Here is a 71,331-nt window from a genome sequence, read left to right as displayed (position 1 = left end):
CCTGTGATGTCGTTCCTAATATCCAGGGACAGAGAGCATGATATTAGTTTTAATATCGTAGCTGGTGTACACTCCCGCTGTGACACTGATCCTGATATCTAGGGGGATAGAATATGACATGACTCCCAACATAGCAACGAATGGACAGCCACCTGGTGATATTGCTCCTAATATTCACGGAAGAAGCGTATGATATCACTCCCCATATCGCAGGGAGGGTACAGCTCTTCTGTGATATGGATCCTAGTATCCGGAGGGGGAGAGGATGATAATAATTCCAGTATCGCAGGCTGTGTTCACCCGCCCTGTGATAGTGTTATTAATATCCTGGAAGGGAGAGGATGATATGACTCCCCATAGAGCAGGAAGCGTACACCCAGCCTGGGATATTGTTCCCAATATGCATGGAGGGGAGAGGCTGATATTACTCCCAATGTGGCAGGGGGTGTACATCCACCCTGTGACATTCTTCTTAATATCTCAAAGCCGAGAGGTTCATATTACTCCAGTATGGCAGACACTGTACCTCCCGCGTGATACCCTTCCTGATATCAGGAAGAGGGGAAGATGGTATTAATCCCCATATCGCAGGAGGTGAACACCCACTTGTGATATCTTTCCTAATTTGCAGGGGGAGAGAGGATCATTTCATTCCCAATATTGCAAAAGATGTACACGCTCACCGCGTGATATTGTCATTAATATACCAAGCACAGAAGATTATGTTACTCCAAATATCGCAGAAAGTGTACACCCCCCAGTGATGTTGTTCCCATGATCCGGGAGGGAAGAGGATGATATTACTTTCAATGTCGCGAGGGTGTACATGCCACCGGTGATACTGTTCCTAATTTCCACCTGGGAGAGGATGATATTACTCAGATATCTCAGGGGTTATAAACACTCCTTTGATATGGTTCCTAATATCCAGGCGGGAAGTGGATGATATTCCTCCCTACATTGGAGAGGGTGAACACCCGTCTACGATACTGCTCGTAATGTCTACAGGGGGAGATGACATTACTCGCAAAATCTTAAACACGCTGTGTGTCCATCGTGGATCCTAATACACAGGAATAGATATAACACCTCAAGTCGCGGGGAGTGTCTACCCTGACTGTCACATTGTATCCTATACCTAGTGAGGAGAGATGATTTGGCGACCAATATCCAGGAAGTTAACACGCCCCCTGTGATATGGTTCCTCATATCCACGTTGGCAGAGGATGACAATACTGTCAATATGAAAGGGGTTGTCCAACTCGCCTGAGATATTTTCTCTACTATCCAGAAGAAGAGAGAATGATAATACTCCCAATAGTGCTGGGTGTATCTTCCGCCATGTGACATTGTTCTCAACAGCTAAAGTGAGAGAAGATAATAACATGCATTGTACTGCAGGGGGTGTAAAAAACAGTGACATTGTCAGGGGGGTGAGCCACCCCCCGCGAGGTGGCTCCCAATAGCCACCCCCTCTCCCCCCCTTTGGCTATTGGGAGCCACCTCGCAGGGGGTGAGCCACCCCCCGCGAGGTGGCTCCCAATAGCCACCCCCTCTCCCCCCCTTTGGCTATTGGGAGCCACCTCGCAGGGGGGTGAGCCACCCCCGCGAGGTGGGGACCAAGAGCCACCCCCTCTCCCCCCCCTTGGCTATTGGGAGCCACCTCGCAGGGGGGTGAGCCACCCCCCGCGAGGTGGGGACCAAGAGCCACCCCCTCTCCCCCCCCTTGGCTATTGGGAGCCACCTCGCAGGGGGGTGAGCCACCCCCCGCGAGGTGGGGACCAAGAGCCACCCCCTCTCCCCCCCCCTTGGCTATTGGGAGCCACCTCGCAGGGGGGTGAGCCACCCCCCGCGAGGTGGGGACCAAGAGCCACCCCCTCTCCCCCCCCTTGGCTATTGGGAGCCACCTCGCAGGGGGTGAGCCACCCCCCGCGAGGTGGGGACCAAGAGCCACCCCCTCTCCCCCCCCTTGGCTATTGGGAGCCACCTCGCAGGGGGGTGAGCCACCCCCCGCGAGGTGGGGACCAAGAGCCACCCCTCTCCCCCCCTTGGCTATTGGGAGCCACCTCGCAGGGGGGTGAGCCACCCCCGCGAGGTGGGGACCAAGAGCCACCCCCTCTCCCCCCCCTTGGCTATTGGGAGCCACCTCGCAGGGGGGTGAGCCACCCCCCGCGAGGTGGGGACCAAGAGCCACCCCCTCTCCCCCCCCTTGGCTATTGGGAGCCACCTCGCAGGGGGTGAGCCACCCCCCGCGAGGTGGGGACCAAGAGCCACCCCCTCTCCCCCCCTTGGCTATTGGGAGCCACCTCGCAGGGGGGTGAGCCACCCCCCGCGAGGTGGGGACCAAGAGCCACCCCCTCTCCCCCCCTTGGCTATTGGGAGCCACCTCGCAGGGGGGTGAGCCACCCCCCGCGAGGTGGGGACCAAGAGCCACCCCCTCTCCCCCCCCTTGGCTATTGGGAGCCACCTCGCAGGGGGGTGAGCCACCCCCCGCGAGGTGGGGACCAAGAGCCACCCCTCTCCCCCCCCTTGGCTATTGGGAGCCACCTCGCAGGGGGGTGAGCCACCCCCCGCGAGGTGGGGACCAAGAGCCACCCCCTCTTCCCCCCCCTTGGCTATTGGGAGCCACCTCGCAGGGGGGTGAGCCACCCCCCGCGAGGTGGGGACCAAGAGCCACCCCCTCTCCCCCCCCTTGGCTATTGGGAGCCACCTCGCAGGGGGGTGAGCCACCCCCCGCGAGGTGGGGACCAAGAGCCACCCCCTCTCCCCCCCCTTGGCTATTGGGAGCCACCTCGCAGGGGGTGAGCCACCCCCGCGAGGTGGGGACCAAGAGCCACCCCCTCTCCCCCCCTTGGCTATTGGGAGCCACCTCGCAGGGGGGTGAGCCACCCCCCGCGAGGTGGGGACCAAGAGCCACCCCCTCTCCCCCCCCTTGGCTATTGGGAGCCACCTCGCAGGGGGGTGAGCCACCCCCCGCGAGGTGGGGACCAAGAGCCACCCCCTCTCCCCCCCCTTGGCTATTGGGAGCCACCTCGCAGGGGGGTGAGCCACCCCCCGCGAGGTGGGGACCAAGAGCCACCCCCTCTCCCCCCCTTGGCTATTGGGAGCCACCTCGCAGGGGGGTGAGCCACCCCCCGCGAGGTGGGGACCAAGAGCCACCCCCTCTCCCCCCCCTTGGCTATTGGGAGCCACCTCGCAGGGGGGTGAGCCACCCCCCGCGAGGTGGGGACCAAGAGCCACCCCCTCTCCCCCCCCTTGGCTATTGGGAGCCACCTCGCAGGGGGGTGAGCCACCCCCCGCGAGGTGGGGACCAAGAGCCACCCCCTCTCCCCCCCCTTGGCTATTGGGAGCCACCTCGCAGGGGGTGAGCCACCCCCCGCGAGGTGGGGACCAAGAGCCACCCCCTCTCCCCCCCCTTGGCTATTGGGAGCCACCTCGCAGGGGGGTGAGCCACCCCCCGCGAGGTGGGACCAAGAGCCACCCCCTCTCCCCCCCCTTGGCTATTGGGAGCCACCTCGCAGGGGGGTGAGCCACCCCCCGCGAGGTGGGGACCAAGAGCCACCCCCTCTCCCCCCCCTTGGCTATTGGGAGCCACCTCGCAGGGGGGTGAGCCACCCCCCGCGAGGTGGGGACCAAGAGCCACCCCCTCTCCCCCCCCTTGGCTATTGGGAGCCACCTCGCAGGGGGGTGAGCCACCCCCCGCGAGGTGGGGACCAAGAGCCACCCCCTCTCCCCCCCCTTGGCTATTGGGAGCCACCTCGCAGGGGGTGAGCCACCCCCCGCGAGGTGGGGACCAAGAGCCACCCCCTCTCCCCCCCCTTGGCTATTGGGAGCCACCTCGCAGGGGGGTGAGCCACCCCCCGCGAGGTGGGGACCAAGAGCCACCCCCTCTCCCCCCCTTGGCTATTGGGAGCCACCTCGCAGGGGGGTGAGCCACCCCCGCGAGGTGGGGACCAAGAGCCACCCCCTCTCCCCCCCCTTGGCTATTGGGAGCCACCTCGCAGGGGGGTGAGCCACCCCCCGCGAGGTGGGGACCAAGAGCCACCCCCTCTCCCCGACCCCCCCTTGGCTATTGGGAGCCACCTCGCAGGGGGGTGAGCCACCCCCCGCGAGGTGGGGACCAAGAGCCACCCCCTCTCCCCCCCCTTGGCTATTGGGAGCCACCTCGCAGGGGGGTGAGCCACCCCCCGCGAGGTGGGACCAAGAGCCACCCCCTCTCCCCCCCTTGGCTATTGGGAGCCACCTCGCAGGGGGGTGAGCCACCCCCCGCGAGGTGGGGACCAAGAGCCACCCCCTCTCCCCCCCCTTGGCTATTGGGAGCCACCTCGCAGGGGGGTGAGCCACCCCCCGCGAGGTGGGGACCAAGAGCCACCCCCTCTCCCCCCCTTGGCTATTGGGAGCCACCTCGCAGGGGGGTGAGCCACCCCCCGCGAGGTGGGGACCAAGAGCCACCCCCTCTCCCCCCCCTTGGCTATTGGGAGCCACCTCGCAGGGGGTGAGCCACCCCCCGCGAGGTGGGGACCAAGAGCCACCCCCTCTCCCCCCCCTTGGCTATTGGGAGCCACCTCGCAGGGGGGTGAGCCACCCCCCGCGAGGTGGGGACCAAGAGCCACCCCCTCTCCCCCCCCTTGGCTATTGGGAGCCACCTCGCAGGGGGGTGAGCCACCCCCCGCGAGGTGGGGACCAAGAGCCACCCCCTCTCCCCCCCCTTGGCTATTGGGAGCCACCTCGCAGGGGGGTGAGCCACCCCCCGCGAGGTGGGGACCAAGAGCCACCCCCTCTCCCCCCCCTTGGCTATTGGGAGCCACCTCGCAGGGGGTGAGCCACCCCCCGCGAGGTGGGGACCAAGAGCCACCCCCTCTCCCCCCCCTTGGCTATTGGGAGCCACCTCGCAGGGGGGTGAGCCACCCCCCGCGAGGTGGGGACCAAGAGCACCCCCTCTCCCCCCCCTTGGCTATTGGGAGCCACCTCGCAGGGGGGTGAGCCACCCCCCGCGAGGTGGGGACCAAGAGCCACCCCCTCTCCCCCCCCTTGGCTATTGGGAGCCACCTCGCAGGGGGGTGAGCCACCCCCCGCGAGGTGGGGACCAAGAGCCACCCCCTCTCCCCCCCCTTGGCTATTGGGAGCCACCTCGCAGGGGGGTGAGCCACCCCCCGCGAGGTGGGGACCAAGAGCCACCCCCTCTCCCCCCCCTTGGCTATTGGGAGCCACCTCGCAGGGGGGTGAGCCACCCCCCGCGAGGTGGGGACCAAGAGCCACCCCCTCTCCCCCCCCTTGGCTATTGGGAGCCACCTCGCAGGGGGTGAGCCACCCCCCGCGAGGTGGGGACCAAGAGCCACCCCCTCTCCCCCCCCTTGGCTATTGGGAGCCACCTCGCAGGGGGGTGAGCCACCCCCCGCGAGGTGGGGACCAAGAGCCACCCCCTCTCCCCCCCCTTGGCTATTGGGAGCCACCTCGCAGGGGGTGAGCCACCCCCGCGAGGTGGGGACCAAGAGCCACCCCCTCTCCCCCCCCTTGGCTATTGGGAGCCACCTCGCAGGGGGTGAGCCACCCCCCGCGAGGTGGGGACCAAGAGCCACCCCCTCTCCCCCCCCTTGGCTATTGGGAGCCACCTCGCAGGGGGGTGAGCCACCCCCGCGAGGTGGGGACCAAGAGCCACCCCCTCTCCCCCCCCTTGGCTATTGGGAGCCACCTCGCAGGGGGGTGAGCCACCCCCCGCGAGGTGGGGACCAAGAGCCACCCCCTCTCCCCCCCCCTTGGCTATTGGGAGCCACCTCGCAGGGGGGTGAGCCACCCCCCGCGGGTGGGGACCAAGAGCCACCCCCTCTCCCCCCCCCTTGGCTATTGGGAGCCACCTCGCAGGGGGGTGAGCCACCCCCCGCGAGGTGGGGACCAAGAGCCACCCCCTCTCCCCCCCCTTGGCTATTGGGAGCCACCTCGCAGGGGGGTGAGCCACCCCCCGCGAGGTGGGGACCAATAGCCACCCCCTCTCCCCCCCCTTGGCTATTGGGAGCCACCTCGCAGGGGGGTGAGCCGACCCCCCGCGAGGTGGGGACCAATAGCCACCCCCTCTCCCCCCCCTTGGCTATTGGGAGCCACCTCGCAGGGGGGTGAGCCACCCCCCGCGAGGTGGGGACCAATAGCCACCCCCTCTCCCCCCCCTTGGCTATTGGGAGCCACCTCGCAGGGGGGTGAGCCACCCCCCGCGAGGTGGGGACCAATAGCCACCCCCTCTCCCCCCCCTTGGCTATTGGGAGCCACCTCGCAGGGGGGTGAGCCACCCCCCGCGAGGTGGGGACCAATAGCCACCCCCCTCTCCCCCCCTTGGCTATTGGGAGCCACCTCGCAGGGGGGTGAGCCACCCCCCGCGAGGTGGGGACCAATAGCCACCCCCTCTCCCCCCCCTTGGCTATTGGGAGCCACCTCGCAGGGGGGTGAGCCACCCCCCGCGAGGTGGGGACCAATAGCCACCCCCCTCTCCCCCCCTTGGCTATTGGGAGCCACCTCGCAGGGGGGTGAGCCACCCCCCGCGAGGTGGGGACCAATAGCCACCCCCTCTCCCCCCCCTTGGCTATTGGGAGCCACCTCGCAGGGGGGTGAGCCACCCCCCGCGAGGTGGGGACCAATAGCCACCCCCTCTCCCCCCCCTTGGCTATTGGGAGCCACCTCGCAGGGGGGTGAGCCACCCCCCGCGAGGTGGGGACCAATAGCCACCCCCTCTCCCCCCCCTTGGCTATTGGGAGCCACCTCGCAGGGGGGTGAGCCACCCCCCGCGAGGTGGGGACCAATAGCCACCCCCTCTCCCCCCCCCTTGGCTATTGGGAGCCACCTCGCAGGGGGGTGAGCCACCCCCCGCGAGGTGGGGACCAATAGCCACCCCCTCTCCCCCCCCTTGGCTATTGGGAGCCACCTCGCAGGGGGGTGAGCCACCCCCCGCGAGGTGGGGACCAATAGCCACCCCCTCTCCCCCCCCTTGGCTATTGGGAGCCACCTCGCAGGGGGGTGAGCCACCCCCCGCGAGGTGGGGACCAATAGCCACCCCCTCTCCCCCCCCTTGGCTATTGGGAGCCACCTCGCAGGGGGGTGAGCCACCCCCCGCGAGGTGGGGACCAATAGCCACCCCCTCTCCCCCCCCTTGGCTATTGGGAGCCACCTCGCAGGGGGGTGAGCCACCCCCCGCGAGGTGGGGACCAATAGCCACCCCCTCTCCCCCCCCTTGGCTATTGGGAGCCACCTCGCAGGGGGGTGAGCCACCCCCCGCGAGGTGGGGACCAATAGCCACCCCCTCTCCCCCCCCTTGGCTATTGGGAGCCACCTCGCAGGGGGGTGAGCCACCCCCCGCGAGGTGGGGACCAATAGCCACCCCCTCTCCCCCCCCTTGGCTATTGGGAGCCACCTCGCAGGGGGGTGAGCCACCCCCCGCGAGGTGGGGACCAATAGCCACCCCCTCTCCCCCCCCTTGGCTATTGGGAGCCACCTCGCAGGGGGGTGAGCCACCCCCCGCGAGGTGGGGACCAATAGCCACCCCCTCTCCCCCCCCTTGGCTATTGGGAGCCACCTCGCAGGGGGGTGAGCCACCCCCCGCGAGGTGGGGACCAATAGCCACCCCCTCTCCCCCCCCTTGGCTATTGGGAGCCACCTCGCAGGGGGGTGAGCCACCCCCCGCGAGGTGGGGACCAATAGCCACCCCCTCTCCCCCCCCTTGGCTATTGGGAGCCACCTCGCAGGGGGGTGAGCCACCCCCCGCGAGGTGGGGACCAATAGCCACCCCCTCTCCCCCCCCTTGGCTATTGGGAGCCACCTCGCAGGGGGGTGAGCCACCCCCCGCGAGGTGGGGACCAATAGCCACCCCCTCTCCCCCCCCTTGGCTATTGGGAGCCACCTCGCAGGGGGGTGAGCCACCCCCCGCGAGGTGGGGACCAATAGCCACCCCCTCTCCCCCCCCTTGGCTATTGGGAGCCACCTCGCAGGGGGGTGAGCCACCCCCCGCGAGGTGGGGACCAATAGCCACCCCCTCTCCCCCCCTTTGGCTATTGGGAGCCATGGTGGACTCACAGCCTGGTTTCTATATTTTGAGTAGTATCATCTGCCTCTCTGGAAATAATGTACTGTTTCACAGACGGGTGTACACCCTCAGTGTATTGCTCTAGGAGCAATAATATAATTAATTATTATGCATCAATGATCGATTTTAATAATTATCAGTAATACTATCAATTAATAATTTTCTATTAATTACTGATAATTGTTTGAAATAGATTATGATCTACTCCAAGAATTATTGTTTAATATTAATGTCATTTATCAATATTATTATTTCTTAATATTAATTATTAATTTTTTGCCTACATCCCTTAGTATTGATTTAAGTCACATTAGTTGTTGATATCATTATTTTATTATTAATTGTGTTAATATTATTAATTATTAATACTAATCGTTAACATTTTTCACCAGTGTTTATAGTATCTTAATTGTGATTTTAAATATCTGTGATTAATATTAATTTTTATATTTATTAATATTAATAATTAATAATCTTGTTTCTGATATCCTGCCAGGAGAGGATTATATTACTCCCAGTGTCGCAGAAATTGTAAACCCCTCTATGATGTTATTCCTAGTAGCCAGGGGGTAAAGCATGACATTATTGAAACTACCGCAGTGTGTGTACATGCCGTCGGTCAGCTTTTTCCTTCTATCCAGGGTGGGAGAGGTTTATATGACTCCCAATATCACCGTGGGCGTGGACCGCCACCGTGTTATTTTCCCTGACATCCAAATGTGGAGAGGGTGATGTTTCTTCCGATTTCGCTTGGGTTGTACACCACCCCTGTTATATGATTCCTACTATCCAGCTGGCGAGAGGATGATATCAGTCTCAATATTGCAGGAGGTGTACACTCCTTGGTGATATTGTTCCTAATATCCAGGGACGGAGAGGATGATATCACTCCCATTAAAGCAGGGGGTGTACACCTCTTCTGTGACATTGTTCCTAATAGCCAGCCAGGGAGAGGAAGATATTACCGCCAATATCGCAGGGGTGTACACCCCCTTATGATATTGTTCCTTATATCCTGGGAGAGAGACGATGATACTAGTGGCAATGTCGCAGGGGTTGTACACACCCACTGTGCTATTGTTCCGAATAACACGATATGACTCCCAATATCACAGGGGGGAGGTACCTCCTCCTGTGATATTGTTTCTTATATTCAGGGGGAGAGGATGATATGACTCCCAATATCACAGGGGTTGTACACACCTCCTGCAATATTGTTCCTAATATCCCGAAGGGGAGAGCATAATATTACTCTCAATATCTCAGGGGGTGTACACCTCCTTTGTAATATTTTTCTTCATATCCATGATAGGAGAGGATGATAAGACTCCCAGTATGGCAAGAAGTGTACAGCCGGCCGTGATATAGTTCCTTACATCCAGGTAGGGAGAGGATGTTGTTACTGCCCATATCGTACAAAGTGTAAAACCCCTTCGATATTTTGCCTACAATCCTGAGGGGAGAGGATGATATTACTCCCAAAATCGAAGAAGGTGTACACCCCCCTGGGACACTGCACCCAATATTCACGTTGGGAGACGATGACAATATGCCCAATATCGCAGGGGATGTACACCCACCCTAGGATATTGTTCCTATATCGAGTGTGGGAGAAGACGCTATTACTCCCAATAACGGAGGGGCTGTGGCTGTACACCCCTCCTGTGATATTGTTCTTTATATCCTAGGGAAAAGAGGATGATATTACACCCAATACCGCAGGGGGTGTACACCCACTCAGTGATGTTGTTCTTAATGTACTCCACCTCCCACCACCAGGGATATCGTTCCTAATATCCAGGGGAAGAGAGGATAACATTATGCCCAATATTGCTGGGGAGTATACACAACCTCTGTGATGTTGTTCCTAGGATCCAAAGGTAGAGACGATGATATTACTGGCCATATTGCAGGGGGTGTACACCCTTCTGTGATATCGTTTTTGACATTCAGTTGGGGGAGACGATCACATTAATCCCAATATCGCAGAAGGTGTACAGACCCCTGTGATGTGGTTCCTAATGTACAGGGGAAAGAGAAGAATATTATTCTCAATATCGCAGGGTGTGTAACCACCCTGTCCCCTGTATATTGTCCCTAATATGCAGAGGGGTGGAGGCTGACAGTACTCCCAATATCCCAGAAGGTGCACACACACCTGTGATATAGTTTCTAATATCCAGCGGGAAAGAGGCTGATTTTACTTTCGATATCACAGTGGGTGTACACCGCCCCCAACCCCGGGGTATCGTTCCTAATATCCAGGCGGGAAGAAGATGACATTGCTGACAATATCGAAGGGGGTGGACAACTCTTCTGTGATATGGTTCCTGATATCCAGGGGGTGAGTGGATGATGTGTACACCCCGCCTGTGATATGAATCCTAAAACCTAGAAGAAGAGAGAATGACATTGCTTCCAAAAACACACGGGGTGTACACACCCCGGTGTGATATTGTTCCTCATAACTTCTAGGGGAGAGCGTGATATTACTTCCAATATGACAGTGGCTTGACACCCAGTCTGTGATATTGGTTCTGCACACCAACTCTGTGCCCCTCTTTTCCATGCGTTCTCTCCTCACTGTTGGAACCTCGGGGGAGGCTTTATCTCTGGTTACAGATGAAGAGACGAGGGGTCTGAGAGGTTAAGCAAGTTTGTTACTGGAAAGGGGTCCCGATCCAGACTCCAAGAGAGGTTTCTTGGATCTCACAGAAGAAAGAATTCGGGGCGAGTCCATCAAGTGAAAGCAACTTTATGAGGAAAGAAAAGGAATAAAAGAATGGCTACTCTGGCCGGGCGCAGCGGCTCACTCCTGTAATCCTAGAACTTTGGGATGCCGAGGCAGGTGGATCACCTGAGGTGAGAAGTTCGAGACCAGCCTGGTCCAACATGGCAAAACCCTGTCTCCACTAAAATACAAAACATTAACGGTGTGGTGGCAGGTGCCTGTAATCCCAGCTACTAGGAAGGCTGAGGCAGGAGAATCGCTTAACCCAGGAGGCGGAGGTTGTAGTGAGCCAAGATCATGCCATTGCATTCTAGTTCGGCCAACAGAGCAAGACTCCATCTCAAAAAAAAAAAAAAGAAAAAAAAAGAATGGCTGCTCCACAGGCAGAGTGGCCTCAAAAGCTGCTGGTTGCCCATTTTCATGGTTATTTCTTGATCATACGCTAAACAAGGGTTGGACGATTCATGAGTGTTCCAGGAAAGGGGTGGGCAATTCCCAGAACTGAGAGTTTCTGCCTTCCCTTCTGAGACCGTGTAGGGTAACCTCCAGATGTTGCCATGGCATCTGTAAACTGTCGTGGCGCTGGTGGGAGTGTCTTGTAGCAGTTAAGGCATTATAATTAGCACATAATGAGCTGTGAGGGCAATCAGAGGTCACTCTCGTGGCCATCTTGGGTTTGGGGCTTTGGCCAACTTCTTTATTGCAACCTGCTTTATCAGCAAGGTCTTTATGACCTGTATCTTGTGGGGACCTCCTATCTCATCCTGTGACGAAGAATGCCTAGCCTACTGGGAATGCGGCCCAGCAGGTCTCAGCCTCCCTTTACCCAGCCCCCATTCAAGATGGAGTCGCTCTGGTTCACGTGCCTCTGACAAGCTGGCCTGGGTTGAGTGTCCCCTAGTGTGTGGTTGTTGGAGCTGTTCCTAGGAGTAAGCGGGATTGTCAGTAGGAAACAGGCCTCGGTTAGCCCTGGGGCTGGCACTCTGCCCCAGTATGTCGGTCTCATTTTAGTGGTGACAAAACTGGGGCTCAGAGACATCAACTCCCTCACCCCGAACCCCCAGACTGTGCGTGGTGGGCTGGGGTTTGAATGTGGGGCTTGAAGACCCATCATCTCCTCTGGTCCCCCAGTCTCTGCTGTCCAGGAGAAACAGGATCCCAGGATCCAGGCCCCTCATGGCACCAGCCAGGGTGGGTGGAGATGGGAAGGCACAGTTCCAAAGCCCCCCGGATTCTGAGGCAGTTCGGGGGCCGAGAGCAACCCGGACCTGCGACCCCACCCCGAGAAGAATGGCTGCAGGCCCGGCCCAGCGGGCAGGAGGTCTGTGTCCTCAGTCAACGTGACGGCGCTTCCCGCTCCTCCAGCCAGGCCGTGCCGTCTTCACGTTTCCAGTCATGCGGCCTCCTCTCCAATTCCCAAGCCCAACCCACAGAGACAGCGATCTGGGGTCAACGTGAGGTTTGTCAGCAGCTCTGAGCTGCTGCTTCCCGCCAGCCCCGCGGCCCGTTCTGGAAAGCTCTCTGCTGTCCCCTGGTGGGGAGGCTCGGGGCAGGGCTCTGGTTGCAAGCATGGGGTCCCAGAACCTCCTGGCTCTGTCACCTCTGCTGGGTGGCAAACCAACCCAGGACTGAACCAGTGACACCTGTGGCGCTCCCAGAACCTCCTGGCTCTGTCACCTCTGCTCGGTGGAACACCAACCCAGGACTGAAGCAGCAGATGGGTGCCTGATTCCTTATTATCAGAGCTCCGCCCACTGGCAAGTCCCTCTCTGGGCCTCAGTTTCCCCTTCCATTAAACAAGGGGCTTGGGGGATACAAAGGAGAGGTAACAGCTTAGTGAGGATGGGAGGTTTCTTCTGGGGAGATGAATACATTTATGAAACTTGATGGCGTGAGTGGTTGCACAGGACTGTGAATGCACAAATGCCACATTATTTGCGTTGAAATAGTTCATTGCATGCGATGTGAAAGTTACCTCATTTAAAGTGTTTAAAAGAGCGGCCTGGGAGAGTGCAGTGTATGTGAGAATCACGTGGGACACCCACAGTCTCTAACCTCGGTTTCCTTGCCGTAAACTGGCAGAGACCGTGTGAGCTGTGTTCCTTGGGCCCAGAGATTCCAAGAAGGAAAACCTGGGTTTCCAGGGACTGGGATGAGGGCCGGAGGCTGGAAGGGGAGGGGTATGTGGGGACGGCTGGGGGGCAGCCCAGATAAGGCTTTCAATACTGGGTAGCAGCATCTACACAGGCAGAGATCCCCGCATCTCACTTCCCGCAGGGCTGACCGGTGGTCAGAGGTGGGACTGGCCAGGCCCGGCCCAACCAAGCCTAGGAGCAGAGGACACTGAGTGAGGGATCCCTGGGGCCACCCTCACTGGCTTGTGGCTCTCCTGACACCACAAGAGAGGTCCAGGAGCTGACCTTGGGTCCTAATGGGGGACATCTTCCTGGCTGCAGGCTGGCAGGGTGGTGTGGTGGTCAGTGTACTGGGCTCTGCATCTCCGCCCCTACCTGCTGTGTGACGGTGGGCCAGACACCTAACCTCTCTGTGCCTCTATTTCTTCAATGGCGAACAGGGACACTAGCAGCCCCCACATCCAGGCACAGTGGCCTGAAGGTTAAAGGCAAGGGCGGCACGAGACCTACAGCAAGAGCTCTGAGCAGGGAGAGCAAGGAGCTGCCCAGAGTTCCACCACCATCTCCCCTCTGGCCGCCGAGGAAACCGAGGCTCATGATGACCTGGCCCAGGTCTGTTGGACTCACAGTTGTTCTCATCCCCAAGATCAGCGGGCTGCCACCAGGGAAGGAGATGGCCCCCAGACACAGCCCAGGAAGCACACAGGGAAGGATGCCCTGGGGACTTCGGTATGTTATTGTAAAAAAAAACCATTTATTGCTATTTGAACCCTGCTTTCATGCCTCCATTTCCCAGAAAATGAGCCACGGGAGACACCAGGAGAGGGAGGAGACCATCCTCCTTGCACAAAACCCACTCCCTCGGATGCTGTCCTCAGCGAGGGTGGCTGGGGGCCAACCAGGGGGCCCACCCGCAGAGTGGCAGAGGAGGCAGGTTGACCCTGTGGACGTTGAGCTCTGTGGCGAAGGTCCTGGCCTTCTGGTAGAAGAAGAGCGACTTCTCACGGTCCAGGAGGAAGTTGTGGGAGATGGTGGCCGGCCGCGTGTAGATCTTCAGCTGTGCCTTCTTGTTGCCCAGGTCCACGGCGGCTGCCAGTGCCAGCTGGTAGTACCTGGCTGCATCAAACGGGTCCTGAAGGGGACAGGTCATGCTCAGCAAAAGGGGGACTCGGAGCCCGTCTTCCCAGAGGCCGTTCCTGTCTCCAGGTCATTCCACATGTCCAGCCAATGCTGGCTCACCCCATGAACCCTGAAGCCTGTGACACTGCTGTGGTCTCAGCTGCAGGAGGTGGGGATGACCCTGACACCCCTGGAAGCCTTCCTGACTGCCCCTACGCCCCACTCACCCCAAGTCTCCTGCCCCAGTGCCACCCTCTCTGCAGGCAGTGGCTGCTTTCCCCATGGGCTGAGGTCAGGGCAGATCCTGCCTGCTCTGAGAGTTCCATGCAGGGCCCGTGGCTCCAAGCCACAGCAGGGGCACAGCGTTGAGTGACCCAGGCTCCCCTCTGGCCCCTGTCCATGCTGACCATTTCCAGGCCCTCCACGGGACAGGCCAGGTACAAAACCATCTCACAGGTGTTCTCTCTGGCAATGTTCCCTGAAATATTGACGGAGTGTGACTCCCCAGACATCCACTCCCATTTTCAATGCATCTTTGGCTCAAATTCACCATCCCTGGGTTGGGATGCCATCTCCCAGACCTCCTCCTTGACCCTCCCATCCCCCACCCGGCTTCTCCCCAGGCGCCTCCTCCACATGGGGTCACCCAAGGGACCTCTCTAAGACCCATGCCTAGCCTGTCCCTCTTTACCATCTCAAGATGACTCCCAGGGCCAAGGACAAAGTCCAAGATGCAGCAGTCCATTCCCCCACTGCCCCGCCCCACACACGGCGCAGGGGCGTGAGAAGGCCCCGAGTCACCGCCACTGCTCATCCAATGCCCCTCGGCCCAGCCGAACACTGGACTCTGTGCTGGGTACGTGGCTGAGCCTAATGTCCTTGCTCCCAGTCTGAGGGACCTGGGAGTGAACACTGACCACACAGGGTGGCCCGGGCTGTGGCAGAGGGAAGCCCAGGAGCCTGTGGGGGGCCCAGGAGGCCCCAGACTCAGCCGGGGGTGGAAGGCAAAGGCTTCCTGAAGGGGTGGGGGCATCCCAACTAAACAGGAAGGAGCCAGCCAATGCATATGTCTCTGCGTGTGCCTGTGCATGTGTCTGTGCATATTTGGGTGCCTGTGTGTCTGTGCGTGTTTGTGTGCCTGTGTGCATGCCTGTGTGTGTGTGCGTGTCTGTGTGTGCGTGTGCCTGTGCCCGTGTGCATTTGCGTGTGCATTTCCATGTGCCTGTAGTGTGTGCAGCAGCTAGTGAGTGGCAGGCTGAGCCAGGACACACCTAATCCTACCTATTCCAGGGCTCGCTCTCACGTGTAGACTAAAGGGGACCCCTTTTTAGAGGCAATCGGCAAAGATGCCCATTTACCCCTGCCTCTCTGCCAGCCTTCCAGGCCCCATGCAGCCCGGCTTTTTCTCCTACTCCTCTGGGCCCTGGGTCCAGAGCCTACTACACAAGGAGGAGGGTGTAGCCTTGGAAAGACAGCCGCCCTTGGGGAATTCCAAGGGGGTCTCCCTGTGGGAAGCTGGCCTGCACTGACAGCATAGTCACAATGAGGCCCAGAGGGCTGTGCATGGGAAGGAAGACTGTGCATGGGAAGGAGGGCTGTGCATGGGAAGGAGGTGAAGGAGGCCTCTGCCCCTCAACCCCAACCATGGACTTTGGCCTCTCAGGTACTACTTGGCCCTTTCCTTCCTCCTGGGCAGGCGGAGTGGGCGGCAGGCTTGACCAAAACAGAGAAAGGCCTCTTCTGGGAGGCCCGTCCCCCTGGGTCCCAGGTGAGCCCCTGAGCGGTGAGCAGCGTCCCTCTAGGTCTGACACTTGGCACCTCCCTGTCTGGCTGGGACTTGGGAGGCCACAGGGACCACTTCTGACCACCAGGTGTCGTCAGCACTGGGCGGGGGCCTTCCCGGCAGCCCCAGGCCTGCGGTGGGGGATACGGGGCGGGGTCTTAGGGCTGCCCCAGCTCCTCATGTTGTTCTAAGGCCCCCAAGATCTCGGCCGCAGGACTGGAGTGCCCTGGCCCCTCAGCCCATAAGGAGCACTGACGCGGTGCCGGTGCGATGCTGAGGAGGGGCGGTGCCTGCTGGGCAGAGGGGTGGAGACACCCCAGGTCTGAGTCTGACAGTCCCAGCTCTCCACCCCTGCAGGGCTGGGGGCAGAGGGAGCACAGCACCTCCCCTCGAGACAGACCCGACCCAGCAAGGCCTCAGCCTGGCTGGCTGGGGCCCCGCCCCACCGCACCTGCCCTGAGCTGGGGTTTCCCTGTCTGTGAACCCAATGGTAAGACACTGGTCCCACCCCACCCTTCCTGGGTGATGTGAAAATTCAAGGTGTCTCGGAACTCCAGGAAGGAGTTGCTCAGTGCAGGCTGGCACCCTGGGCAGGCTTCCTAGACGAGGCGCCAGGATTTGGGTTGGATCTTGCAACGTTGATTCAATGCGAGGATGATGCCGTCCTCCGAAATGTCCTTCTCCCGACCCTGTTTTCTTTGTTAAATGCAACTTGACACTTGACTGTCAAGAATCAGCTTTGGTGTCATCTCCTCCAGGAGGGCCCCCCGACTGCAATCCTCCTTCTTTATCCAGAGGACACCATTGCCCACTCATGTGTCAGCCTCCCTGGCTGAGACTGAGTTCTTGAGGGTGGGGCCTGGCCAGCTTGGGAGCTGGGTTGTATCTGCTGACCTTGCCGGCTCCTCCAGCCACGTGCAGAGCTCCAGGGAGGCCACTGGGCCATTCCTAAGGAAGGCTGGAACCCAGGCCTCTGGGGTCTGGGTGGAGATCCCACTCCAAGGGGGCCGGGAACACCCCAAGCCCTGCCCCTCCCCACCCACCTTCAGGTCGTAGAAGATGATGTCACCGAGCACCAGGTACACATTCACGTAGTGGAGGGTCTCCTCGTCGAACTCCAGCGGCGAGTTGCAGAGCTACAGGGCCTTGAGGTAGAAGTGCTCCGCCAGCTTGCCATGACCCAGCTGATGGTGCAGGGCGGCCAGCCGGTGGTAGGCCATGCGCTCATTCAGCTGGTCCCCTGGGGTGGAGGCCAAAGGGGCAGGTGTGAGGATGTGGCTCCCTGGGGCAGGGAGGGCACAGGCCCCTCTGGAGCAGGCATGCAGACCCCAGGCAGCACACCTGGCTTGCCTCCAGGCACCTGCGGTCACCTGGGCAGCTCTGGCCAGTCCCTTCTGGGTTCCCAGACTCACTTTCCCATCTGCAAAGCAGAATTAATAAGGCCTGCCCCGTCTACTGTGAGGCTTTGGCAAAGTCGGACTTGGATGGCCCAGCTCTGTGCCTACACATAGCCACCTGCCTATGCTCACTGGTTTTAACCAGGGGAGCCCAAAAGCCATGCAGTCCAGGTGCTCCCAGGCACCCCGGCTCCAGGCAACCCACAGACATAACATCCGACTCCTCCTGGGTGTGTCACAATCGGAGCCCCCTACTTTGGGGAGTCAGCTGCACACCTACTGTGTACTGGGCCACAGGGCACAAGGCGCTGGGGCATGCGGCCTGCCTAGGGTTCCCTGTCTCTGGAGGGGGACAGACGACCCTGGCACAGCACCAGGGGATGCCCGGCCTTAAGGGGCAGACTGTTGGAAGGGGAATTGGGATTTTATCAGCCAGAGAGCTGGGTGGTTGATGAGGGTGGGAAGGGTACAAGAGAAAGGGAATATGCCACTCAGCCTGGCACATACAGGGACCAACGAGATGCCTGGCATGTCTGGAAGGCAGAGGGCACACTGGGCGGCCCTTGTGGTCAGCAGCGGGAACAGGCAGAGGAAACAGAGCTCAGTCAGGCAGGGAGCTCTGCACTGCGTGAGAGACCTTGGGCTGTGCCGCACAGCCGGACGGGGAAGCCAGTTGGGCAGATCTGCCTGCCTGGACAGGAGACCAGGAAAATCCAGCAGCTGTTTCAGCTCCTGCCCTGCAGTCCTGGAGGCTGGGCTCTGGCACAGTGTGGGTCCTGGCAGGGTGGGGCTCAGGGGACTTACCCAGAGTGATGCTGAGTGCTAGGGCCACGTAGGCAAACTCCAAGCACTCCTGGGGATTTTCCAGTGTGGCCAGCAGTGCCACCAGCTTGTTGCACAGCTGTAGCTGCAGCTCCGCCTTGCGGTTGCCTGTAGTCATTGCCAGGGCCAGGACCCGGTCCTACCACACAGGCAGGTGGGGTCAGGTTTCCCGTAGCACCCACCTTGCCCAGCGCCCTCCTCAGAGCTCAAACATGTGCTTGGAGCTTCCCACACCCCAGCTACACCTGCACCTCCACACAGCTCTGTGCTCTGGGATAACACACAGTTCAGACACCCAAGTTGGGGGCTGAAGAGTCACCTGAGGCCCATCCAGCTACACCCGGCAGCCTCAGACCCGTCTCTCCCACCTGGCCACCGGGGGTCTGACTCGGGGGAGCCAGCACTCCTCTCTGCTCTAAAAACACCACATTTATCTGTGCCCAGGACTGAGCCACACCGTGAGCTCAGAGGAAGGGAGAAGCCGTCCCACTTCGGGGTGCATGCAGACCCGGGCCTCCCAGTGACATGCTGTGTGTCCTCTGACATGTCCCTGTGCCTCTCTGAGCCTCAGTTTCCTCATCTGAAAGATGGGGACAGAACTTCCCGCTCATGGTTGCTTGAGATCATCAGGTACAAGGGTAGAGCCATTGTCACATCCAGGCCCCGAGTGTTTGTCCCAGGCAGGGGCACGGTCAATATCATGCCCGGTGAGACCACTTGGAAACTAGCATGTGCATGGGTGGCCCTGCCTCCAGGTGGGAGGCCTCTGCCCTGCCACACCTGTGCCTCAGCCCTCCAGGTGCCCCCCTGAGGCCCACCCACATCAGCCCACAGGCCAGCTCACCCGGTAGAAGGACACAGCTTTCTCCCGCTCCCAGGCCCCACTGAAGAAGATGTCTCCAGCTGCCTCAAACAGCTCCGGCCCCAGGTTGGGGTCGCCTGTGTACAGGACCACATTCTGTGCCACCTGAAAGGAGACAGAAGTTCCCTCAAGACCCACACCTGGTGAGGTGGCCATGCCCACCTTTTCCAGCCTCCTTCCTCTCACACACTACAGGTACACCTGAGCATTTTTCAGACCCTGTGCATTAGGGCTGCCCCCACCACTGGCATGAGGACAATGAACTGATGCACCTGAGTGCCAGGAGATAACTGAGCAGCTGCAGCCCAGGAGCCCGACACCTGTGAATCCTACCACCAGGGCTAGCCCTAGCCCACTCCCCCTGCACTCACACCAGTCTCCGTGGCCCCCAGATTGCTGGGAGCCCATCCCCTGGCTCCTTTCTGCGTTGCCACATCCCTGCCACATCAACAGTGTTTGTGGGTGGGCCTGGTCCCCTCTTGGCCATGAGCTCTTGATCCCTCTCCTCAGCTCAAGGAGGTATACAGCAGGTGCTCAGTAATGAAAGCTTCACCAGGCTCGTGGGCTTCACAATTTGTTCCGGACCACACTGTGTTTGGGAAAGCCTCTGAAAACAGCCACTATGATAGATTCATTTTGTAAGGAGATGTGCCACGTGTTGCTTGGAGCAAGTTCTTCTGTGTGTTAACTGAGTGGTCACATTATTTGAGCATGTGCTGTATTTGAGCAGGTGCTGGGCACTGTGAGGGGCTGCGCCTCTGCCCTCAGGGAGAAGATGCTGGCCACTGGGGGAGGATATGAGGGAACCAGTTGGAGGGAGGAAAAAGGCACACAACAGGTGCTCAGCAGTAGCTTAGGAATGAGTGGATGGATGGATGAATGGATGAGGAGATGTAGACACATGGATGGATGGATGAGTGTGTGGATAGATTAATGCTGGGATGGATGGATGGACGGATGGATGGATGGATGGATGGATGGATGGATGGACGGACGGACGGACGGACGGACGGGTGGGTGGATGGGTGGATGGATGGGTGGATGGGTGGATGGGTGGGTGGATGGGTGGATGGGTGGATGGGTGGATGGGTGGATGGGTGGGTGGGTGGGTGGATGGATGGATGGATGGATGGATGGATGGATGGATGGATGGGTGGAATGATGTGTGTATGTCTGTATGTATGTATGGGTGGGTAGATAATGTATGGATGGGTGGAGGGTAGATGATGTATGTGCATATGGATGGATAGATGGTGGATGAATGTATGGATAAACAAATTGACAGATAGATGAATGGAGGGATGGATTAATAGGTAGATTGGTGGGTGGATGGATGAATGATGGATGGATGGACGAACAGTGAATGGATGGATGGGAGAAAGGATGGATGGAAGGATGGATGGATGGATGAATGGATGGGTGAATGGATGATGGATGGATGGAAGGATGAACAGGTGGATGGATGGATGATGGAAGCATGGATGGATGATGGAAGCATGGATGGATGATGGATGGATGGATGAATGGATAAAAGGATATGTGGATGGATGATGGACGGATGGAAGGATAAACTGGTGATTGGATGGATGATGGAAGGATGAACGGACAGATGGATGGAACAACAGGTGAATGGATGGATAGACGGGTGAATGGATGGATAAAAGGGTGGGTGAATGATGGATGGGTGAATGATGGATGGGTGAATGGACAGATGGATGAATGGACAGATGGATGGATGAATGGACAGATGGATGAATGGACAGATGGATGGATGAATGGACATATGGATGATGGATGGATGGATGGATGGATGGATGGATGGATGGATGGATAATGGATGGATGATGGATGGATGGATGAAGAGATGAATGGATGGATAATGGAAGGATGGATGAATGGATAAATGGATAGATGGATGAATGATGGATGGATGGATGAACAGGAGGTGAGTGGATGGTTGATGGAAGGATGGATGGATGACAGATGGATATATGGATGAATGGATAAATGGATGAATGGATAAATGGATGAATGGATGAATGATGGATGGATGAATGGTGGATGGATGAATGGTAGATGGATGGAAGGATGAACAGGTGGATGGATGGAAGGATGGAAGGATGAACAGGTGAATGGATGGTTGATGGAAGGATGAATGGACGGATGGATGGATGAACAGGTGAATGGATGGATAGACGGGTGAATGGATGGATGATAAATGGATGTATGATAAAAGGATGGATGATAAAAGGATGGATGGATGAATGGACAGATGGATGGATGAATGGACAGATGGATGATGGATGGATGGATGGATGGATGGATGGATGGATGGATGATGGATGGATGAACAGATGAATGGATGGATGATGGAAGGATGGATGGATGAATGGATAAATGGATAGATGGATGAATGATGGATAGATGGATGAACAGGAGGTGAGTGGATGGTTGATGGAAGGATGGATGGATGACAGATGGATATATGGATGAATGGATAAATGGATGAATGGATGAATGGATGAATGATGGATGGATGAATGGTGGATGGATGAATGGTAGATGGATGGAAGGATGAACAGGTGGATGGATGGAAGGATGGAAGGATGAACAGGTGAATGGATGGTTGATGGAAGGATGAATGGACGGATGGATGGATGAACAGGTGAATGGATGGATAGACGGGTGAATGCATGGATGATAAATGGATGTATGATAAAAGGATGGATGATAAAAGGATGGATGGATGAATGGACAGATGGATGGATGATGGCTGGATGGATAAATGGATGGATGGATGGATGATGGATAGATGGAAGGATGAACAGATGAATGGATGGATGATGGAAGGATAGATGATGGAAAGATGGGTGGATGATGGAAGGATGGATGGATGGATGAATGGATAAATGGATGGATGGAAGGATGAACAGGAGGTGAGTGGATGGATGATGGAAGGATAGATGGATGATAGATGGATGGATGGATAAATGGATGAATGGATAAAATGGATGGATGGATGGATGAATGATGGATGGATGGAAGGATGAACAGGTGAATGGATGGATGATGGAAGGATGGATGGATGAATGGACGAACAGGTGGATGGATGGTGGCTGAAAGAATGGATGATAAAAGAATGGATGAATGATGGATGGATGAATGGATGGATGGATGGACGATAGATGGATGAATGGAAGGATGAACAGGTGAATAGATGTATGATAGATGGATGGATGGATGGATGGATGGATGGATGGATGGATGGAAGGAAGGATGAGCAGGCGAGTGGATGAATGATGGAAGGATGGATGGATGATGGATGGATGGAAGAATGAACAGGTGAATGGATGATGGAAGGATGGAAGAATGGACAGAGAGATGGATGAACAGGTCAATGGATGGATGGATGATAAAAGGATGGATGATGAATGAATGGATGGATGGATGGACAGCTGAATGAAAGCATCATGGATGGATGGAAGATGGTTGGATGGATAATGGAAAGATGGATGGAAGGATGGATGGAAGGATGGATGGAAGGATGGACGAACAGGTGAATGGATGGACGAAGAGGTGAACAGAAACATGATGGATGGATGGATGGATAGAAGGATGAACAGTTGGATGGATGATGGAAAGATAGATGGAAGGATGGATGGATGGACGAACAGGTGAATGGATGGATGGACAGGAGAATGGATGGATGATAAAAGGATGGATGGATGATAGATGGATGGATGGACGGAGGGATGGATGGATGGACAGAGGGATGGATGATGGATGGATGGATGGATGGATGCGTGGAAAGACAAACAGGTGAATGGATGGATGATGGAAGGATGGAAGGATGGATGATAGATGGATAGATGGAAGGACCCACAGGTATATGGGAAGATGATGGAAGAATGGATGGATGATGGATGGATGGATGGAAGGATGAGCAGGTAAACAGATAGATGATGGAAGGATGAATGGATGGGTGGATGGACAGGTGAATGGATGGATAGATGGGTGAATAGATGGATGAGAAAAGGATGGATGAATGATGGATGGATGGATGCACAGATGGATGGATGGATGGATGGATGGATGGATGGATGGATGGATGGATGGATGAACAGGTAAATAGATGATGGAAGAATGAATGGATGGGTGGATGGACAGAAAGTGAACAGCACAGGGGTCCTCCTGCATCCCTTGCCACTCACCTGGATGTACAAGTCCACCAGCTCGCTCTGCTGCAGGCTGTAATAGATCTTCCCTGCTTGCAGCCAGGCACGCGCCTCCTTCTCTTTCTTCTGAAGATCAATGAAAATCCCCAGACTTCATTTAGTGTAGTCCAGAGTGGATTTGTAGGCCCTGGAATCAGACACAGGTGTCAGAACAAGGGCTTTCATCCTCCTGGAACCAGTCTGCCTCCTCCTGTGGGTCTGGTGACAGATGAATCTGGAATGTGCGGACTGGGAACGGCCCCCTTGTGTGTGCAGTGTTCTGCCCTTCCCAGGGTGCTGGGAGGGCCAGGGTGAACACACACAGCATGGAAAAGATGAAGGACATCCTTCTGAGGGAATTGGGCATCATGCTGCCCTGTGGCAGGAGGAATGTGCTAGTCCATCTCCCCTGCCTCCCAGACATGGCCTGTGTCTTCTCCAGACGCACCAGGAGCCGTTAGTGTTCAGAGGCTATCTGGGCCGATGGTTCTCAAGGTGTGCAGGTATCACAGTCACCCGGAGGCCTGTCCCTATAGCTTGCTGGCCCTGCCCACAGAGCTTCCGGCTCCACAGGCCTGGGGCAGGCCCTAGAACTCCCACTTGCCACAGGCTCCTAGGTGACATGGATGCTGCTCTGCTGGTCCAGGGACTACACTTTGAGAAGCATGGCTCTAGCACACTGGCCCATTTTCCTTTTGTGAACCTGAGGCCAAGACTGGAGCCAGTCTCCCAGGTCCCCATGGAATCTGGCTCCTTCCCTGCTCTCTCAGTAAGTCTGACACTCCAGGGGGTGTGACTGCAGCAATGTCACTGGGCCCTGTGGGTGGGGTGGCCAGGGCCATGGTTACCCCACCAGGTCAGGATGCTTGGGGGAAGCCGAGTAGGCCACATATGGGATGTGAGACCTTGAAACCCTGCCCCAGGGAAGCAGGTGACACAACTGGCTCTGTCTTCTGTGGGAGAGAAGCCACAGGTGGCTGCTGTGGTCACATTTAAGGGGACAGATGAAGGCCAGGAGTGAAGATTCGGGGCAGTCAGAGGTCAGATGACAAAAGCCACCATAGTAGGAAGAACAGCCCAGAGAGCACGTACTGCCTCTGCTGGGGTGGAGATGACCTTTGACCCAACAAGGGAGGCTCAAGCTGGGACTCACGGGCCAGCAGCAGCCCTGGAACGACCCCAGGCCCACCAGCTCAAAGCATCTGATGCCAAGGAACCAAATGATCAAAAGGAGAGGGGCTGCTGGGGTCCTGGGCCAGCTTTCTTGTGCCCCGCTCCTTGCCCTGCCCATCCCCACCTCCACCACTGCAAAGCCAGCCCTTACCGCTCGGTACCCAGGGACAGGTAGAGCTGACTGATGGTCTCCAGGAGCTGCCCCTCCAGCACCTTGTCGGCCACCTTGCGGGCCAGGGAGAGCTGGAGCTCATGGTAGATGACACGCTGGGCCTCACTGGGCATGACGGTGCCGTAGAAGTAGCACAGCCGCTGGACGGACCGCAGCTGGCCTGGGCAGAAGACAAAATGGAAGACATTAGTCTCCCAGCATCGAAGCGAGGCTGGCTGGGCTCGGAGGCCCCTGAGCCATGCTTGCCTCTTTCACACCTCTGTGAGCCTGGGCCCCATAGGTGGGGAGACTGAGCACAGACAGGCCATGCACCCATTTCAGGACAGATTCCGAACACACAGTCACATGGGCACACTTTGGTGCAGATGCTCATGGTAGAGGCCGGCCTTCTTTACAACTCCCAGGGCTGAGGTCCTGGCCAGGCTCGGCCCCTGCACCAGGCCATCTATTTCTGCTTCACAAAGCCTCTCTGGCCAGGACCAGGGCCGCCTTCAGCCTGAGCTGATGAGGCCAGGGGCACAAGTAGCCCCTGTCGCAGATGGAACCCTGAGAGAGCAAAGCCAAGCGTCATGTCTGCCACATACGGCATCATGTTGGGGGAACGGGGTTCAAAGCTGGGCCCTGGCGTTCCCACACATGCTTCTCTCATGCAACCAGGCTCCCAAGCCACAGGCTCACTGACCTCTCCCAAAGCCAGGGCGCTGGGAACGGTGGAAAGCTTCTGATTTTCTAGTGCCAGAAACATTCCGGAGATTAACACAGGAAACCAGGTACGCCAAATGGACAGCTGTTACACACACCACCCAACAACAGCTGAATACACAGTCCTCTCGAGCACCCATGGGACATTCCCCATGACAGACCATGTGCCAGGCCACAAAATGAGCCTCAGGGAATGGAGAAGGTCTGAGACCAAAGCAGAGGTGTTCTTCAGCTGTACTGGCACGAAACTGGAAATCAACAGTGAAGGAAATGTGAGAAATTCAAAAATATGTGGAAATTACACACTCCTAAACAACCAGTGAGTCAAAGAGACCATCAGGGAAACTGAAAACTAATTTGAGAAGAATGCAAACAAATGCACAGCCCGGGCCAGCGCGGTGGCTCACGCCTGTCATCCCAGCACTGTGGGAGGCCGAGGCGGGAGGATCGCTTGAGTACAGGAGTTTGAGAACAGCCTGGGAAACATGGTGAAATCCCGTCTCTATAAAAAAGTAAAATATAAAAATTAGCCGGGTAGGGTGGTGCACGTCTGTAATCCCAGCTACTCGGGAGGCTGAGGCATGAGAATGGCTTGAACCTGGGTAGAAGTTGCAGTGAGCCAAGATTACACCACTGCACCCCACCCTGGGCAATAGAGCAAAACTCTGTCTTTAAAAAAAAAAAAAAATAGCACAGTGTATCAAAAATTCCAACATGCAGCTAAGGCAGTGCTGAAAGGGAAATTTATAACTGTAAATGTCTACATTCAAAGACAGAAGAAAAATCTCAAAAACCTAACCTTCCACCTTGAGAAACTAGAAAAAGAATGAACTAAACCCAAAGCAAATAAAAGGAAGAAAATAATAAATATGAGAGTGGAAATGGGAAGTAAAAATACAGAGAATGGAAAAACAGAGATAATCAACAGAACCAAAAGTGGGTTTTTTGAAAATAATAACAAAATTGACAAATCTTTCACCAGACTGACCAAGAAAAGAAAGAGGGACACAAATGACGGAAATCAGAGACTGAGCACCATGGCTCACGCCTGTCATCCCAGCGCTTTGTGAGGCCGAGGTGGAAGGATCGCTGAGGCCAGCATTCAAGACTAGCCTGGGGGAACATGATGAGACCCCATCTCTAATAAAAAGAAATAAATAAAAAATTAAAAACCCAAGTTTCTAAAATGAGAAATGAAAGAGGAAACATTATTGCCAACCTGACAGAAATAAAAGGATTCCATGAAAACACTACGAACAACTCTACACCAACAAATCAGACCATCTAGACACAACAGCCAAACTCCTAAAATGACACAAACTACCAAAAGTGACTCAAAAATGACCCCAAGTAAGCATGTGGGGTATCAGCGCCGCCCTCGGTCTCCTTGACCATTCAGGGCAGGGTGGGGAGATAGGGAGGCATGATCCCCGTTCCCTGGCCTGCATTTCCAAGTCTGAATCCCCCAGCACCCTGGGGACGGCCTCGTAGGAGGAGGTGCCACAGGCTATTGTGCCAGGAGCCACGGGAGGCTGCAGTGGGGGTTGGGGCGCTGGATTCCTGGAGGGTCTCCTTCCAGTCAGAGAATGCCCCTGGGGAAGAAGCCTGGGTCTGAACCCCCCACCCCTCCTTGGGCAGATATGTGGGACCGGGGCCCCTTCACATGGTCCTTCCCAAAATCTCATCCCTCCTAGGGCCAGGAGTGGGTGCCAGGCCTGTGCTGGGAAATGGGCAGATTTGGCCACAGCCCCTGGGGCTCTGGTCCAGGCCACAGGAGGCAGCTCTGAGTGCTCTCACTATGCCATGACAAAGCACTGCAAGGCAGAGGGGACCCACAACAGTATCCCTTGTCTCGGCCATTTCCCTGGACTCAACTTCCTCATCTATCCTCTGCGGCCTAGATTTCGGACAGCCCTGCCCACCTACTGTCCATTCACTGCTCAGTCTGCAGTGACTGTTGGATAGCACTCCATGGCTCCCCAGTGCTCTTGGGGAAAAGGCCAAGCCACAGCCTGAGGCCCCAGGCCCTGCTTAGCTCTCCAGAAGAGCTTCTCACCATCCAGCACCCAACCCACGCACTCCTAACTCTGCACCTCCCTGCATAAGCCCTGCTCACTCACCCCCGCTCACACCCCACTTATCCCCGCTCACACTTCCGCTCACTCACCCCAATCACACCTCCGCTCACTCACCCCCACTCAGTCATCCCCGCTCACACTCCCACTCACTCACCCCATCACACCTCCGCTCACTCACCCCCACTCACTCATCTCCACTCACACTCCCGCTCACTCATCCCCACTCACTCACCACCGCACCCCACTCATCCCGGCTCACACTCCTGATCACTCACTCCCATCACACCTCTGCTCACTCACCCCCACTCATCCCCGCTCACTGACCATCACACCTCCGCTCACTCACCACCACTCACTCATCCCCGCTCACTCACCCCCACTCAATCACCCCCACTCACTCACTGCCCCTCACACCCCCTTCGTCCCCGCTCACTCACCCCCACTCGCTCACCCCTGCTCACACCCCACTCATCCCCGCTCACACTCCCACTCACCCCCATCACACCTCCACTCACTCACCCCCACTCACTCATCCCCGCTCACTCACCCCCACTCACTCACCACCACTCACCCCCACTAGCTTATCCCTGGTCCTTCACACAGGCTACACCACCAGCCCCTCCACCACCACCTATTACTTGATTAAATCCTCTCAACCCTCTGGTCCCAGACTAAGAGGCTTCCCTAACCCGGGGCCAAGTGCTGCCCCGCCATCACGCCACTCACCCTTTTGTGGCTTCTCTGGCCTAAAACTCACATTCCCATGCTCAGTCCCTGCCACCCGAGGACCCCACAAGCCCTATTTATGCGTGGGGCTGGCACACACTGCACAACGAGCTGCTTTTGCATGAACTGCTCTGCGGCTTCGGGCAATCACCCGCCCCGTGTCCTTTGTGAAGTGGGATGACAGGTGCGCAGCCTGCCAACACACCAAGCAGATAAGACGGGCACAAGAACCGGCGTTCAGGGCCTGGCTCATGGAGGGGCCCCAAGTCCCAGCTCAGCAGAGCCTGTCTTGATCCCAGGGTTATGGCTAGGGATTCCCAGCACGCAGGACTTTCCGTGCTCAAGGCAGCATGGTCCCTGGGCAAACTGGGAAGAGCTGGTTGCCCCAGTAGGGCAGAGGGCCTGGCCTTGCATGGGAACCGCCTGTCTCCAGGGCGCTTGCCAACATCTGCTGCTGGCCATGACTCAGCACTTTCGATGGTGGAAAAACCACCACTTGTTTCTGAATCACAAACCCCAGGTGTGCCCTGATGCGAGTGGCCCCGGAAGGTGAACAGGAGGAACCGGGGCACTCACTCTCCACATGGCCCATCTCCACAGCGACTGGAAGGGCCCACTCATAGTAGCCCTTGCCCTGCTGGGCCGGACCCTGGTGGGTGCAGAGGTGGCCCAGCTGCAGGAGCACGTGGGTGAAGTCCCGGTCACACTCCCTGCAGGGCAGCCTTGAGAACAGCCGCACGGCCTCCAGGAGGTGGTGCTGGGCCAGCCTGCTGGCACCCGCGTGCAGGCACAGGGTCCCGAAGTTGGCCAGCACCACTGCCTGGTTCCTCCGCTGGCCCAGGTCCTGAGCCGCCCGCAGGGTGCGGTAGTAGCCCTAGGCTGCCTGTCTCATCCGGCCCAGCAGGGCAAGGGCTACTATGCCTTCAGAGCCACGTCTCTCTCTTGTCATCTAACCCATTTAAACTCTCCTTTCAAACTATATGCCAGACCTAACCACTTCTCACCTTTCTCATCATTTCCAACCAGGTCCAGCCCTCATCACAGCGCTCTGGGTTACTGCAAAAGCCTCCCAATCGCCAGGCACAGTGGCTCATGCTTGTAATCCCAGTACTTTGGTAGGCCAAGGCAGGTGGATCATCAGAGGTCAGGAGTTCAAGACCAGCCTGGCCAACATGGTGAAACCCCTCTACTAAAAATACAAAAAATTAGCCAAGCATGGTGGTGGGTGCCTGTAATCCCAGCTATTCGGGAGGCTGAAGCAGGAGAATCACTTGAACACAGAAGGCAGAGGTTACAGTGAGCCGAGATCGTGCCATTGCACTCCAGCCTGGGTGACAAGAGCGAAACTCCATCTCAGAAGGTTTAAAAAAAAAAAAAAAAAGCCTCCCAACCTACCTCTCTCCTTCCACCTTTCACCCTACCCTGCATTCTACCTTCCACTCTCAAACATTTCAGAAAAAAAAAAAATTATATCCACAGAGAGAGAAAGAGAAAGTACAAATGGGGTGAAATGTTTGGGGAATCTGAGGGAAGAGTATATGGGAATTCTCTGTACTATTTTTGCAACTTTTCCATAAGTCTGGATTATTTTGAATTCAAGAGTTAAACAAAGAAAAAACAAAAACCAAAACAAAAACAAAACACTATCTCCATTTGTGAATCCATCCTGTCTTTCCCCTGGCAACTGAAGGATGCTCTCAACTAAGCACATCTATTTTTTCATGAACACTAAAAGAATCCTTGCCTAGTTTTGACTTTCTGTGCTTGGCAGTAGAATTTCATATATGTGTGTGTGTACATATATGTGTGTGGTGTGTGTGTGTATATACAGAAAGGGAGAAATATATATGTGTGTATATATATAAATATATTGTAAATTTATACTGGTAATGTGTATATATATAAATATATGTGTGTGTTTAGATATATATAATACATACCCCATAGGCTGTCCTTAACCAGTTCTAAACTTAGTCGGAAAAACACATACCTAAGCAGAGAATTTCAAAATAATAAGATGAATATTTTGATAGAGGGATGTGTTGCTATGGAACATGCTGCTAAGACACAAAACCTCCTAGATGGGGCAAAGAATGAACGAAGTTTTGCACCTATAGGCACCCCCTCTGATATCCCCTCAAACGTTTATATTTATATGCATTTGCTTCCCCCAGGACCCCCGTTTCATAAGGGTTAGTCCTAGAGCCTAGCAAGTTCCTACTACAGCTGGCACACATATGCCATTCAAGAAACAGTGGCTGAGTGAATGACGAGTTAAGAACCATTTGTCAGCCAGTGCTCAGTAATACAAAATGCACTGGTATGCAAACTATATTTTTGTTGAAAGCAAGGGCAGGATCACAAATTATCTTTCCAGAGAAAGCAAACCTCAAAAGCTTCTTTACCCTACTAAAGCACGTTATAAGACGCTCCCCTTATATAAAAGAAAACCTCCTCATTCGTTATCAATGGCATGGAAACCTAATAAGCCTTCACCTCTGATGACATCTCTTCCATCCCCAGGGCTAGAAGAAGGAGGTTCTGGAAACCCTGGTAGTTGTGAAGGTGGCTCCCAGCTCTGACAGTCTTGAACCCTGCGGGTGCGGAGGTCACACAGCAGAAGAACAACAGAGGGAAGCATCATCAGGCTTTGAATATGTTTGAACCAGAGATGGCAAATAGGCTGCAGCCAACTGAAAACACCAGAGATTCATGGTGGCCACCTGAGGGGTTGTGCTCTTAAAAAACAAAAATAAAAATTAAAAATTAAAAAATTAAAAAAGGAAGGGGTCAAGAATCCATCAGGTCTGACTGAGATGTGTATCAGTGACTAACACCTCATATGGCAAAAGTACTCCGGTGCGCTTTGGGTACTCACAGCTTCAGCAGTATTCAAAGGCGTGTGCTTCCCTAAGACTAAGCCACGGGAATACCCCCAGCAACAATGCCAGGAGAAACGTCTAACATGGATTTGGCTAGAAATACAGTTGTCTTTAACAAATTAACACTGAATAAATCCTGACTTACTAGAGCCTGCGAGAATGACATTCTCAATAACAGTTATCACTACAATCTCCAAACATCTGCAATCCTGCAAGGAGGAACTGTGACAGCGCAGGCCACGTGTCCAGACGGCTTGCCAGACTGCCTGTCACAGAATAAAAGAAATGAAACCCCCCCTAAGAATGTCTTCACTCACATTTAGCCAGTTGTTCCTTTGTGTGCATCTCTTTGCTAAAATGGCCATTCTTCCCCACAGCCTGAAGTCATACGCTAAAATAAATGAGACTCACATGAAGCCAGAAACGTGCAGATGCCAAGGAAACCAACACAAACGAAATGGGCTGGAGAGTGTGGCCAGGAGGATGGTACTTCCCAGGAAGCAATTACTTCATCTCTGCCCATGAAGCAGGCAGCTGTCACTGTCCCCCAGGCCCACGCCAGCCACTCGAAGTAGGTTCTAACCAAACTACCTCCAACAATCAACATAAATACACCACACAATTGGCTTCTGAAAGGACACCTTGCAACCAACAAGAAACTGCTAGCACAGCTTTGAAAAACTGTGCAACTAAAATCCTTGGAAAGGGATCAACACTGCCACATTTTGACTCAAATACTGTTTCGTGGTAGCACTGCAATAATTCACTGAAACAAAAGAATGAATGAGGAACATTATATAAATGAATATAAAAGAATGAATGAAGAATGAACATTATATAAATGAATGTTTATATAGGAATCAGAGGAAGCATGACTAATCATTTAAAGAAATAGGTCAAGAAACTGCTAGGTTCAGATGCTACCGTGAGACACTGTCAGGGCCTTAGGCAAATTCACTTCTCTTGGTCCTGTTTCTAGGTTCATCAAAAATCAGCTTCGGATTAGGGAATCTGTTGCTTTCCAATGCCTTCCTTCTGCGATTCCAGCCCAGATTTTAGGACTGCTCTCCCACTTGGTATATGAAAGCACTTTCTATGTACAATAGCAAGAGTACATTTCTGTGTTGAATGCGGTTTGGGACCTACTCTATGAGGCAGAATATCATCATGTAATTTTAAGCATGACAACAAGGCACACTCTAGATAAGGATAACACATAAGGCATGGCCATACACCTGTGTGTGCCTGGCAGGGAGACGGGGAAGTCTCATTTAATGAAGCCGGGGTGCCTGTTGCACCTTAACATCCTCAGTCCACATCAAGTTCACAACGTCCTTCTGACATCAAACCACAGGTATCACATACTTTTCCATACTTTCCACCCAAGATTAAAATATGCAGAGCACACCGTGATAAAGACGCCTCCATCCCCAGCATGTGGGCTCACATTCTGTAGAATTACATACTTTCAGGGCAAAATGGTGACCAGGTTGTAGTGGCAAGCAAGACTGGGCTCCGTGGGGACAGCAGGCCCTGCAGCAGCCACCACTCCAGTTGCCACAGTCTGATGCAGCTGCAGAGAAGCTGTGGCTGAGGCCATTCACTTTGTGAGAGAACCGCACAGGAGGGAAAAGGTAGGGAAGGTAGGGAAGAGGGCAATGTCAGGCTTCTGAGCCCAAGCCAAGCCATCGCATCCCCTGTGACTTGCACATATATGCCCAGATGGCCTGAAGTAACTGAAGAATCACAAAAGAAGTGCAAATGCCCTGTCCGGCCTTAACTGATGACATTCCACCACAAAAGAAGTGAAAATGGCCGGTTCTTGCCTTAAGTGATGATATTATCTTGTGAAATTCCTTTTCCTGGCTCATCCTGGCTCAAAAAGCTCCCACACTGAGCACCTTGTGACCCCCACTCCTGCCCACCAGAGAACAACCCCCCTTTGACTGTAATTTTCCTTTACCTACCCAAATCCTATAAAATGGCCCCACCCTTATCTCCCTCCACTGACTCTCTTTTAGGACTCAGCCCGCCTGCACCCAGGTGATTAAAAAGCTTTATTGCTCACACAAAGCCTGTTTGGTGGTCTCTTCACACGGACGTACATGACAGGCAGGTGCAGAGCCAGGGAAGGATCTGTGATGAGAACAGAAAGGAATGCGCCTCCCTGTACACACACTCGGAGTTTATGACAATGTGGGTAGGGGGCTGAACTGGATGCCTGAGAACATTCCTCCAAGTTCCTTTGCTGATTTTCTAAATATTGGTGTAAACTCTGAACTCAGAAAATTTTTTTAAATCACTTCAATCAACATCTTTGTCTGGTGCTCAGCATCATCATGTCTACATGATTATCTAGAAAACCAACTTCGGTTCTAAGGCTCACGTCCTCCTACAGTGTCCCAGGGATTTTACAAGGGAATGCACCTCTCATTCGCATCAAGAACACACACAACTACCATTAAATAAATGCTTAATTTGCTTACACAATTTTTTAAACACCCAGATTTGAAATACAATAGAGAAGACAACTTTTTGATAGCTCTGCTTGCCAACTGGAGAAAATAACCTGCCATGATTTCTAACCAGTCAACCACCTGTCTTCCCTGGCTGCAGTAGGAGCAATCTTTCTGAGCTCAGGATTAAAAAGAACCTAGCTGGTTAAGGGACAGATAATCATCAGTTCTCAGCAGGCCTCCTGGGTCCCAAATCCCCATGTGATACGTGGAAGTAAAAAGCTATCAATGACCAAGCATCTGGACGCTTATCCCACCTTGCCATCTGCTTCTCCTGCCATGCAAATATAAAATTAATAAGCCTGCTATTAGAGAACAGAGTTGGTGCTGCATCTGTCTTCCTAAAATTACGGATAATTACCAGCCCACAATGGCTTCTAATCAGATTTGAGTGGTCCCTTAGACAGGAAGCTAAAGTGCCTCAGCCCTAAACTGAGAAGAAAACAGAAACTGGAATGTTCTAGGTTTGATTTTTTTCCCCCTTGTTCTAAAGTTGCTGTCCCCAAATCTCCTTCTACTGTCTTGTTTATAAAATGTATGAGAAACAGGGAAATTTAAAGACACTATAGAAATGGCCACTTTTTCTAGGTACAAACTTCGTCAACATGATTTTCAGCTGCTGGGCTTTTTCTCCACAAACTGTGAGCCTGGAGTACATTTTTCTCCCTCGTGGTTACACATTCAGAGTCAGGGAAAGTGGCTTTAGCAGTAAAGAGGGGAGTGCAGTGAGAAGTGACCGGGCACTGAGAAGGGCAGACAGGGACTCTACCTCGGTGGCCTGCAGCATTCCTGGGCCTCGGCCTTTACTTTTCTATCTGTACAAGGGATCTAAAGGCCCGTGATTCTAGGCCACGACAGCTCTTCATACACACATACGCAAATATCACACGCCTATGTGAAAAGCTGTGACACTTGGCTGATTTCCTGAAGAAGTTATCTTGTATCATTTCTACTCAAGTACTCCACCTCCTTCCAGACAAGTATCTGAGGATGATGGGCGATCCCCCAGCAATGTGTGTAACCTCTCCTGCTTATGATCCCTGTTCACATAGCATTTTCCAAAAGCATTTGGTGTGAAGTGCCAGAAGAAAGAAGAAGAAGGTTCTTTTAGCCCATTCATTCATTCATTCATTCATTCAACAAATATTGACTGACTAACTACGTGCCAGGCACTGGTGATATAACAAGGAACATACATATTTTTGTAGGTAGAGACAGACAACCAAAAAGTATGTTAAAGAGTGATCAATGCTGTAGAGGAAAATACACCAGGAAACAGGAAAGAAGAATACCCCTAGCCACCCTACACTGGGGTGATGCTAGCGTTACAAAATGGAAACAGCGGCCGGGCACGGTGGCTCACACCTGTAATCTCAGCTCTTTGGGAGACTGAGGCAGGCAGATCATCTGAGTTCAGGAGTTCAAGATCAGCCTGACCAATACGGCGAAACTCTGTCTCTACTAAAAACATAAAAATTAGCTGGACGTGGTGGCACACACCTGTAATCCCAGTTACTCAGGAAGATGAGGCACAAGAATCACTTGAACCTGGGAGGCAGAGGTTGGAGTGAGCCGAGGTCGTGCCACTGCACTCCAGCCTGGGTGACAGAGCAAGACTCTGTCTCAAAAAAAGTAAAAATAAAAATAAAATGTAAACAGAGAATAAGATACCAAAAGAAAGAACGTGAACGATTAATTGTAACAAAAGCCTTTGTAAGCTGATACTTTCCTTCCTGGATCCTTTTACCTTACAAATGGAAAAAAACGGTGGGTAGGGGTAGCATCAAAATTATGGTGATGTTTTAAGATGGCTTTGGGTTTCAGATATCTGACAGCCATACTCATGTACTTCAAGGAGAAAGCTCTAGCTCTGTAAGCCATCTGGGCAATGGTTTAATGTCTTTTTTTTTTTTTTTTTCCCCAGAGGATTTTTAAAGTACAGGAAAACGTGTGTGTTTATTTGGCTGCTCTGTGCCCGCACACGTGCAAACTGTGCTAACAGGTTTTTCCATGTTTTGCTGAATTTGCCAGCTTGCCATAAACAGGCTTCCATGTCTTAATTGTCTATAAATAGCACGAACACACAAAAATGCAAATCAAGACAAGCTGTCCCTTCAACTGCTGCTGCCATGATGACAGCGAGCGACAATTGGCCAAATCAATACATGGAGACTGAAGCTGTCCGGCAGAGAGCACAGGGCCGACTGCTTTTCCCATAGCATTTAAAGAAACAAGCGGAAACAGCTCTCCACACAGGACAGACACGTCCTTTGTTCTTTGAATAAATGCTGCCAATGCCCAAAATACTTTCTCCATCACACTATCTATATGGAATTCAAGTTCCTTCCAATACCATGAGTAACACCAGTGATAGACTATGTTTAGCCATAATGACCCATTAGCATTCTTTTTCCTCTAAAATGTTGAAATAATAACATTGAGTGTGCACTCACGAGGTGCCAGGCTCTGAGTTTGATCTCGTTTAGTTCTCATTGAAATCCGGTAAGATCAGTACCATATTCTCTCATTTTTCATAGATGAGGAAACTGAGTCATAGAAAGGCTAAGTAAGTTGTCCATGGTCACAGGTTATTTAGGAACTTTTCTCCAAACTTTCAAAAGTTAACTACTGCCACTATTACTAATGGGTTTCTGTTTGTTTGTTTTTCTTTTTTTTTTTTTTGAGACAGGGTCTTGCTCTGACCAGACTGGAGTGCAGTGGCGTAATGATGTTTCACTGCAGCCTCGACTTCCCGGGCTCAAGTGATTCTCGCACCTCAGCCTCTCCAGTAGCTGGGATTACAGGCATGAGCCACCACACCTGGCTAATTTTTTAATTTTTATTTTTTGTAGGGATGGGGTTTCACCATGTTGCCCAGACTGGTTCCGAACTCTGGGCTCAAGAGATCCTCCCAGGTCGGCCTCCCAAAGTGCTGGGATTACAGGTGTAAACCACTGTGCACAGCCCTACAAATGCGACTTGTACAAAGTCAGAGCAGTGAGCAGGAAGAGAACAGAGACTTCAGTGAGTCTCCTGGCTGTTGCAACACCATATCCCTCCTCCATACCGTAATGTGTCTACACCCACCAAGCTCCTAGATGTTGAAGGCAGGCCAGCTCAGAGCCGAAACAGCAGTAAAGAAAGAGAAGATGCAGACATGCGTCTTGATTTCAGTTCGAGCGTGCGTCTCTCCCCTGCAGCTGCACAGGCAGAAACCAGGGGCCTGAGTCTGAGGCAGTGTGTTTGGTTCCTGGCAGGTAATCTTTTGGGAGACCATCCCATACAATTAGTGTTACACTTCTCAAAAAGGAAGTGAGACTTTTATAGAAAAATCGATTCCATTTGGGAGAAAGGTCTAATAAAACTACAAAAGGATAATTCAACAACAAATTAAATTCATCTGTCCAAACTGAAATCCCAAAGCCCTCTGGGCACACAGCTGCTTTTCTGAGCTGAAATTCAGCTCCAGCTAAGAAACAGGTCAACTTTTCTAAAAAGATTCTTTTTCACAAGCCTTCAATAAAAATTCCTTTCCCTCACTTGTCATTTTCCAGATTTAATGGCTCCGTTGGCCTTCCTCTTATTTAGGCCATGAGCACTGACTGCATGTCTGCTACGGCTGGGACTCCAAGGGAGGCACCCTAGGGAACACAGATGACGGCAGCACAGCGACACCCTCAAGGAGCACACACGGGGAAGGCAAGATGATACCATGGCAGCCTTCAAACAGAAAAGAACTTGGCCTCCATACCCCGTCTCATTTCTAGAAAACAACGATGCTGAGTCAGTAACATTTACCGAACAGCCTGCAGTGTGAAGGCAGGCACGAGGGGGCTCCATGCGGGGAAGAGCACCTTCAGAAGGGGGCATGCAAGCAACGTGCAGGCAGGAGACACTCCCACTCACAAGGGCCAGCCTGGGGGCCTGCAGAAATGCCCATGCATCTGGGAGGAGGGAGAGAGGACAAGATACTTAAATGCTCCAAAATGAATAGAAGCATCCCAAGAACCTCCCCCAAAATGGGGCAGGGATTTACGAAAGACCAAACCGAGCATGCGCAGTTACCTGAGCATAGCGCCACCAGAGCGAGCTATCAAGGAAGAAACAGGGTCACTAGAAGCCTGAGCCTCTACTCCCAGCTCTGCAACTCATTCACCCTATGACCTTGGTGAAGGCTCTTAGCTTCTGTGAGCCACAAGAGAATCACGGGAAAACAGAAGATATGAAAACTGCTCTGCCTTTTTCACAGAACTGCTGAGGGAATAAAATCAGATAATGGATTTTTAAATTCTCTGTGAATTACGAAGCAAAATACAAACGTATGAAATCATTCTTACCATTAATAACAGCACTGTAAAATTAAGAGCAGAGTTAAGACAACAGCATTTTCCACCCCCCGACTCCCGAGAGAAATAGTGAGTCCAGCTGATGTATTTGGGCAACCCCAGTATCTAGGCTTTGAGAGCCTCAAACAGCTCAGGAACTCTGACAGTATCACTCCAGCCCAGTGCTCATTAAGTTCTCCAAGACAGCCACTGACATAAAATACTACAGCTTTTTCAGCTGGGCTTGAAGCCCTCCTCCAAGCTCACAGCACAGCTAAACAATGAAGAAGAGGTTTTCTGCTACTAGGCTCAAAAGCTGGCTTTTGTAGATTCCCATAGAAAGAACATTCAAGGCCAGGCGTGGTGGCTCATGCCTGTAATCCCAGCAATTTGGGAAGCCGAGGCAAGAGGATCACCTGAGGTCAGAAGATCAAGAACAGCCTGGCCAATATGGCGAAGCCCCGTCTGTACTAAAAATACAAAAATTAGCCGGGCATGCTGGCGGGCACCTGTAATCCCAGCTACTCGGGAGGCTGAGGCAGGAAAATCGCTTGAACTCAGGAGGCCGAGGTTGCAGTGAGCTGAGATCACGCCACTGCACTCCAGCCTGAGGGACAAGAGCGAAACTCCATCTCTAAGAAAAAAAAAATAAAGAAAGAGCATTCTTTTTTGCTGATGTTTAATTTCCTGTGCTTAATACAGAGAAATCATACAACACTGAAATCCTGAAAAACATATCATAAAAAGCATTTAGTGACTGAAAAGACATTCAATATAACCTGTAACAGTGAGTTCCCCTCCTCTTTCCAGCGAGCTCCACTAATGCTGTGACCCTTAACAATGCTTTCACTAACACAGAGAAAATTTAATAGGACCGCTTACCCCTCTCAGCTGACAGCTAAACCAGTGCTTCTCCCTGGGCTCACTAAAGATTGCCTTTACCTAAAACCAGGCTGCAATGACCCTGTAGATGTTGACTAACAATTTCAAAATTCCCATATTCTTTGTCCACTCCTAAGGAAGGTGAACTGAAGCCAGGTGTCTCCAAGTCAGAACTAACAGAGGCCGTAAACATCAATGGCCCATCCCCTTCTTTGACAACCAGGGGATCTAAAGCTGAGATTATGGAAGAAAACAGCCTGCTTAGGAACAAAGCGGAAACCAAAGCCTAGTCACTTAACCTCTGGTCCAGAAATCCTGTGACAATCCAGCACCCATATAGGATGAGTCTCCCTAACCAGAAACTCCGAAATCCACAACTTTTTGAGTGCCGACGTGACGCTCAAAGAAATGTTGATTGGAGCAGCTCAGATTCTGGATTTTTGAATTCAGGATGCTCAACCAGCAAGTGCAATACAAATATTCAAAAATCCAAAAATGCAAAAAAATCTGAGACACTTCTGATTCCAAGCAGTTTGGATGAGGGATATTCAACCTGCATTTTTTTTTTTCCTCTAATGAAGGAAATTAAAAATGAGGACCGAGCAAAGTCATTCAATCCATACTAAAGTCATTCAATAGTTTAATTAGTACCCATTTAAAGTTAAGTGCTACCCGCAGATATTTAAAAGGATGAACACATACATGCCTATAATCCCAGAACTTTGGAAGGCCGAGATGGGAGGATCACCTGATGTCAGGAGTTCAAGACCAGCACGGCTAGCATGGTGAAACTCCATCTCTACTAAAAATGCAAAAATTAACCAGGCATGGTGGTGCACACCTGTTATCCCAGCTACTCGGGGGGCTGAAGCACGAGAATCGCTTGAACCTGGGGGGAGCACGTTGCAGTGAGCCAAGATCACACCACTGTACTCCAGCCTGGATGACAAAGCAAGACTCTGTCTCAAAAAAAAAAAAAAAGAAAAAAGAAAATTAATTTAAATTGTGTTTTCACATGCAGCCCATGTTCCCATAACACAAGCCCTGCTCTGTGCTCCAAGGGCACACAGGGTGCCCCTTTATCTTAATACTCACCATATTCCATGGCAGCCATTGGCACATGTCTGTCCATCACACTAGACTTCCTGTGCATGAGGCAGGGATCATATATTATTACCTTTCTGTCCCCAATGTCTGGCCTAGAAGACACTCAGTAAATGATTACTGAACTAAGTCAGTTACTAAGACATGTTAAACTTGTATTAACAAAAATGTCTGGCCTAGAAGACACTCAGTAAATGATTACTGAACTGAGTCAGTTACTGAGACATGTTAAACTTGTATTAACAAAAATGTCTGGCCTAGAAGACACTCAGTAAATGATTACTGAACTAAGTCAGTTACTAAGACATGTTAAACTTGTATTAACAAAATTAATTCAATAAGTTTGCCAATGCAGCGTTCATACCACACAGCTTAAATCTCAACCTGCGGATTTATCTTGTGTTCTGCTAGATTATCACCTATTAACATTCAGGAGGCACCTAGTATGTGCTAGGCATTACTAATTGCTGGGGACCTAGCAGTGACAAAACAACATTCCTTGTTCGAAGAGGAGTTCTAATAGAAAGAGGAATAGAAGGAACAGGCTAGATTGATGAGAGAGCTAAGAAAAGGACAGGCTGCCATGGGAAGCACCTGGTCTTGTCTGGATGGTACATAGTTAACGAAGTCTGAGTGCTTCATATGGCATAAGATCATCTCCTCCAAAGAAGCGAATGAAGCTTTGATTCCCCAGTACCGGAAGTCACCATAAAGATGCACACAGCCACATGCTTAGTGTAGGAAGTGAAACCAACCAACCAAACAAAGCTCCAACTTCCAGAGGCAACAGTCCAATTATGAAATCCTCTGGCTACGTTCAATTGAAATTCAAGGTATTCAAGAGGCTAATATTTAAGTGATAAATTAACCCAACCACTTAAAACTAAACTAGTCTTTGGTTCAAGGCGTAAGGGTATATACTACCTTTACAAATTTATTAGCTCTTAATATTTACATTTAAATATGATGATGATGGTGTAATAATAACTTTACTGAGTAGTTACTATGTGTTAGGCACCAAACTAAGCACTTTACACACACATTTGCACAATCCTGTGAGATGATAATGACTCCTTGTCATCCCATTTCATAGCTGAAAGTCAGGTTTATATAAGCTTAAAAACTTGCCCCAGATGACACAGCTAGTTAGCAAGACGCAGGCAGCCTGACTCCATAGGCCTTGTTTAAAGAAGGAATATTTATAAACTGTCCAGCACAGCAGTGGTACAAACAAGAGTTCAATAAATGCCTAAAGAGTACTTCATACCCAAAATTGTTTCCCGCCAATCAAACTACACTTACTCTGGTTCTGCATAACCAACTGTCAAATCATTGTTCCATGAAGAAAAGGTGGAACGGGTAGAGATCAGAATAGAGTGAATAACTGGTAAATATACTTCATGGCAGGTAGTAACAGGAGGTGGCATTTAGGCTATTTCCACATTTGTTTGCATAACACTTTTTTTCACAGTTCTAAAGCACAAGAACCATTCTAAGCTGGTGAAAGCATAAGGCATGTCTATGATCCAGGACTCCAATTCACTGTGGATCAGTGGATCTCAACCTTTATGGTATATCGGTTTTTAACAGCACTATAGCTGCCCAGGCTCCATTCCTGCAGATTCTATTTCAACTGGTCTGGAGTAAGCACGCATGCTTTTTTCACAGCCCCCCAGATGCAGCTAGGTTTGCAAACCACTATCCAAGATGTTCTCACACTTCCGCTCAGTTCAACACACACTCACTGAGATTCTAAGCACTACGAATCGGGCTAAGTTAACAAGTCAGGCTCGACTCCCTAATAATATTGGCAAAGAAACCAATATCAGAGATTTATTCCAGTCCAAACCAAATAAATTGCCGGGTGAAAAAAATGCCCAGGCAAAGTTTGCCACACAAAACAACTTCCTGTATCTTCCCGGTCCGTAGCCTAGAGACTGACTCTGAGCCATGAGAATTCAGAATCAGGGGGAAATGCCAGTCTGAGGCATCTGCCACACTCCTAACACACCCCCAAAAGCGCCCAGCTACATTTCACATCCACTGTCCTAACAGGGGTCGAAATAGGGAAGAGCAGTGCAATACAGAAAACAGAGCCTGCTGGGTGCCAAAAGGCTGGGGAATTCCAGTCCTAGCCCTGCTACCAATCGGTCTGGTCACTTCTCTCTGGTCCTGGTGTGGCCAACAGTTACGCGAGAGGGTGAGGCATAAAACCACAGATGTCAGGCAAGCTCCAGAATCCAAAATACATAGAAATTAAAAAGCATTAAGGTGATATCAAGGAATATATGCCATCAACCAGAAAAGTAACTGAAGTATTCCTTTTCCCATTCATAAGAAATCAAATGTGGAAGCAGAAAACTGAGCAATCAGCCTACCAAGTTGACTGGGGCAACAGAATACACTCAGGGATTCTGTTCAAAACAGCGGGGGTGACAGGCCAAAAGGAGAATGGCAGAGCGTCCCTCTCTCCTCTGTCCACCCATGCCACCAGCACGTGAGTGCGTCCACACGCAGCGCCCAGTCTCCTGTTCCACTGACGCCAGCGTCCACTCATCGCAAGCCTACTAAGTGCCACATCTGCTATGATGCTCCCTCATCTCATCACCATAGACATCCCTGCTGGAGGTGAGTATGTGACAGACGAAAATCACGGAGGCCTAGGGAGGTTGAGACCTGCATTCCCACTGCGGTGAGGGCGTGCTTGAGAGGGACCCCACGGCTGGGCTCTCCATGCTGCTCTCCTCAGTAACCACTCCCAGAGCAGAGCAGCGAGGGGGAATTTTCTTCCTCTCACTATTTTCAGCCCCTTGGCTGACCCAGCATTCCCCAGAAAGCTATCGAGTCCTGACAGCTCTGAGGCCACAAAGCCATAAACGCAGGGGACACACAGCCCATCTGTCTCTAACGGGTCTTTTACTTGTCATGCTGGTCATTTCTAAGAGCAGATGGGTTAAGAAAGACGTGGCAGGTTACCACGAAATGACCCCTCCACTCCTCCGTGGGGGAAGGCTGACTAGCGAGCAGTCAGGCCGGCTTTCTCCCCCCCCACTCCCTGCATTCCTGTCCCTAAGGAACCACAGACAATTCCACCAAATATAGGCAGGAGACAGCCACCTCCTTCCTACAGCTGGAGGGGGGAAGGGTCCTCTCGGGCCTTTCTAACTGCATGAAAACCAAACTGTGAGCCGTACTGACCCGGGCCTCACTCATGTTGCAGGCATGTACAACACAGGTGCCCAGTGGTATCATCAGGCAGAAATATGAATGTGCTTTCCATCGTTTTCATACAGTGATTCCAGAACCGCTATTCACACAGCTCCACTTCTCACACATATAACGGGCTTCATGGATTACACAGCATTTTCACCAAGCCCCTCATCCGCTCCTCCCAGCAGCCTTGTGTGATCCCTTCAGTAAGCTTCCTCATCTCCATTTCTTAAGAAATGGAGTTTCTGAGGTTATGAAACCAAAACTTTCCCAAGAACATCCAGCTGGTGTTAGAACCAGGATATGAGGGCTTCTGATTCTACAACCAGTATTTGTGCCAATATTCCACATGGGCCCCTCCAGGGATTTCTGCCTGATCTTAAAATGCAGACAGCAAATCCGTCTCTCTAGAGTTCTGGGGTTCCCTATAGACAAGAAGTAAAACTTCTAACAGAAAGCTTATACTTATTTGGAAGGCTACGTGGGATATTCCTTTAAGTTAGTTTGTTCATGTTTTGGAAAGATTGTTCCAATGACAATGCGGGGCATCAAGTGTAGAAAGGATTCCATGATGAGGCAGAGAAACAATTCAGTGGCTCTTACAATAGTTCAAATGAGGCATGAGGCGCAACCAGAAAGGACAGAGGGAAAATGCATTGGAAAGAAATGCAAAATGAAGTCCACTCAGACCCAGGATGGAAAAAAGGGGATTAAGCATGATAGTGGTTTCTAGTTTGAAAGACTGATGAACAACGATGTCATTAACTACTGCAGAGTGGTATCTGGGGCCTGGGTGCACCAGTTTGTTTAACCATTCACCTGCTGAGCAGTTTCCAGGCTGTTTCCAGTTTCTAGCCTTTATAAATAATGCTGCTATGAACAGATACATAAAGGCTTTTGTGTGAACATAAGTCTTCATTTCTCTGGGATAACTGCCCATGAATGTGACTGCTGCATCCTATGGCAATTGCACATTTAGTTTTTTCAGAAACTGTCAGCTGTTTTCCAGAATGGCTGTACCATCTTCCATTCCCACCAGCCAAGTGTGAGTGATCCCATTTCCTTGCATCCTCACCAGCATTGGTCTTGTTACTACCTTTTATTTTAGGCATTCTGATAGGTGTATAGTGATGTGGCTTTAGTGTGCATTTTTCTGATGGCTCATGATGTTGAACATCTTTTCCTGTGCTTATATGTTATCTGAAATGCCTCTTCAGGTCTTTTATTCATTTTCAAAGTAGATGATTTGGTTTCACTGCTGAATTTTGATAGTTCTTTATATATTATAGATATGAGTCCTTTATCAGACATCTGGTTTGCAAATAGTTTCTCCCAGTCTCTAGCTCCTCTTTTCATCTTTATTTTGCACTGTACATTTTAGTCCATGATCCATTTTGAGTTAATTTTTGTACGAGGTATAAGGTTTAGATCAGAGTTCAGGTTTTTTTCCTATGAATAATCAGGTAGCCATTAACTTTTTTTAAGAGACAAGGTCTCACTCTGTCACCCAGGCTGGAATGCAATGACAAGAACAGAGCTCACTGCAGCTTTGACTCCTGGGCTCAAGTTATCCTCCTGCCTCAGCCTCCTGGAGTAGCTGGGACCACAGGCAGGTACCACCACGACCAGTTAATTTTTTTAGTTCTTGTAGAGACAGGGTCTTGAGCCATGTTCCCAGGCTGGTGTGGAACTCCTAGGCTAAAGTCATCATCCCACTTATATGCGGCCAGGCAGTGGCACATGACTGTAATCACAACACTTTGGGAGAATGAAGCAGGAGAATCACTTGAACCCAGGAATTCCAGACCAGCCTGAGCAACAGAGGGAGGCCCTGTCTCTGCAAAAAATTTTAAACATTAGCTGGGCATGGTGTTGTACACCTGTGGTCCCAGCTACTTGAGAGGCTGAGGTGGGAGGATCTCTCGAGCCTATGAGGCTGAGGCTGTAGTGAGCCATGATTGCACCACTACATTCCAGTCTGGGAGAAAGTGAGACACTGTCTCCAAAAAAAAAAAAAAACAAAACAAAACAAAAGAAAAGAAAGAAACAAACAAACAAAACATGCTAGAGCATCACCCATATGAGACAGGTATTGTCTTTCTGAAAATTTAATTACAGTTATATAATAGACATGTAAAATGTCCACTTTGAAAGCTTGAAAAATATATAACTCTAAGTATTCTTACCTTAAAATTCTGATTCCTACCTAAGATATCACATACTGTTTACATAAGTATCACAATGCCTGGACAACAACTAAAAATGTGTACGAGGGAGAAAAATGAGCATGTATGCCTATTAATTAAGGTATATTTCCCCCTCATTACACAAAAAGTCATCACGGCAAACCCCTGTGACTGTATCTAAAGCAAGCCTACAGTTTTACTTCTCTGTATAATAAAATGCAAGGCTAAAATTCAAATACTAAACATTTCCTGAAGCCAAGGGTAGTTTACTTAAAATAAATGCCCCGGGTCTATATCAAAAATATGAAAAAGCTAACTACTTAGCCATTGCAATCTAAGTTCAGCTTTTTCTTTTTAAATTGACACATAATTGTGCACTCTACATATGTATGGAGTACACATAGTGATGTTATATTACATGTAATTTATGTGATCAGCGTAATTAGCATATCCACCATCTCAAACATTTATCATTTCTTTGTGTTGGTAACGTTCAATACCCTTCCTCCAATTATCTGGAACTATATATTCTTTTTTTTTTTTTTTTTTTTTTTTGTGAGACAAAGTCTTGCTCTGTTGCCCAGGCTGGAGTGCAGTGGTGTGATCTCAGCTTACTGCAACATCTGCTTCCCAGGTTCAAGCTATTCTCCTGCCTCGGCCTCCCTGGTAGCTGGGGTTACAGGCACCCACCACTATGCCCGGCTAATTTTTGTATTTTTAGTAGAGATGGGGTTTCACCACATTGGCCAGGCTGCTCTCAAACTCCTGACTTCAGGTGATCCACCCATCTCAGCCTCCCAAAGTGCTAGGATTACATACATGAGCCATGGTGCCCAGCCTGAAACTATATATTCTTGTTAACTATAGTCGTCCTATGTTATAAAACACTAGAACTTACTCCTATCCAGCTCTAATTTTGCATCCTTTAACAAATTTCTCCCTATCTCCCTCTTCCCCCACCCTTCCAACGCTCTAGGATCCTCTGTCTACTTTCAACTTCCATGAGATCCACTCCTTTTGCCTTCCACATAAGAGAATATATGCTGTGTAACTTTCTGTCCCTGGCTTATTTCACATAATATCTTCCAGTTCCATCCACATTGTTGAGAATAACAGGACTTCATCCTGTGTTATGGCTGACTAGTACTCCACTGTGTATAAAGACCACATTTTCTCTATCCATCATCTGCTGTTGGACACCGAGGCTGATTCCATACCTTGGCTATGGTGAACAGTGCTGCAGGAAACACAGAGGTGTGGATGCCCCTCCAACACTGATTTCCTTTTCTTTGGGTATCTACACTGTAGTGGGACTGCTGGATCACACTGTAATTTCATTTGCAGTTTTCTGAGGGACTTCCATACTGTTTGCCATAGTGGGTGCCCTAGCTTACTCTTACTCTTTTTCATTTTTCTCTTTGAGACAGAGTCTCACTGTTGCCCAAGCTGGAGTATAGTGGTGCAATCTCGGCTCGCTCACTGTAGCATCCGCCTCCCGGGTTCCAGTGGTTCTCATGCCTCGGCCTCCTGAGTAGCGGGGATTACAGGCGCCTGCCACTGCACCTGGCAAATTTTTGTATTTTTTAGTAGAGATGCGGTTTCACCACGTTGGCCAGGCTGGTCTTGAACTCCTGGCCTCAAGTGATCCGCCCACCTCAGTCGCCCAACAGTGCTGGGATTACAGGTGTGATCCACCATGCCCAGATAATTTTTGTGTTTTTAGTAGAGACGGGGTTTCACCATGTTGGCCAAGCTGGTTTCAAACTCCTGACATCAGGTGATCTGCCCATCTCGGCCTCCCAAAGTGCTGGGATGTCCGCGTGCACCCCGCGCCCAGCCAGCTGCTCTAGTTTACACCCCCCTACACCCTGTAAGAGCTCCCTTGTCTCCATATCCTTGCCAGCACTTGTTATTTTTTGTCTTTTTGATAATACCCATCCTAATCGGTGAGATGATACCTCACTGCGGTTTTGATTTGCATTTCTCTGATTGTAAGTGATACTGAACATTTTTTTCACATATTTTTTGGCCATTTGTATGTCTTCTTTCAAGAAATGTCTGTTCGGTTGGGTGTGGTGACACCAACCTGTAAGCCCAGCACTCAGAACGCTAAGGCAGGAGGACAGCTTGAGCCTAGACCAGCCTAGGCAGCAGAGCAAAACCCTAGCTCAAAAAGAAAAAAAAAAAAAAAAAAAAAAAGAAATATCTGTGTCTGTTCAGCTTTTTGACCTCCAAAAATTAAGAGCCCATTTTGGAATCGGACGACCTGCCTGATTCAGAGACAATCTGTGTTTGGTTCTACTCTGCTACTTCCTATGTGACTTTGGGAAGTTCCCTTAGCCACTTTGAGCTCAACTTCCTCAACATTAACCAGGAATAAGTACCACCTGCCTCTGCTGGTTAACGCTGAGGACTGAAAGGAGAACCTCAACGCCACTTGACGATGCTGCCTGGCGGAAGCCCCTCAATGCGGGACTGGTAGGATCATCTGAAGCTAAGTACAACTTTCCTTTCCACTGTCCTAGGCTCACTCTGCATGCGATTAGAAAGGAATAGCGAATAAAGGAAACCAAAATAATTGCTTAATTTTTAATAAGAAATTTTTAAAAAGTGGGGGTGGTGGCAAAATAGGAGGGAGAGGAGGGGAAGGAAAAAGCAGCCAGTCCCAAATTCTAGTCCAGGGCTCATCCCCGGCCTCCTCACTCAGGCAATCACCAGTCCCCACCTCCTGGGGAGGGGTACTTTCTCCGCTGGATTCACCTACAGGGAAGGCACTGCCACAGGTGTTCAGAAACCAGGAGCACCTTGAAATGGGCAATGTGCTTTGGGTAGGAGACCTACAATTTACCCAAAGAAACCACGGCACAAAAGTGACCCACATAGGAGGGACCAATGGCTGTAAATACTTGGTGGCAAAAACTGATGTCATACCGTCTGTAAAGGAGACACACACCCAAATAAAATTTGCCAAAATAGCATGAAAAAAATTCAGCAGACATCCAGTGCCATTCTGTTACTGAAATATGTATATCCCAAAGCCAGGGACCTCTCTGGAACACTGTCTTTATTTCCACGTTTCATGGAAGATGTTTGAGTGCACTCACGTGTGTCTCAACAAACCTCCAGTCCCTGCTCTAAACCCTGTGACTCCTCAGCAAAACCCAAAAACAAGTATCAGTTTTCCTTCCAAATGGGAAATTTCCTGACCTAGCGAAACCAGCATCAAATCCACTTATTATGAGATAGCTGATTACAGGCAAAGCCCTCTAGTCCAGGATGACTCCCCTCCTGCAGGAGCGGGAAGGATGGGCATAGCACTGGCCTTCCAGACCACATCTCCAGGCAGTTTGAAACCATGGCTGCTCAGGTGAGCCATGATAAAAATCAAAACCAAGTATCTCTGAAAAGTGTGCATGTCAAGACCCAGACCTCGGACCAGACTCAGCAGAAATGGATGTTGCAAGGTTTGTTCAGAGACCTCCTCTCCATACCCCCTCTCCCCGGGACCTCCCTCCTTGCACTAGCGGTCCAGGGCCAATGGACCGCTCCCTTACCTCTAGCCCAGTGCATTTTCAGGACCAGCTCCCAGACTGTACCAGACCCTGAAATGTATTCGCTGAATGCACTATTTCTTGAAATGATCATAAATCACCTGATTATAGCAACAATTGTTTTAAAAGTGTTCTCTCTCTCTCAGGAATCATGCCATGAGTTTGAGCAAGCAGCTTTGCTTCTCTCTACTGCAATTCTATCATTTGCAAAATGTTAACAATTACTGTGTTCACCCATAGCATTGTTGTAAAAAGCCTTAAGACCCACTTCATGTAGCCTGCCCGGAGCACAGACCCTGTCACATGGTAAATGCCCACTGAAGGTGAGTTATCTGTAGCTATTATTACCTGCCCCTCCAGCGAACAAAAGGAGTCGATCAGGTCTCATCGTATCACCATGAAAGGATGTCCATGTAGACTGTGCAGTGGGAGTAGGGGAACTCAATGTTTATCAGGTACTATTTTGTTTTTTACAAAGTGTACATATGTATTTGTAGGTACACTGGAAAAGATCTGGAAGGAAATACACCCAGTGTTAATAGTGACTACCCCAAAGACACATTCATCCAAACACACAACAGAAAAACACTCACTATCTTTCTGTCTTCCATATCATTTGAACTATTTTCAATAAGCATCTATGGCTTTTGTAAAGTTTTTGAAAGCAATTTATTGCATTTTTTTCTGGAGAAACAAGCAGGAGCACGAAAAAGGTGGAAACAGAAGGTAAAATGGAATGGGACTCAATGGAATTGAGTCCCAGCCAGGCTCAGCAGGCACACGAACCACACACCTCTCACTACAACTCAACACCAGCTCTCTCTTCTCTTGGTCCAATGGCCCAAGACTTAGAGATAAAATGTTTATTGTGATCACATCAATCACACCAAGGAACTTGGAACCACCCTTTCAAACTCCTCTCGTTGTGTGTACCTGCCCAGGGCTGTTAGCTTTCCTCCTGTGTCTTTGGCTGGCCTGTAATCCCCTAGCAGTGGAAATGCATCCTGACACTTAGCCATCATCCCCACAACACTCAGCACCGCATAGAGACCAGGGCAGTGATGCCCACTCGGACTGCGATTCACTTATAAAGCAAAGGACCAGGGGCCAGATGCGACTTGTCTTTGGTAACTCACCAGCTGTTGCTTGAACCAGAACAAAGCCAGGTCTCCTGATGCCCAGAAAAGAGCTAGTGCCTGTACCGCTAGAAAAGTGGTGAAAATGTTTTGCTTGCTGTGAAAAGACGCACTACTGGAGAAGATGGGTGCAACTTCTCATGGAGCCACTCAGCCCAGATCACCAGGAAACAGGGCTGCCGGATGACACACTAAGCCCAGATCACCAGGAAACAGGACTGCCATATGAGACACTAAGCCCATCCACTGGAAAGGAAATCTGGCTGGGCAGTAGAAGGAAATTCACACAGGTTACCCCAGCCCAACGGCAGGAACAACATGAAGAAAACAAAAAATAACTGACTGGAAAGCCATAGCCTGGCTAGCAAATTCAAAACAGAGCCACAATCCTAGCAGCACATATCACTGCAACACAGAGCTTCAGTCAGTGTGCTCACACTTTAAGTAGAAAGGTAAAATGTCCATGTTTTTGGAACAAAGGGCTATTTTTATGTGTGTGTGTGATGTCAGAACAAACTGTTGGCAAGGAAATAGAAATAGGCGCCCTTACACATTGACAGTGAGATAACAGTATGGCCCTAACAGAAGGGAATCGAGCAACACCCATCAACATTTAAAATGTGCAGAACCCTGAATCCCACAATTCCATTTCTAGCAATGCATCCTATGAACATATTGATGCAAATATGGAAGAATTACGTACAACTCAGCATTGATTAATCCAAACGGTTGGGAATAACCTAAATATTTACCAGTGGGGAACTGATGGAGAACACTGTTTATCTTATGCCAACATCTGTGTTTTAAAAAGAAGATACATAGGCTGGGTGCAGTCGCTCACACATGTAATCCCAGCACCTTGAGAGGCTGAGGCAGGTGGATCAAGAAGCCAAGATATCCAGACCATCCTGGCCAACACGGTGAAACCCCGTCTCTACTAAAAATACAAAAATAATCTGGGCATAGTGGCGCGCGCCTGTAGTCCCAGCCACTCAGGAGGTTGAGGCAGGAGAATCGCTTGAACCCAGGAGATGGAGGTTGCAGTGAGCTGAGATCACGCCAGCCTGGTGACAGAGCAAGACTCCATCTTGGAAAAACAAACAAGCAAACAAACAAACAAAACTGGCAACAGTGGTCACAGAGCAGTGATGGGAGTAGGACTGCCTTTCACTCTCCAGGACCTTTTGAATGTCGCTCATATTACATACTCAAAATATATGACTACAGTAAATATTTTCAGAGTAACTATGAAAAACTGGGGAAATAATAATATCTAACACACAGGACTGCTGCATAATTAAAGGATGAAAAACATTAATCACTATCAGAGTTCAAAGGAAGAAAGATTAATTCTAGCTTGGATGTCAGAGCGGGGATCATGTAAAGGAAGTGAGTATTTCAAGTCTTGAAGGATGGAGAAGATTTAAAGAGGCAGAAGTGTGGAGATGATGTCCCAGATGGAGATAAGAACATAGGCGAAGACGATGTCCCAGACGGAAATAAGAACACAGGTGAAGACGATGTCCCAGATGGAGATAAGTACATAGGCAAAGACGATGTCCCAGACGGAAATAAGAACACAGGTGAAGACGATGTCCCAGATGGAGATAAGTACATAGGCAAAGACGATGTCCCAGACGGAAATAAGAACACAGGTGAAGACGATGTCCCAGATGGAGATAAGAACATAGGCAAAGAAGATGAAGAGATGAGAAGGTATAAATTCTAAATGCAGCTCTCAGGCTGGGCTTCAGAACAGCGCTTAGGCAACAAGTTGGAATGCAAGGCTGATGGCGGGAATGGAAACACTGCAACCCAACTTGCATATCACGCCCAGATCATGAGCCTTGAATGCCAAGCCAGGGAACCCGTCCTTGATCTTAACAACAAAAAATCACTGGGCTGGGCGTGTGGCTCACGCCTGTAATCCAGTGCTTTGAGAGGCTGAGGTGAGAGGACTGCTTGAGGCCAGGAGTTTGAAACCACTCTGGACAACACAGCAAGACTCTGACCTTACAAAAAATTTAAAAATTAGCTAGGCAGTGCTGGGATTACAGGTGTGAGCCACCACACCCGGCCTGGTTTCTCTACTTCTAAGGGCACTAATCCTGTCAGACCAGGGCCCACGCTCATGACCTCATCTAACCCTAATCACCTCTCAAAGGTCCTATCCCCTAATACCATCACACTGGCAGTTAGGGTTCCAGTACAAGAATCTGGAGGGGACATTAACATTCAGTTTATAACAATGTCTTTTCAATCCTGTTGAAAAAAACAACCAAATGAGTAGGCAAAGAAGTACCTTATATGTAAACAAGTCAGAACTTTTCATATTTCTGCGAACACATTAAGGTCAATTTAAAATGTCTGATAACAAGAGTCAGAAGCAGAGATAAATGAAAGTTAGTTACTCTGCATTTTAGGCCCACCTTGAGTTGTCTTCCAATGACATTGTGGCACAAAGAACACTGCTTTCTATTCCTGGTTTTGCCACCAAAGAAGCTGGAACATTTCCCTGTATTTCTGTTTATCTTGAAAATCACTGGGCTGACCTAGCAGACCTCCAAGGTCCCTTCCATTCACAAATTCCACAAATAACTTCCTACCAACAGAGGCTACACAAATAAACTACACTGACGAAGGGGAAAGCTAACACTAGCAAACAATGAGATGCACACAAGACAAGACGTATAGAGAAGTGGATCAACCACAAACTGGTGGACGATGAGCCGGCGGGGGATAAAAACACATTCCCTAACGATGGACAGACAGGAAATGGCGCTGAGGTAGTATTGTTGAAGATTTCCTATTTTACAACTTCAAGATAAATGGCCCAATTGTTTATATTCATTCTGATTAAATGTGAACGTGAAAACTTCCTCCAGGGGACACAGACATCTAAAAAGTTCCCAATGTATCCAATTTGTCATTTGATATTTTTACTGACAAGAAAAATGAGGGACTGAATATACAAACAGAACATGCCTGATCATATGTATAAAGACAGAACTCAGACCACAACCTGTAGCTGCCCACCCAGGAAACCAATCCCCTATCTACAGTAAACAGCTAGGAGGCCAGCCAGGCTAGCACATGAGACAGGAAGCCAGACTGCTCTCTCTCCACAACCCAGAAACTAAACCACGATTCTGTCCGTGGCCAGGACTTGACTCAAAACTGACAGCCACCCTAATTTTGGCCCCTATTTCCATTTAGGATAATTCAAAGAAAGCCAAATACACCCCTAACGAATCACATAGGACACCCCACTTCTGCACAGCCGCCTCCAGCCCCCACAACAGCCTCCACTGAGAGCCATTCTTTTCCATCCTGAAGCTTCCCCACTCCTCATCTGCCACTCACTTGCATGTCAGTCTCTGCCACACGCAAGTGATGGTGCCGACTCCCTTGCCACAGCAGCTCTGAGAAAGTCATCTCTGCCTGTCTCATGTGGGCGGCCTTCCTTTATTTCCCCCAAAGAATAAGTCTTAAATGAGGGGCTTCTCTCTCTATGGCCCAGCTACACAATTCAGAAGCCCAGCATGGCAATTCCAAGCCTGGAAAGACCATACACCCCTCAGGTCTTCTTTCCACAAAACACAACTTCCTTGAGTTCTTCAGTCACTCCCCACTAACCGGGGAAGGAACCATGTGTTATGGAAAGATCAAGGGCTTTGAAGTCAAACTTCTGAGTTCATCAAGTACTTCATCTTTCCACTTAAATTACATGGCCCTGCCCAGGCGTGGTGGCTCACACCTGTAATCCCAGCACTTTGGGAGGCCGAGTTGGGCGGATCACCCAAGGTTGGGAGTTCAAGACCAGCCTAACCAACATGGAAAAACCCCGTCCCTACTAAAAATATGAAATCAGCCTGGTGTGGTGGCTCATGCCTGTCATCCCAGCTACTCGGGAGGCTGAGGCAGGAGAATCACTTGAACTTGGGAAGCAGAGGTTGTGGTGAGCCAAGATCACGCCATTGCACTCCAGCCTAGACAAGAAGAGCAAAACTCTGTCTCAAAAAAAAAAAAAAAAAAAAAAAAAACAAATGACGTGACCTTGAACAATTTTCTTAACTTCTCTAAGCTTCTATCTTCATCTTCAATAAAATAATTTTACCTCTAAGATTGCATTAAATGGAATCCCACATGTAAAACAGCTGACAAATATTAGGGACCCAACAGCTGTGTGCTCCTACTGCTGCCCCACTTTACCCCAAGGGAGAAGTGCAAGATGTCCAGAAAAAGCCTGTTGATCCCTACACCTCAGCATCCTGTGTTCACACAAGGCGCAGTGGCATCCAGACTTACCTGGGTCACCCAAAGACAAGCCATGTTTTGATTTGTCAACTTAGGTACACATGGCTTCTAATGTTCACCATATATGATCCATAATTTAGAAGAGATTTTCCTACACTACCCCGCGGTTCTATTTTAGCAGACTTAGATGTGCCATAATAGCTCACTCTCTTAAGCCCTCTTCAGTATCAAAAACAAAACTTTAATCTGTAACACAGTTATCAGCCGTGAAAGTGGAAAAGGTACCTATGAGTCAAAATGACCCTCTGCCCCGCTCCACCCCACCCTACAAAAAGCTGTTCAGGAGTATTTGGGCTGCTTATGAGAATGCTGTCTGTATTCCCAGGAACAGACAAACGCCTACCCTGGTTAGAAGCTGCACTGCTCAGCCTCCAGGGTAGAAAGCTCCCCACACCCTCTACCCAAGGAGAAGAGAAGCAAATGGGGTGGCCAGGCTCCAGGACGTGGACTGTTTAGTGTGGTTTCTGCAGTCCAGGTCACCGCCATGGGTGAAGCTTTTCCTTCCTTCTTTTCCAACCAAGTGGCCAAGGTCCTACGGCTGCTGTAGGGCCTCTTCCCCAGGATGAGACAGCCCAGCCATTCCCCTTCCCTCTTTTTTTTTTTTTTTTTTTTTTTTTGAGATGGAGTCTCACTCTGTCACCCAATCTGCACTGCAGTGGTGCAATCTTAGCTCACTGCCACCTCTGCCTCCCGGGTTCAAACAATTCTGCCTCAGCCTCCCTGGTAGCTGGAGTTACAGGCGCCCAGCACCACGCCCAGTTAATTTTTATATTTTTAGTACAGATGGAGTTTCAACTTGTTGGCCAGGCTGCTCTCGAACTCCCGACCTCAGGTGATCCACCTGCCTCGGCCTCCCAAAGTGCTGGGATTACAGGCATGAGCCACCGCATCTGGCCGAGTCAGCCCAGAAATCTTGACTTTTTGTTCTGGCAAAATTACTCTCTTCCACGTCTGCCTTCCAAGTAGCTAAATCAGAGATCTGGCCTTGGGGCAGGCTTGAAGAACCCCTGTTTTTTGGTCCTCAAGAGCTCCTACCAGGGTCTGGGACAATTCCAAGACTTGTGTTCTTAAAGAGGAAAGAAACCTCACATACACGGCTCTCGCAGAGCTCAGGCAGAGCTCAGGCAAGGCTTGGGAGGTGGCCCTAAGGTTTGGGTGTGCCATCTATGATCACAGCTAAGAGATCTGAAGCCAGCTGTCTGGGTTCCAACCTCAATTCCAACAGCACTGGCTGTGTGATGTTAGACAACGTCCCCAGCCTCTCTGTGGTTCAGTTTCCTCACTGTAAAAGGGACGCAACAATAGAGCTTCTCTAAAAATTAAGTGAATTGGTGCATATAAGGTATTCAGAACAATGCTTGGCACATGGGGGAGTTCAATAGACACGTAATGAACAGAGTAACTTAGCAATTAGTAAATATACTCATCCAGGACAGGCGCGGTGGCTCACGCCTGTAATTCCAAAACTTTGGGAGGCTGAGGCGAGAGGATCACTTGAGCCCAGGAGTTTGAGACTAGCATGGGCAACACAGCAATATTCCATCTCTAAAAATGTGTTTCTGTAACATATATGTCTATATAGACTCATATATTCACAGTGTATTTATAATACACAAAATAGCGGAATACAGACTTAACTATTCACAATGGTTACTTCTAGAGAAGGGGAAATGCAAATTTCAGCTTTTTATGCTACACATATATTCTTGTATCATCTGAAATATTTAAGCAAATTGTATGTATAAATTTGCCCCAAAACACATAGCAGAACAATGTAGTTTTGACTCAAAAATCTTCAAATCATGATGGAATTGTCCTGTGAAAGTAAAGTTATAGAGATGAAAAGTCTCCCTCCAGCCTAAATGCTCTTTCATATGACCTATATTACACACACCAATGCAGACGCCCCAATCCTTTCCCCACGGTCATAAGAATTTTTCAGTGAACTGTATTCCCCTTTACAAACTAGATGATAGTTAGAGTTACCAGGCAAGAACGTGGATCCAGTTCTGCTTTTTCAAAGCCCAATGTTCCTCACATAATAGCAATGCATTCTTCAACCGGTCAACTGCCCCCAACACCTGAGCTCTCTGTTGTACACAACTCAGCGAGGCCTGGGAGAAAGCAGGTGCAAATTTCACTTACTCAGTAACAACACATCCCACCTGATTCCTCTGCTGGGCTAGTTCTCAAGTCATCTTTTTCTAAGCTTTCATTCGGCTCTACCACATGTACCTAGGCTGGGTAAAATACTTTACCAGGTTTTTTTTTTTTTGAGATGGAGTTTCACTCTCTAGCCCAGGCTGGAGTGCAGTGACACCATCTCGGCTCACTGTAACCTCCACCTCCCGGGTTCAAACGATTCTCCTGCTTCAGCCTCTCAAGTAGCTGGGACTACAGGCACACCCAGGACTACCACCACACCCAGCTAATTTTTGTATTTTTAGCAAAGATGGGGTTTCACCATATTGGCCAGGCTGGTCTCAAACTCCTGACCTCATGATCCGTCCGCCTTGGCCTCCCAAAGTGCTGGGAATACAGGCGTAAGTCACCGCACCTGGCCTACTTTACCAGTTTTATTCCTGAATTAAACCTGTTATTACTATCAATAACGTCAATCAGTGCCATTTCATTCACCGTATGACACACACACACAAAGCACTCCATACTCGCTCCACCTATCTGCTTTTCTGCAATGGCCACAGTGTTCCCCATCTTACATGAGAGGCACACACAAAGACAATGACTTCTCCAAGGTTTTGTAATTCACAATCAGTGGCAGAACCAACATGACCAACCACGTCTGGCCAAGGCCTGTGTTTCAGCCACACCATCTGGTTGCTGCCCCAAGGCTCAATGGGCAAGTAACAGATCACTCCGATTGCAGAGGCTTCAGAAATGCCTTCCACCATGGTACAATGGACGCTTCGCTCTCAGAAGGGGAGGCAGGGGTGGAATCAGCACACAGTTCTGCTAGGTTTCTCATGCAGGGCACAGACTATGTGTATTTTGTGCCTTGCTTTGCAGTTGAAATGTCTCCTGCCCCCTGTACAACAGCTTTCTTTGTCCTCTCCACATAAAAGTACAACTGAGGTCCTCAGGGGAAGGCAGTGATCACTGCCCTGTGCCACACCTGACTGATGTCCAAACAAGTGGACACACAGGCTCTTCTCTTATGGCCCAGGCTGCCCCCATCTGCTAAGCATCAACAACTACACATAGGATTTGCAGAACATGAATGACATGGAGGTGACTGCTTTATCTCTGTTGAAAACTTACTGCACTCTCTTAAAAAAGGGAATTCAGGAAAAACTGAACATTTGAGGCTGGCTGGCTGTAATCTTCAGCTGCTGAGAAAGCCTCAGCTGCTCGGTTCCACTGTGGAAATCCAACTCCTCCCTCAAAGTCCAACTCAAGTACACCTCCTCTGCGGTGACTGCCCCTTCCTCCCTTTCACAAGCATGTGTTCTCTCTGCAGTCCCAGAGCATTCTATCGCCACCTCTGGAGCCACACTGTCCCAGCCTACAGCCAGCTCAGCGCACAGCTGCCTCTCCCTTTGTGTACCTGCAGGCCCCACCTGGGCTGGAAGGCTGCCTCCTTCTCCTCCGCACAGAGGCGGCACTCAGGAACTACTGAATGAGGGAGGGAGTGGATGAGCAAGATCAGCCAAGGGCTACAGGGAGTGACCTGCAGCTCCCAGCAGGAACAGCCCCTGCCCTGCCAATCCGGAGGTGCTGGCTCTGTTCTCAGCAGGGCCGCTAAAAGCTCCCTTATAACAGCTCTAGGACACGACGGTCAACTTGGTGTCAGGCCCTAGAGACACCGAAACTCCTAACAAATAAAGAGGCCGCGTATGCAGCATGCTCGTTAAAAGCACAGGCTTCGGAGTCAGAGCTTGAATTCCGCTTATTATGTGACCTTGAGCAAGTTACTCAATGCATCAGTCTCATTTTGTCACCGGCAAAATGAGGACATTATCTGCCACACAGTGTTGCTGAAAAAGTAAGAGAGGTGACAGACGCAAAGTGCTTGGCACTTACTTACTCTTATTGGTTTATTACAAAGAAGAGAACACGGGAACAGCCAAATGCAAGAGAGGCACAGGGCACACCACGGGGCAGAGAGGTCGAGGCTCCCATGCCTGGAAGTGCCACCTCCCCAGCACCAAATGAGTTCACCAAACCAGAAGCTCCCCAAACCCAGTATTTAGAGGGTTTTATGGAGTTTTAATAACATCAACATGATTAAGTCACTGGCTACCCGTGACTAGCTCAATCTCCAGCCTGTCTCATCTCCCCTCCCAGAGGTAGGTGTGGGGCTGACATGTCCAACTCTATAATCATGACTCATCTTTCTGGCAACCAGCCCTGATCCTGAACCTGTCTAGGGGCCGAAGCCCCCTGTCATCTCATTATCATACAAAAGACACTCCTATCGCCCCAGAGATTCCCAAAGTCTTAGAAGCTCTTGTGTCAGGTATTGAAACCTAAGACCAAATATTATAACCAATGATGTTCCTATCACTCAGGAAATTACAAGGGTTTTAGAAGCTGTGGGCCAAAAACCAGGAAGAATACTAAATATATACACTATTATACTATGTATCCCACTATCACAATAATTTTTTTTGAGACAGAGTCTACCTCTGTTGCCCAGGTTGGAGTGCAGTGGTGCAATCTCAGCTTATGGTGCGATCTCAGCTCACTGCAACCTCCACCTCTCAGGTTCAAGCAATTCTTGTGCCTTATCCTCCTGAGTAGCTGGAACTACAGGTGTGCAACACTACAACTGACTAATTTTTGTATTTTTTAGTAGAGACGGGGTTTCACTGTGTTGGCCAGGCTGGCCTTCAACTCCTGGCCTCAAGTGATCTGCCCACCTCGGCCTCCCAAAAATCTGGGATAAGTCACGAGCCACCGTGCCTGGCCTCACTAGCACAATAATTATACTGAGAGGATGGGGGAGAAAAACGTGGGCAACAGGAGGAGCGGGGAAGGTAAGCAGCCTGAATCCTTGTCTTCCATAGTAGGACACCTCCCTGTCTTTCACACAATCTAGAAGAACGAGCTAAAACATAAACACAGTAACCTCCAAGGAGCAGGGATCAGAGTGGAGAAGGGTAAGGTGGGGGATTGCTGGGTTTTGTCCTAAGCCTTGTTAATTTCTGACTCTTAGAACTGTAGGCCTGTACAACTTTGCTAAAAATGAGTATTTACCTGTAATCCCAGCACTTTGGGAAGCCAACGTGGGCGGATCACGAGGTCAGGAGATCGAGACCATCCTGGCTAACACGGTGAAACCCCGTCTCTACTAAAAATACAAAATACTAGCCAGGCGTGCTGGCAGGCGCCTGTAGTCCCAGCTACTCAGGAGGTTGAGGCAGGAGAATGGTGTGAACCCAGGAGGCGGAGCTTGCAGTGAGCTGAGACTATGCCACTGCACTCCAGCCTGGGCGACAGAGCGAGACTCCATCTCAAAAAAAAAAAAAAAGAGTATTTAGTTTTTAAACAAAATCTGATATTTGACCAACAACAATAGTATATTAAGTGATATGGTTTTTTGTTTTTGTTTGAGAGAGGGTCTTGCTCTGTTGCCTGGGCTGGAGTGCGGTGGTATAATTCTAACTTACTACAGCCTCAAATTATTGGGATCAGGTGATCAACCTCTCGAGCAGCTAGAACCACAGGTGTGCACCACCATGCCCAGCATTCTTTCTCTCTTTTTTTTTTTTTTTTTGGTAGAGGTGGAGGTCTTGCTATGTTGCTGGTCTTAAATTGCTGACCTCAGTGGATCCTACTGCCTCAGCCTCCCTAAGTTCTGGGATTACAGGTGTGAGCCACCACACCAGGCCAAAGTGGTGTATAATAAAATTTTTTGGAATCCAACCACTTTGAAAAAGTATGGAGAGCTATAAATCATCTCCCCATAAACACACATGGATGCAGATACACAAAATTGTTGCACAGGATTTTGGGGACTTCATAAAGTCCTGAAAGCCAGGTTAAAAACCTTAGGACTATACATTCTGGTTTCTTTTTTTTTCTTTTTTTTTTTTTTTTGAGACAGTCTTGCTTTGTCATTCAGGCTGGAGTGCAGTGGCGTGATCTCCGCTCACTGCAAGGTCTGCCTCCCAGGTTCACGCCATTCTCCTGCCTCAGCCTCCCGAGTACCTGGGACTACAGGCGCCCGCCACCATGCCCGGCTAATTTTTTGTATTTTTAGTAGAGGCAGGGTTTCACCATAGCCAGGATGGTCTCAATCTCCTGACCTCGTGATCCACCCTCCTCGGTCTCCCAAAGTCTGGGATTACAGGCGTGAACCACCGCGCCCGGCCCTAGATTCTGGTTTATTAAAGGAAATGCATTTCAAGTCAGAGTTTGTCATTTATTGCACAGGAAAATAAAAACTTAGTTAAGAAAATCAAAAACACCCACATGATAAAATGAGGTCCTACTTGGTTTTAAACTACTTGGTGACCACCATCAGTTGTTTGCTTGACCACAGGATGCACCTAATTCCTAACTATGAATAAAGGTACAAACATTGTTTATTGGGCTTTTGGCTTCAGCCTTGAAACAATCAGATTCTCTCAAACTCAGGAATGTGAATCGCTGTTGGGTTGATGCAGCTGTTTCCATTCTAGAAATGGACCTGGAATCATGTACTTTTCGCCCATGAAGAGTCCTTTGTGCAAAACTTGAAAAGGGAAGGTCCCAAATTCCCCATATGGTATTTCTTCCAGTAGAGGAATTACTCTAATGACTTCTTAGCAAAACTTACATGATCAGGGCAGGCCATCAAAATACTCCAGAAAACAAAGTTTAGCTCCATTTCTGATGGACCTGTCTCCACTGCTATCAGTCTCACCAACAGCCTCACATCAAGTCAGAGGAACGGTTTTTTCATTTAAGAAGGATCTTCATGGCTGGGTGTGGTCGCTCACGCCTGTAATCCCAGCACTTTGGGAGGCCAAGTTGGGTGGATCACGAGGTCAGGATTTTGTGACCAGCCTGGCCAACATACTGAAACCCCGTCTGTACTAAAAATACAAAAATTAGCCAGGCTTGGTGGCACGTGCCTGTGGTCCCAGCTACTTAGGAGGCTGAGGCAGGAGAACTGCTTGAACCTGGGAGGTGGAAGTTGTGGTGAGCCAAGACTGCACCACTGCACTTCAGCCCGGGCAAGAGAATGAGACTCCGTCTCAAAAGAAAAAAAAAAAAAAAAAAAAAAGGGACCTTCATGTTCCTGCCAACTTGCAAAAAAATTAAATAAATAAATAAATAAATAATTGATATCTGTTAACCAGAGGTGACAAAAAGCACCTCCCAGGCTGCTGTAGTAAGTGGATCCGTAACTGTGGTGGGAGATTCCAACCCCCGAGACCTGTGACTATGTCGTGCAGCAAAAGGGCTTGGCCACAGGCCTTAGGAAGAGTATCCTGGGCTATCCAGGGAGGTCCAATCTAATCCCATGAGCCTCTAAGAGCATAGAACTGGCCAGGCGCGGTGGCTCACACCCGTAATCTCCACACTTTGGAAGGCTAAGGCAGGCAGATCACGAGATCAAGAGATGGAGACCATCCTGGCTAAAATGGTGAAACCCATCTCTACTAAAAATACAAAAATTAGTTGGGTGTCATCGCGGGCAACTGTAGTCCCAGCTACTCAGGAGGCTGAAGCAGGGGAATCACTTGAACCCAGGAGGTAGAGGTTGCAGTGAGCTGAGATCATGCTACTGCACTCCAGCCTGGGCAACAGTGCGAGATTCCATCTCAAAAAAATATTTTAAAATAGGGAATAGAACTTTCTCCGAGTGCAAGAAGAGAAATGCACAAAGGGGAACGGGAGAGCCTGACCAGGTCCCTGGCCTACCTAGTCCTGAGCTGATGGGACCACGTACAAAGACCAGATAGAGGCCTCAGGAGCTGAGGGCAGCTCCCAACAGATGGAGAGCAAGGGAACAGACACCTCAGTCCTGCAACCACAAGGAACTATATTTGGCCAAAAGCACTTGGAAACAATTCTCCAGTGAGGAATGCAGCCCAGCCCACATGGTGATTTTTGCCCAGTCACATCCACGTCAGTCTTCTGCCCCATAGAACTGTGAGATGATACAATTTCAATTGTTTTAAGCCACTAAATTTGTGGAAATGTGGTAAAGCAGCAACAGAAATGAATACAGTGATTCACGTGGAAACCCCTAGAAGAGTTCCTGGCACAGTGTTGACACCTGACAAGCGTTTCCTGATTTCCTTACATCGCAAGGCAGGGCTGGCCACACTCCATCCAAAACAATAAATGATAGACTTGTTCTGACAAAACAGATTCAGTGAATTATAAATGGCCCAGAACACCTACAAATTTTAGGTTTCAGGTAAGTGATTGCCTTTCTTTTCACTTAGAAGCCTCCCAATGCTCATCTTACTGATAAACTCTAAGTACCAGGCAGGAGACTAAACACCAGACAAACCCAGCCCCAGATGCCCCAAGGGAGCCCATCCCAGCACTCACTCTCCGCTGCACTGAAATGATGTCCAGGTCAGTTTATCCCACTAGACCAAGAACTCCAGCTCTCCACGTGTGAGTCACCAGTGCTGCCTCTGCATCTCTGCTTCTAGGATGGTGCTTCTGCACTTCACAGGAAATCTGTATCAATGTTTGTCAACACTATATATGACAGTGTCACTTAATATCTGCACAGAAAACATAAATTCTTTGAGGACCAGGGCTGGGTTTATTAGCCTTTGTAATCCCACTGCCACTGTCTGAGACATCAGAGGCACTCGGTAGAAGTTGGTGAAGAGAAAGAAAAGGCAGAGGAGAGACAGGAAAGCAGGACCAACACCGCAGACACAGATTCTGAGGTGGCCGGAGGAGAGGCAGGGCAGAGAAACTTCCTGGATGCTGGAATGGGGTTCACTGTGATATCTGCTGCTGGATTTCAAATGTCAAAGGTGACGCTTTGCTGACCTTGACCTCTGACTGCCCTTTAGCTTTCCCAACCTCAACACAGGGCACTTAGAAACTGCAATGTCAAGAAATTATGCTTCATTAAAGCATGGGAATGTTATTTACATGGACGTTCATTACTGAATTTTTTACATGGGAATGTAAATAATTGAAGAGATTGTTAAAGATTAAATCATGCACATTCAATAACTTTGTAAAATATTAATGATAACTGAAACACAAATTTTGATGTTCCCCAAAAATGCTAAAATATAAAAAAATACTGGCCAATTAAAGATAGAAAACAATCCTAATGCAGCTCCCCAACAGACACATTAAAACTTCTCTATACATTAAATATTTCGGATTTCAAAGGAAAACCCAGATTCATTCCATTCTTAATATGGCGTTAAAAAAAAAAATCTTAGGTAATACAATATTTCATTTAAAATTTACAAAATTCCATTACATTCATTATTTCATTTGATCCTCAAAACAATCTCCTGAGTTAGGCAGAACAGGTATTATTAACAACTAACTCCATTTTACAGGTAAGGGAACTGAAGTTCAGCAAGTACTTGGGCTTAACAAAAGCTTTAATAGGGCCACATATCAAAACCAAATCCTCTGCTCAAAAGAACTAGAATAAGTTATCTTTTACATATTATTCATACTTATATCCTGTCAATATCCAAAAATGTTTTGAGGTAGCCTGCAATAATAGACACCTATCCAATAAAAACATTAAAACGAAAAACAGGGGGAAAAAAAAACAGCAGGTGACATGGGAGACAGACGAAGGTAGATAGCAAAGACTGAGACTTATAATCTAAGAAAACTTCATCTCTGACCTTCCAGTTCCAGGGAGATAACGCTAAGGAAACAAGATGGTTTATAGACTCATAAACTGACAAAAGAGAGGTTGCATCAGTTCTTAACTCTGAAACACTCCTAGCAGCCACAGCAAATCTCTAGGACAACATACCAATGGCATCAAAGCAAGAGTATACTTCGGGATAGAGTGAATTAAGTTCCCTGTTTGGGACCCAGGCCAGGGCTAGAGAAAAGAACTCTGAAATGTAGAGCTCAAAAATACATCCTCTGTCGGCCAGGCGCAGTGGCTCACACCTGTAATCCCCAGCACTCTGGAAGGCCGAGGCGGGCAGATCACGAAGTCAGGAGATGGAGACCATCCTGCCTAGCACAGTGAAATCCTGTTTCTACTAAAAATACAAAAAATTAGCCGGGCATGGTGGCAGGCGCCTATAGTCCCAGCTGCTTGGGAGGCTGAGGTAGGAGAATGGAGTGAAGCCAGGAGGCGGAGCTTGCAGTGGGCCAAGATCCTGCCACTGCACTCCAGCATGGGCAACAGAGCAAAACTCCGTCACCAAAAAAAAAAAAAAAAAAAAAAAAAACATATATATATATATATATATACCCTCTGTCTTCTCCATACCCATGTGTCCCCTTCTGTGAGAGACTTCCTTACACCATTGCGGGGAAGAGAATTTTTCTCTGCTATATTTGCTTGAAAGAATTAAAGGTGTAGGGCAAAAATTCTTGGAAATTATGTAGTTTACGATCCTCAAAAGTGAGAAAAATGAAGCCCAGAAGAGAAGGCCTTCCAGGAAAATTCCAGAGCCAGAGGTAGACCCAGTACATTGTTTTTGTTTTTGTTTTGAGAGGAAGTCTCACTCTATGGCCCAGGCTGGAGTGCAGTGCAGCCATTTCACTCACTGCCACCTCCGCCTCCTGGGTTCAAGCTATTCTCCTGCCTCAGCCTCCTGAGGAGCTGCGATTACAGGCGCCCACCACCACACCCAACTAATTTTTGTATTTTTAGTAGAGACAGGGTTTCACCATGTTGGCCAGGTTGGTCTCCAACTCCTGACCTCAAGTGATCCGCCTGCCTAGACCTCCCAAAGTCCTCGGATTACAGGCGTGAGCCACCGTACCAGGCAGACCTGTTAAGTTTTAATCAAGTACTCTGAACTATGCAACAAACGCTAGGAAGTAATAGAAAAAAAATTAATCTAAAAACCCTCTGGAGAGTCAAGGAATTGCAGATTTAAAATAGCACGAATACTTGGATTCACGGTATTGAAAAAGGACCTCGCATTTACCCACGCGCGCGGGTCCACGCAGCCACCTATATAGGTGACAAAACACTCAGGAAGCCCTCATGCGGGGCCGGGAAAGAGCCCCCACGCAGAGTCACGGACTCCCTCGTCCGAAGGTCCGCGCAGTCCCCTCGGTGAGTCTAGGGAAGCAGTCTCGCTGCGAGGGAGGGCGAGGAGGGCGGCGGAGTCTCCCTCTCGCGGTGGCCCGGACCCCGCCCCACGAGTGGGCCCTCGCAGGGCCCCCTCTGCTGCACGCGGGGACCAGCCACGCTGCGGGGAACCGGGCAGAAGCCAGCGCCTGGGTCCATGCAGTCCCCTCCGCGGCAGACGCGGGGAGCCGGGGAGCAGTAGGGACCGGCCCTCACCCGCAGGGCGACCAGGACACCCCGCGGGCCCACGAGGTACCGCAGCAGGCGCTAAGCCCCCGGTGCCGCCCAAGGCCGAGACAAAGCCCTGGAGCAAGGACCCCGGATCCCAACCTCAGACCCTGCGGAGCCCAGCTCGGAGCCGCCAGGCGCGGGGCAGAGACCCCCGCCCGGTCCGGAGACCCCGTCGCCCGTCGCGCCCTCTCACCTCAGGCTGCCGCCTCGCAGCGCTCGCTCCTCGCCGCGGCGCCTGGGCCGACTGGAGCGCAGCTGAGCAGCCGACAGAGCCGCGGCAGCCTCAACAATGGAGCCCCGGGGCGGGGCCGCCGCCGCCGCTTCAGCCCGTGTTCCCCGCTCAGGATCCGGCTCGGATCAACGAGCTGCAGCTGGCGCGGGGTTGCGGCCGGGAAACACACCGCGCAGGTGCACACGGCCCAGCCCGCCGCCCGCAGCCCCGCCCCCAGCGGAGCCGGGCGCCCAGGGCCCGCCCCCCGGGCAATGGGGAGCGAGCTGCGCGGAGAGGGCGGGGCCTGGGGGAACAAAGGCAGGTTGGGCGGGGCGGCGCTGGGACTGGGCGTGCGGTGTCCCGCGGGAGGACCGGACCCAAGAGCTGGCCGGATCCTGGCCTCCTAGAAGACCCAGCTCAACGTCCACCTGCAGTCTGCCCTACAGGACGCGCTCATCTCAAGCCCAGAACTCAGGCTTTTAGGGCAGAGAGCGAGAGACAGGCTTGCTTTACAAAAAAGGAAACTGAGGTTCAAGGAATAGGATTGCCTGCTGCCCGAAGTCACGTAGTCCCATTCACTCGTTCACCTTGTCATTCAGCAAACATTTGGAAGCACGTATGGTGGGCGTTAGGAGTGAAGTAGGGCCAGGCGCGGTGGCTCGCTCCTGTAATCCCAGCAGTTTGTGGGACGGAGGCAGGTGGATCACTTGAGGCCAGGAGTTCGAAACCAGCCTGGCCAACAAGATGAAACCCCATCTCTGCTAAAAATAAAAAAACTTAGCCGATCGTGGTGACGCGTCCCTATGGTCCCAGTTACTGGGAAGACTGAGGCAGGAGAATCGTTTGAGCCCGGGAGGTGGAGGTTGCAGTGAGCTGAGATGGTGCCACTGCATGCGCTCCAGCCTGGGCGACAGAATGAGACTCTGTCTCCAAAAAAAAAAAAAAAAAAATTAATAGAGGGGAAGTAAAAACGAACTTAGGCCTTCCCTGAAGGAGCTCGGCCAAGGAGTACCTGAAATGTCTCTGCATCTCTTTAAGGTCTGATAAAGGAACCAGGAGCAAGCGCTAATCACTTCCCTTTCCTACCTCAGAACTTTCATGTGTTTGCTGTTCCCAGCCTGAAATGCCAAGTACCAATGGTATTTATTTATTTATTTATTTATAGAAATGAGGTCTCCCTATGTTGCCCAGGCTGGTCTCAAACTCCTGGCCTCAAGCTATCCTCTCGTCTCAGCCTCCCAAAGTATTGGGATTGCAGGCATGAACCACTGTCCCAGCCCTGATCGTCTTTAAAACGTCTTTCCTCATCTTATTTGAGTTTCCTGCTCCATGTGACCCCACACCCTTGGTTTCCCTGTACTTCCATAGCTGCTCCTCGGTGGGTCCTGGGGACCCACCCCCTTCTCTGCCCAACTTGTATATGTCTGGACTCAGGCCAAATGCCCTTCCATTTGCAGTGGGCACTGCCACAAGAAATCTCATGCCTTTCCAGGCTTCACAAACCATCCACATGCTCTGCTGCCTGCCAGAGACATCCATCCCAGTCAGATGCCCAGCCCTGACCTTTCCCAAAGGCCCAGCTGGACACAGGGAAACATCTCAAATTTTCCGCGGGCCAAACAGAGTGCTTTATTAGTGCCCTAACCTGCTCATCCACATTCTTGTGATTCTCAGTGAACAGCCCCTCCATCCACCCAGCTGCTCAGGTGAAAATCTCAAATCCTCCTCCAGTCCTTCCTCCTGGAACCTCTCATGCAGCCCTCTGCCTTCCTAGGACACTGAGCACGCCTCACTCCCAGTGCCAGCTGGGGTGCTGTCTGAGTGGCTGCCACCCACTTGGCATGAAGTGTGACCTCTCGCCCGGTGTGGTGGCTTATGCCTGTAGTCACAGCACTTTGGGAGGCTGATGTGGGCAGATCGCTTGAGGCCAGGAGACTGGGACCAGCCGGGCCAATATGGTGAAACTAAAATACAACAATTAGCCAGGCATGGTAATGTATGCCTATCATCCCAGCTACCCTACCCAGGAGGCTGAGGCAGGAAAATTGCTTGAACCTGGGAGGCAGAGGTTGCAGTGAGCCAAGGTCACACCACAGCACTCCAGCCTGGGCAACAGAGCGGGACTCTGTCACAAATTTTAAAAAAGAAGAAGGAGGAGAAGAAGAAGAAGGAGAAGAAGTGTGACCTCTCTAAGGCAAGGCAGTGTCCCACTCTGATTCACTTCCATGTGTAAAACAGGACCTGCGCCCTGAAGGCACTCACTCAGGAAGGCTGCTGGGATGGGTGGATGCACAGTTCAGGTCTTCATGGTGGCTGGGGCTGACCCCATCCCCATCGCTCTTCGCACACACACCTGCACACTCATCACTCCCACGCTCACACCCACCACTGAAAGCCTGGCCCCTAATCTGATTTGCCTAACAAGGTCCCTGGATGAACAACACATGCTTCCCTACCTCTCCCCTGCTAGGGCCCCACCGTGTTCTGGGATGTACTCAGGGATCAGGAGAACAAAACCTCAGGGAGTGAAAGGACATGCCAGGGTGCAGGCCTCTGCATCCCCCTCCATGCCCTCACCCCTGCCTGACACACCCTCACCCCTGTACCTGGCCAGCTCCTACCAACCCTTAAAGTCTCACCAAGTTCAGTGGTGGCAGCCACACCCTAAAGTGACTGACCCCCCAATGACCTATGCCGTTGCATAGTCTTCCTGACCTTGGGTACGAGCAAAACCGGTGACTGGCTTCTAACCCATAGAGCCTGGCAAAAGCAATGGGATGTCATTGTCACAGTGCATCACCTTCGCACACTAGAGAGAAAGGTTCCGCCTGCAGGCGCTACAGGAGGGAGATGCTGTGCTGAGAAAGGACCTTCGGAGGGGCCCTGTAGGCAAGGAAGCAAAAAACTGGGTCCTTGCCAAGCGGGTCCGAGGAAATGAATTATGCCAGTAACCTCGGCGGACCTGGAAATGGATTCTGCCCTGGTGGAGCCTCAGATGAGGATGCAGCCCAGCTGCTTAGCGTGAGATCCCAAGCACAGGACCCGCTAAAATGAGCTCAACTCCTAGCTTGCCAAAATTGGCTTAAAGGTGTGTGTTGTTTTAAGCTTCTAAGTGTTTAGTTATTGCCTATGAAAGTGGTAAAATATGAGACAATAACTTAGGTCCCCTCCCCATCACACACATTCTTCTTTCTGGCATTCATCACAATTATACTTATTGATTTAAAATCTCCCTTTTGACTGGGTGCAGTGGCTCAGGATTTCCAGACCAGCCTGGCCAACATGGTGAATCCCCATCTCTACTAAAAATACAAAAATTAGCTAGATGTGGTGGTGCAATCCTGTAATCCCAGCTACTCAGAAGGCTGAGGCAGGAGAATTGCTTGAATCCAGGAGGCAGAGGTTGCAGTGAGCCGAGATTACACCATTGCACTACAGCCTGAGTGACAAGAACAAAACTGTCTCAAAAAAAAAAAAAAAAGAATTGTCTCTTGCCACTAGCATGAAGGTCCCATGAGAAGAAAAATGGAAACTCTTGCTCATAACAGTGCCCCAAATGCCCAGCACGGTGTAGCTCTAGGGCAGTTAGTCGATGGTGGACGCTGCTGGTTGGAGGGCCCTGCTGGCCCTCCCAACTGCCTTCTCTCTGGTCACATTCCATTATAGAGAACAGAATAGTTTCTTGCCTTTCCAGAGTCCCTCTTAGTGGGGATTGGCCAAGTGACATTGTCCTGCCCCGGGAGACATAAGTGGAAGTTGGCCGAAAGGTTTCTAGCCTTGGTGTGCTGGGACAATTTGAACCAGGACATGACAGCTGACCGTCCATTGTTCGGGAATTCTGCAAGTTGGTTGTTCAACACATTCGGTACTTCAAAATATTAAATAATATAAACTTGCAAATTAAAAAATGCATTAGACCAGATGCAGTGGCCCACGTCTAACACATGGGAAGCCTGAAGCAGGGAGATCACTTGAGCCCAGGAGTTCAAGACCAGCTTAGGCAAAAAAGGAAGACCCTGTCTCTACAAAAAATTTTAAAATTAGCTAGGCATGGTGGTGTGTGCATGCAATCCTAGCCACTCAGGAGGCTGAGGTGGGAGGATCGCTTGAGCCATCTGTTCAAGGCTCCAATGAGCTATGATAGTGTCACTGCACTCCAGCCTGGGTGACAGAGCCAGACCCTGTCTCAGAAATAAATATATTTCATATATTAATAAATTTATAATAAATGTATATATATACACATTTATGTATTATAATTATATATTTTGACATAAATATCTATTTCTTGTTTTATTTATTTATTTATTTATTTTGAGATGGAGTTTAACCCTTGTCACCCAGGCTGGAGTGCAATGACACAATCTGGGCTCACCGCAACCTCCACCTCCTGGGTTCAAGTGATTTTCCTGCTTCAATCTCCTGAGTAGCTGGGATTACAGGCACGCACCACCACGCCTGGCTAATTTTTGTATCTATAGTAGAGATGGGATTTCTCCAAGTTGGTCAGTCTAGTCTCGAACTCCTGACCTCAGGTGATCTGCCACCTCAGCCTCCCAAATTGCTGGGATTACAGGTGTAAGCCACTGTGCACAGCCTATATGATATATTTATATATTATAATTATGTATATTAATTTTATATAATATATACAAATATAAATATGAAAACTTTCCTTGCCTTCTCTTGTTTCTATCTACAGTCAGTCCCATGACTTCAAATACTATCTACATGTAATAATTTTAAATGTATATTTTATATATATTTATAATTTTGTTGTTGTTGTTGTTGTTGTTGAGACGGAGTCTCGCCCTGTCGCCAGGCTGGAGTGCAATGGCACAGTCTCAGTTCACTACAACCTCTGACTCCCAAGTTCAAGCGATTCTCCTGCTTCAGCCTCCCAAGTAGCTGGGCTTATAAGCGCCCACCACCACGTCCAGCTAATTTTTGTATTTTTAGTAGAGACACGGTTTTGCCATGTTGGTTAGGTTGGTTTCGAACTCCTGATCTTAACTGATCGCCCACCTCAGCCACCTAAAGCTCTGGGAATACAGGCGTGAGCCACCGTGGCCAAACTATTTTTCTGTTTCCAAACATTTTACATGAGAGGAAAGCAGAGAATAAATCATCTAACACTCTACTGTAAAAAAAATCTTTGTGCCTCTCTTCTTTTCATCTTTCCTAAGTGTACATATTACCAAAATGTCTTTAGGTTGAGGTCCCCCCGTGAAAACTCTACAGGGTGTTGTGTCCTCAGCCACCCTCCTGTCTTTTCCTAGTCCTGGCATTTTAGAACTGTCTGGGGATGACCCAGGATACGCATTGTGGCCATGTCTATTGGAGGGTCTAGTGAGTATCAGCCCCGGGATCATCTCATCCCCAAGGACAGCCTGAGGTAGGGGGTAGTGTCTCTCAGGAGAGCAGCTGGATGCTCTTGGCCTTAGAGGAATCTCCTGGTATAGTTTCATCTAAAATGGTGACCCCTTAGGGTTATTAAAATTTTAGGACATTAAAATGAATGGACAATACAACGTAATGTCATTAAAGCTAGGTCATTAAAACTGTTCCTCCAGCCGGAGCTTT

General features: G+C 50.6%; 2 protein-coding genes and 1 pseudogene across 8 annotated transcripts; 1 reads left to right on the top strand and 2 right to left on the bottom strand.

Annotated features, from left to right (window-relative positions):
- Positions 1 to 13,663: 13,663 nt before the first annotated feature.
- Positions 13,664 to 19,202, bottom strand: LOC141406872 (SH3 domain and tetratricopeptide repeat-containing protein 1-like). 2 transcript variants are annotated; one of them, XM_065546522.2, is made up of 4 exons: positions 18,897 to 19,202; positions 18,035 to 18,191; positions 16,877 to 17,073; positions 13,664 to 14,063 (listed from the first exon to the last, which is right to left on the bottom strand). In XM_065546522.2, the coding sequence occupies exons 1-3, from the start codon at positions 19,068 to 19,070 to the stop codon at positions 16,970 to 16,972; spliced, it is 435 nt and encodes a 144-aa protein (XP_065402594.1). In that variant the 5' UTR covers positions 19,071 to 19,202; the 3' UTR covers positions 13,664 to 14,063; positions 16,877 to 16,969. The 2 variants fall into 2 exon arrangements, with proteins under 2 accessions (XP_065402594.1, XP_073850019.1); XM_073993918.1 differs by having other exon boundaries at positions 16,877 to 18,191; positions 18,897 to 19,195.
- A 3,972-nt stretch (positions 19,203 to 23,174) lies between these two features.
- LOC135971347 (SH3 domain and tetratricopeptide repeat-containing protein 1-like) lies at positions 23,175 to 65,783 on the bottom strand. 6 transcript variants are annotated; one of them, XM_073993920.1, is made up of 4 exons: positions 65,731 to 65,783; positions 39,333 to 39,543; positions 24,453 to 24,633; positions 23,175 to 23,276 (listed from the first exon to the last, which is right to left on the bottom strand). In XM_073993920.1, exons 2-4 carry the CDS (start codon positions 39,379 to 39,381, stop codon positions 23,243 to 23,245), a joined length of 264 nt encoding a protein of 87 aa, XP_073850021.1. In that variant the 5' UTR covers positions 39,382 to 39,543; positions 65,731 to 65,783; the 3' UTR covers positions 23,175 to 23,242. The 6 variants fall into 6 exon arrangements, 5 of the variants coding, with proteins under 5 accessions (XP_073850021.1, XP_065402593.1, XP_065402596.1 ...); XM_065546521.2 differs by lacking the exon at positions 65,731 to 65,783 and adding an exon at positions 39,680 to 39,727; XM_065546524.2 differs by lacking the exon at positions 65,731 to 65,783 and adding an exon at positions 39,680 to 39,727 and having other exon boundaries at positions 39,426 to 39,543.
- LOC135971346 (uncharacterized) lies at positions 65,100 to 66,538 on the top strand (annotated as a pseudogene).
- The last annotated feature ends 4,793 nt before the right edge of the window (positions 66,539 to 71,331 follow it).

This window comes from Macaca fascicularis, chromosome 6 (assembly GCF_037993035.2).
Source record: "Macaca fascicularis isolate 582-1 chromosome 6, T2T-MFA8v1.1".
In the NCBI taxonomy this organism is placed as follows: Eukaryota; Metazoa; Chordata; class Mammalia; order Primates; family Cercopithecidae; genus Macaca; species Macaca fascicularis.
Note: the sequence above shows the minus strand (reverse complement) of the source record. Positions and strands in the feature narration are given on the sequence as shown.

Bases quoted from the DNA above. Each gene is read 5' to 3' on its own strand.
- LOC141406872 (XM_073993918.1), bottom strand. From the start codon at position 19,070: ATGGCCACCTCACCAGGTGTGGGTCTTGAGGGAACTTCTGTCTCCTTT. The intron at 18,192-18,896 runs GTGAGCTGGCCT...CCTGTGTGGTAG, and splicing joins AAGCTGTGTCCTTCTACCGG to GACCGGGTCCTGGCCCTGGC.
- LOC135971347 (XM_065546521.2), bottom strand. From the start codon at position 39,706: ATGTGCCAATGGCTGCCATGGAATATG. The intron at 39,544-39,679 runs GTGAGTATTAAG...TTTTTGAGACAG, and splicing joins AATGGCTGCCATGGAATATG to AGTCTTGCTTTGTCATCCAG. The intron at 24,634-39,332 runs GTGATCCTCCCA...TCTTCTGCCCAG, and splicing joins TCTTGAACTCCTGACATCAG to GCCAGCTGCGGTCCGTCCAG.